Raw genomic sequence first — 72,089 nt, 5'->3', positions numbered from 1 at the left:
GCTTGCGCAATATGAGGGGGGCGTGAATTATTATCACGGCTTTGACAGTGCTGTTTGTTGCTGACCGTTTGGCTTGCGCTCATCAAACTTTGTACAAACCCCCCCACCCCCCACCACCACCTTACCAACCTGCACTGTGACCTGATTGGTGAAATATGGTCAAGTAAACCCCACAACCACACAGCGTGGAAAACCCTGGGCTGTACATTATATGGGTTTGGTGCAGGCGAGCTGGAGAAAGTGATCGGATGTGTGCTTCGTGGGGGGTGAGAAACAGAACGGTAAGGGGAGGGGGTGGTGGGTGGTGGCGGTGGTCGTGGGGAATTTGGTGGTATTGTTGGGTGTGGTGGTGGTGATGATGGTGATGTTGGTAGTGCTGGTGGTGATGGTAGTGGTGGCGATGGTAAGGATGGTGGTGTTGGGTGTTTGTAGCTTGTGGTAATGGCAATGGTGGGTGATAGTGGTTGATGAGTGGTGGTAAGTTACGATTGACAAAACAATTAAACTTCACTTTTCTGTCACGTATAATGAATGCGTAAAATCCCGTGACCCTCCTTCGATATGTATTTCGTTTTAAGATATATTGTGATTTGTTGTTGAACAGAGATGACGGTAAAGGCGGAGGGACAATGACGACCCCGGAGTGATGGTGAGCTGTCTTCTCTCTCTCCCTTCCTCAGCGAGTCTGGAATCCGAGTCGCTAGTGGCCCCACGGTTCGTCGTGAAGGCGGGGGACTCGAGCGAGGAAGACTCGAGCAAGGAAGATTCGAGCCCGCCCAGGCGCCGAACGAAACACGAGGGCACGCACGACGCTTTGTGAAAATCACGCGCGCACGATGATACGCAAAATCTCCGCCATCGTCTTTGTACAACAATAAAAGCAGCAGCAGCCGCAGCAACAACAACAGCCGTGACGAGTCAAAGGAAAAACAAACCCCGCCAACAATGTTTAAACTCAAACGGCATGTCATTGAGCTTGTACCACACCTGATCGTATACGGAAGCAGTTCGCAGCTTGTGCTGACGCTACCGTACTTATTACCCCCTTTGTTGAATTGTATTTCAACCGAGTACTGTACACGCTTTGCGTGATCCAACACGGTTCCGAGAAATAAATGTTACGAATAGCGAACATCGATGTTTTAACTCCATTGTCCATTTTGCGAGCTTACCCTAACTATATGAATATGAATATTATATATGAATATTACCCTAACTAGCTGCTCGTAACTGCAAGCGACTGAGACAATAATTCGACGGACGCTCCCTCACGTGGCGTCGTCTGTGCGCGCTCGCCGCTCACTCTTGGAAACCGACATTGTTTACGATCGACGAGTTTAGAAAGATTTTCTATATATTCTTGATTTTTTTCGGTAAAGTAACGTAGATGAAGACCGCTTGTGTTGCGATCGAAACGTCGTGTTTTTTTGCTTTTAGTTTTATTTTATTTTTAATTTATTTTTATTTTTATTTTCGATCCGGTTTTTTGCTTTAAATTTTCATTTATTTGTTTATTTTAATTATATTTCATTTTCTATCTACGTGACTTTACCGAAAGAACCAAAAATATGAATTCCTGCAGTCACGAAAGTTTTAAGTCAAAATCTTCTACATAGCTCTAGGTTGCTATGTGGATTTAAATTGCATCGAAGTGATTTTACATCGGCGGATTCACGCGTGATTATTCGCCGAAATGACTTTCGTGCGTGTCATAATTCCACACATTTATCAACCACCTCGCGTACACCCCCTTGGGACACTGCCAGGTGCCCCCAGGGGTCCGCGTACCCCCGGTTGAGCACCACTGGTGCCCGTTACAATAAAACAATAACTGCACAGCAGGGCGTTTCGGCTGCTGCGGGGTTACGTGGTATGGGTGGGTGACGGGGGGGGGGGGCAGCAACGGGCAGTGCAGTATAACCCACGTCTATGCTCCCCGCCGTGATCAAGTCGGGTTGAATGAGCCCCACCAGCAAACACGGCGCGAGGAAGCTGCCCAGTACGGGGTTCACTCGCTCTGTGCGGTAGGAGAAGTAGCGGCATAGTAGTAGATGCGTTCCAAGATAAAAAAAAGGATGGTTACGCAAAGCGAAACCGCACGAGGAATTAGACTGGAGGAATCCGATGAGCTGTAAAGCTCTTTTTCACAGATGTGCAGTCGGAGACAGCTGCCTGCCGAGCAGCGCATACAGGACAGTTCACAAAATGTTGATCCGCGTCCGACCGCATAGTCGCATGCGAGTGAATTCAAATCGCACATGACGAATTTTGGGTCGTAATAGGCTCGCCGCATGCACGCGAAATCGCACAAACCGAACCCGCATAAAACGAGGGATACCTGTATTACATAACGTAATTCCAATATCATCATCATCATCATAAAATCAACTCTGACCACTACCACCGTTTCTAAACGGAAATTGTAATTGGCGTGTGGAAATGCGCACCATTTAGTTTTTTTCGCGAGGCTATCCAATTAGTAGATGAATGAGAATTGAACTTTTTCACCCAGTCACCCCCCGCCACCATTCTCTCGCTTTCCTTTTTTGTTTTAAAGAAAAAGCACACGCACACACAGAAATACCCCGCCGGTAGTGAATCGGGAGGAATTACATATGCGCGCACGTGTTGATGGGTCTCATTGTCCCAGCGCCGGACCAAAGGAAGCGAAGTAAAGCTGAGCAAACGCTACCGTGGCTCTCAGTTTGGCGAGAGGGCTTAGCAGGATGTAATGGGAGGCGGTGTCAGGCTCGTCTCATTAAAGGGCATTAGTCAAAATTATCCCCCCGTGTAGCCCCAGCGTGTGGATTCCAACTGCCGAAGTTACGGCTCGCCCACTCGCTCGCTCGCACACTCACCTTACCGACCACACACTCACTCGCTCGCTCACTCACCCACTCACGTACCCAACCAAACAGTCACCCGCTCACTCACTCGCTTACTTAGCGACTCACCCACCCACCCATACACTCACCCACTCACTGTCTAACCCACACACTTACTCATCCACTGATTTACTAACCCACTCACCCAACCTCTCACTCGCTCGCACACTCACCTTACCGACCACACACTCACTTGCTCACTCACCCACTCACGTACCCAACCAAACACTCACCCGCTCACTCACTCGCTGACTTACCGATTCACCCACCCACCCACACACTCACCCACTCACTGTATAACCCACTCCCTTACCCACCCCCCACACATTTGCCCGCTCACACACTCACCCACTCACTGTCTAACCCACACACTTACCCATCCACTGATTCACTAACCCACTCATTTACCCAACCACACACACACTTACCAACACACTCACCCGCTCACAGACTCACCCACTCACTTTCCAACCCACACGCTTACTCACCCGCTCACGCACTCACCCACTCACAAGCCCGCACATTTACCCACTCACGCTCTCACTGACCAACCCACACACTCACCCACGCACACGTCGTTACAGGGTATGCTCATAGCTCTCCGATGTTTTGGCAGTGGTTATGTTCATGGTTTGTGTTTGTAACTGCGACATCATCGGAGGTTTTGTTTGCGCTTTGTCTCAGCTCAAGCGTCACAATCTTCCAACCTTGTACCTGAAACATTATAAATGCGTGTGCAACATCCATCCCGTTGTCAGAATCAGAATCACACAATTTTTATTTGGACTGTAAGAATCCGATGAGCTATGAAGCTATTTTTCACAGATGTCCATAATGGGCGGGCCAGCTCGTTACAACAGCAAGCAGCCAATCCACTGCTGGATGATTTACTATCCACGCCGTGTCGGTCGTGAGGTCTGTTCGAGCATACTTCACCAGGCTGGTCGCAGCGCTGGTTGTTTTTTTCTCGTGGCCGACTCGCATCCAGCGGCGTTGTAGGTTTTACAAATCTCTGTGTGATCCGCCAACCCTTGTCTTCACAAGCACATGATCACAGGCGCGTGCCACCATGCCCAGAAAGAGATGATGATGATAATGATGATGGCGAGGATGGTTATGATGATGGTGAGGATGGTTATGATGATGGTGAGGATGGTGGTGATGATGATGGCGAGGATGGTGGTGATGATGATGATGGTTATGATGATGGTGAGGATGGTTATGATGATGATGAGGATGGTTATGATGATGATGAGGATGGTTATGATGATGGTGAAAATGGTTATGATGATGATGAGGATGGTTATGATGATAGTGAGGATGGTTATGATGATGGTGAGGATGGTTATGATGATGGTGAAAATGGTTATGATGATGATGAGGATGGTTATGATGATAGTGAGGATGGTTATGATGATAGTGAGGATGGTTATGATGATGGTGAGGATGGTTATGATGATGGTGAAAATGGTTATGATGATGATGATGGCGAGGATGGTGGTGATGATGATGATGGTTATGATGATGGTGAGGATGGTTATGATGATGATGTGGATGATGCGATTGGGGGTTATGTCGAGGCCTAGCAGGGATCATGAACTTGCAACCTTCTGATCTAACTCCGTCGCAATCGATTCTCCGTGGCGCTAGAATTCACTCGTTTTTATTTTACCGGTAATTCAAATGTTTATATTATCCGTAAGCACGCGAGTGTGGAAGATACGCGTGCGTGTGCATACTCGTACAAAACGTGTGTAGGATACACGATCGTCTAATTTCAAATTTAAGAGTCTCATTATTGCATGAGCACATTCATAAACGATTCACGTGCTATGAGAAAGAGCTCTTGCCCGAAACGTCGCCTAGCGTCTACTTTCATTCATTTTAAAGGGGTGTTATTGACAAGTGTCCAGTTTTGTTCGTGTTAAATGATGCTTGCGCACCACTGCCAACACGGCATCCACTGAATACGTCTTTAAAATTATGATTGCATAGGGTTGGTAGCTGGGAGGCCTATGGATTATTAGAAAAATGTGTTGAGGTTATTTAGACTATTTGGCCGCACTACATTTTCACTTGACACGCCACGGCGTTGAGCTATCATTTGTGGCCAGATCACTTCTGGAAAACAAATATAATAGTTCAGTGGGCTTTACCAGATGAAATGAAACATAGTTTAGTTTTGATTTGAAGCTTTCGTGACTGCAGGAATCCATGCTCTTTGGTTATTTCAGTAAAGTCACGTAGGTAGAAAAATAATAGATGACGACGTTTCGATCGCCAAACAAGCAACCGTCATCAGGTGGGACAACCACAGCAGTTTTTTTTATTGCTGTGGTTGTCCCACCTGATGACGATTGCTTGTGTTGCGATCGAAACGTCGTGATCTATTATTTTTCTACCTACGTGACTTTACCGAAAGAACCAAAGAGTATTGCTTAGTTTTATTCGTATATTTTTTTTAGTATTTTGCTTACTTTTCCTATACTTTGCACTCCGATCGCGTTTGTTGCATTATTTGTTGCTGGAATGTTCTGACCCTGCGCCCCTTCTGGACATCAGTGAAAAAGAGCTTTATTGCTCATCGGATTCCTTCAGTATAAACAAATATTCTGATTCTGATGCCGCATAAATGAAGGGCGCACCATTTTAAAGTTGTTCAACTCCGCACCAGCAGTCTCGTTATATGCAGTACGAACCGAAAAAATAAAAATAAACCCAAGGCCCCTGCGAGATTTGAACTCGCAACCCCTGGTTGACAAGACCAGTGCTCTAACCCCTGAGCTAAGGAGCCAGGACTGGGGCTTGGTGAAGTATGGTCGATGTGCGAATGTTACTCTAAACGCACACAGCATCGAATGGACCTCGCATGGGGATACTATGACAGTTGACACCGCTAGGGTGTCATTATTCACGAGAAAACACCCGAAAAAAATGCTGATACCTCCCCCCCTCTACTCCCACACAAAATTTAGGGTCTCCGAGGAAGGCCGATAGGTTTTGATTAAAAGCTTTCGTGACTGCAGGGATTCATCTTCTTGGTTCTTTCGGTAAAGTCACGTAGAAGGGCAGTAATAAAATAATAAAAATAAAACATAATAAAATAATATAATTCTCACGACGTTTCGGCCACAACGCAAGCAGCCGTCCTGAGGTGAAGACCAGGTCTGTCGGGGAGGACGGCTGCTTGCGTTGTGGCCGAAACGTCGTGAGAATTATATTATTTTATTATGTTTTATTTTTATTATTTTATTACTTCCCTTCGACGTGACTTTACCGAAAGAACCAAGAAGATGAAGGTCGATAGGGTTCGCTGACAGGGCCAGGGCCAGACTGAACTCCCACAGCGCTGTGGGTTTCTCTCTCTCTCTAACTAACTAACTACTCGCACAGTCTACACGATGCCAATCACCGGTGAAACGAGTAATTCGCCTCCCGTGGGAATGCGACGGCTAAGGCCGATAAAAAGCGAGCGAATCGCAGCTAACTTCTTACGCGTAACGTTCGTAAGCCCGATCGTCAATGCAATAGGGAGGCGGTGGCCCATTGGTTAGGGCACCGAGGCTATGGACCTGGCGACCAGAGGTCGATATTTCCAACCACGGCTAACATCAGTAGCGAGTGATATCTGAACTGATCCTGCCGCCCCCCGCCCCCCACTAGCCTCTCCCCCCACTAGCCCCCCTTCCATCTACCCCCCACCTCCATCCCTCCACCGAACACCTCTCAAAGACCGCCGTGGCGTGGCGAGGCTTCAGAGGCTCACAGCGCAGTGCCCCAACAGCAGCGCCGCCGCCACCGTCGCCGTCGCTCCGAGGCGGGTGATCAATGAAGGCAACGAATTGTAGAGTTGTCGAGGCGAGAGGAGAGACCGGATTATTGTCGCACGAGTTCGGAGTGAGCCTCTTCGTGGACTCGCGTCGTGAGTTGGCGGTGTTGCGCGACCCCATGCTGCTGCTTCACAGAAATCAACACGTTCGTCAACAACACGCGCATCCGATTACTGCTCTTGATCTCACGAGAGCGGCGCCCATCGAGTCATCGTCGTCGTGGAGCGAGCGAACGAACACACAAGTTGGCGGTCGATGCAGTTCGATTGTTTTCACGGCCGAGGGCGCCAAAGGCGCGTCCACGGATCTCATCATCTCGGAACCTCAAACTCAGTTTCAGTTTGAAATTTGAAGCTTTCGTGACCGCAAGGATTCATACTCTTTTTTTCGGTAAAGTCACGTAGGTAAAAAAATTAAGTTAAAATTAATAAAAGTGAAATTAAAAAAATCACCATTTATTTTACTTTTATTAATTTTAATTTTATTTTTTCGGTAAAGTCACGTAGGTAAAAAATAAAATTAAAATTAATAAAAGTAAAATAAAAAAAATCACCATTTATTTTACTTTTATTAATTTTAATTTTATTTTTTACCTACGTGACTTTACCGAAAAAAAATAAGAGTATCAGTTTCAGTTTCTTTTGAAGGACCCTGCGAGCTAATTTTTTGTTGTTTTCCTCTTGAATCGAGGTCTCGTCAGCAAAAGCATCGGTTCACTGGTCAGACGTGACGTGCGCAACAGGTCGCCAGAACAATTCGAGATAAAAAGACACATAATGATGAGATTAAACATTTGCAACAAATCGCATAATATGAAGTATATTATAGATAATCTTTGAAATATTTAAGGAAAGTGAGAATTATGATTAAACAACATGTTGCAAATAAGGCATCAGAACGCAAATGGAAAAAGAGTTTCCCTGAGAAACATCAATTTTCATGTTACAGTAATAAGGGGCCGTCCATAAATGACGTCACGCGATTTTGGACGACTTTTGACCCCCCCCCTCGTCACACTGCGTCACAAAAAGTCAGACCCCCCTCAAATATGACGTCACAAAGCTCTGCCCTCCCCCCAAAAACCATAAAACATGCTTCAAATCGCTTTAAACTATTGTCATTGTAGTGCGTATTTAATGTGGCGCTGCACTCTGATGTTGTAGGAGAAAACATTTATTAAAAAGTCTATTTAATAAAGTAGAACGTGTTGTCTATATTTATTTAAAGTTGCGCATTTTGATGTGACGTCACATTTCTCAACCCCCCCCCACTCGTCACGCATCGTCACAAATTTCTGACCTCCCCCCCCCCCCCCAGGTGCGTGACGTCATTTATGGACGGCCCCTAATTATAACAATCACGATATTGCACCGATCAAAATAATGCAGCAGCATCTAAATATATATAACGAACCTAAACCTTGACTTAAAGCTTTCGTGACTGCAGGAATTCATATTCTTTGGGTCTTTCGGTAGAGTCACGTAGATAGGTTCAAAGAAAATAACAAAAACGACGACGTTTCGATCGCATGCGGTCGATTGTGTTGCGATCGAAACGTCGTAGTTTTTGTTATTTTCTTTGAACCTATCTACGCGACTTTACCGAAAGACCCCAAATAATATAACGAACATGTCACTCCGTTTTGATTAAAGGGTAACGAGCAAAGTAACGCGCGCGTATCGGCACCCACGCGATAGATCGAACAGCATCGGTGAGTTTGTTCGCTCCGGGGAGTTCACTCGCGAAGCGGTTTCGGTTTTCCCTCTGAGGCTCATCGGCAGAGCACGACGCCGAGAGGGAGCTGGAGCGGAGATTTGAGATGAATTCGGGTGCAGGGAGCGAGATGCATTGCCACGGCGTCCACGTACTTTCACCTCGTGACAGAGTAGAGGTAACGACTTCAACAAAACACAAATAAATAAATAGGCAAATAAATAAATAAATAACGACCCAGCCCCCGCCCCCCGATTCCACCCCCACCCCCTTCTGGGATCGCGCTGTCAATCTTATCCTAGAATTCTATCGAACCGAGAGCCGGAAGAACGCTGCACATTTGCGGTACAGAGTGTGAATAACGGCGCACGAGGGGGTGGCCTTGCCAACAACCATGCCCGGCCGCCTTTGTCTCCCCACTGTTGATGGTTACGCACCGCACCAGGTACTCAATTTTTTTAGGCTGAGCCGACCTAGAGGAGGCCCAGTGTCGGCTCGGATTTTCGTCACCGCCGTTTTCTGCGACCGAGATTCGGACTCGGGTCGCCGGATTCACTGCGCAGTGCGCTAACCACTGCACCACCGCTTCCCATTAAAGTCAACAAAGACAAAGATCCCCCGTGCAGCCACAACAGACTTTTGGGGTGCTGACCACCCACCCTCTCGTGTGCCGTGCCGGCCTCAATAGGTGCTCGCTAACAGCACTTGCCCCATTGAAATCCACACACCTTAAACCACGCACAATTGGAGATAAGGACATTCTCTTACTTTTACGCCAGGTGGCGACGTCTGACTACTTAAAATTTGTACAAAAAAGTTTTTGTTTGGGTTATATCGCGCAAATGTGTGTCGTTGAATTCGTAACAGCCAATTAGTAAGGTTTGTCACGCGAGCAAAACGTGGCAATTGTTTAATCTCATGAAAATTGCAAATCACGTTTTATTTCTTACATCTAGAACTAAATTTACGTAGTTACTAATTGGCACGTTTTGTTGGTAAGAGCTCTCTATCGAAACAACGGTGCCCCCCCTCCACCCCGCACGTAAGAAGAGGGAAATACTTGAAGTTAGAAGCAGCGATTCCGTGGTGAAATAACGCAGAGACGAGGGGCTGATGCGGTCAACTCTTTAGCAGATGTTGGGTGGAGGTGTTTGCACGGCACAAATGCGGAACCTTGTAAACAACGTTGTGTATGCTGAACTTCTTTTCGCGCCGTACCTCCGATTAGCACAGTTGACTACGTACGGTGCGAAAGAGGTTCAACATGCACGCGTACCCAACAGGTGCGGAGAAGGGCAACAGCCTGAACACAAAAAGCATTTCGAAAGAAATTAGTTTTCAGTCGAGATTTAACACAAAGCGCAACAATAACCCGCACCTTACTTGACCATTGTCAATCTTGCTGAATGTTTTAGTGATGTAGTTGAGCATCACACTGGATCATGTATAAAGAGTCTTACAAGACGTCTCGTGTTATGTGATTTGTGTTTAATGTTACGACAATTGTTAACGAGGTGTTATTTGTTACTTGTGTATCTCCGCCAAAATCAATGTGTGGTCATCAGCCATGATCGACCCACTGCTGGATGATTGCCACAACGAACCGTCAATCTATCGCGGTCTGGAGAAGCAACGATCCGTCCGGCTCCTACGCAAGAGCTGATTTTATCGCTCCATCTCCACTGTGCGTGCGCTCTTCAGGACTTTGACTGCCACTTCATAGCTCGTCTCGACCCTTGAGAAACAGGATCATAATATGTATTCATACCGTAGGAATTCGATTAGCTCCTTTTCATGATGATGATGATGGTGGTGATGAAGGATTGTGCCAATTAGTGTGAGCTGTTATTTTATGAAAGCAAAATATATTTAATTAAGTAGCCAACATTTACCCGCAATGTAATGAATAATAATGATCATTATAGGTGTTAAAAGTAATGCTTAACACCGCGCCGTTGATTCGATGATGATTGATCACGTATCGATTCAGTAATAGATTATCACTTGTAACGTTTCGATTAGTTTCACGGCATCAAGCCGGACTCATTGTACACAACGACCTACGAATAAAAAAACATCGATTCTACGTTAATCGATTAATAGTGTATTCGTTAGGTGTTCATAGCTAACGAGAATGTAAGTGATACGCATATGATTGGGGGAAAAACTATGCTAAAATAGATACTATGAAGTGTACTTATTTAATCTAAAGACTAAAATATGAATCGTTCATCGCTATTCGTAGGTTAAACAACTTTGTTTATCTTCAAAAAATAATATGGTCTATAGGTCGTATGTTTACACTACGGTTCATATGCAATGATCGTATACATGAATTGTAATATATAATTTTGCTGGTGTGAATTTTTTAAGATACATGCCACATAAATATAAATGTACGTTAAATAATGTTTGGAGAGTCAGAAAATATTATACGGAATATATATAGGGCAATTATTGAAGGCGGCCCGGAATCAAACAGATGTATTAAAGATACAAGATGTTAATGTGGGAATGAAAGGCTACGTCCCAGTGTGCATTGAAAGCAGGCATTTTTTTTCATTTGGGGAATTTATCTACATTATGAATGCACATTATACTACTCGGCAGGACGTGAATACGAAGCGTGGACACTCACAATGAACGTGGAGCAAACATCCGAGAAATGCGCGTAAAGAAGAGTGGAGGGGCACATGCGTGCTGCGGATAGCAATGGGAAGACGGTACAACCACGTGGATCTGAGAACTAAGGCAGAGGGCATCGTAAGTTACTGCCAGGGACTGTCGGTTGACTTGGACGGGGCACGTCAAGAGAAGGATGGCGATGGACGAGACTGGTGACGGAGTAGCAGCCAAAGGAGGCAAACACGCCCGAGACGAGGGTCCCACCAAGGAGATGGAGCGATGAGATCGGCCGGTGGAGTAGCGACGGCGTGGGGAAGAAGCATCCATTCAGCGGTGGATAGAACATGGCTCATGATAATTACAGTCGACGCGTGTAATGGGTGATGATTAAGTCTTAAGTGGCTCGACGAGTCACACGTGCTTGGGGTTGGTTCATCTCCCGTTGACAGCTCTAATCACTGGTGGAGCACCCACTTGTTGATGACGGGGCTGAGTCCTTTCATAGGCCAGGCAATGGTAACGTCCCGCAAAGTGGTACGCGTTTTATCGGCCACGGAGACCTTGAAATGCTGAATCGATGACTGATCGATGCTTTGAACTCGCAACCTGATTTTGAGTCGTCTACTCCAACCACTGCGCCACCCGCCCGGACAGAGCCTGGTTACATCGATTGCATCTGTGGGCCGGAGTAAATAATATGTATAATCCACTGCTGGATGAAGGCCTCCTTACGCCATGGGCAATGCGGGTTGGTGGTGAAGACCGGGTGACCCACGACCGGTTGAGATATCGCTCGCCACAGACCTTAGCCGTGACCCCAGAATCGCTACTCAAGTAGCCAGGATCATAGCGCAATGCTAAACTACAGTAAACATTTTCTTTTATTTGACCAGGTAAGGCGCACTGAGCTATGCGGTTCTTTTACAGAAGCGACCTGGCTATCACAAATGATAGCTCAACGAAGTGGCTTATCATCGTGTGGAAATGTATAGCAGCCAATGCCTCGAAACGCGTGATGTTGATCATAAATGTGGAGGGATAAAAAACCGGAGGCCCCGGAGAAAAATATTCCACGCGACCACAAGGAGAACATGCAAACTCCAAATATACAGGCGTCAGTGTTAAGTTCGAACCTAAGACCTCCTGTATACCAGGCGAGGTAGTTAACATCTCGCCGCGACCGTGGCGAACCATGCGCAAACCACTCCACCACCACTCCACTCACCACTCCACCACCACTCCACCACCACTCCAGTCATGTGACCTTAAATTTGGGTTATAACGTAACTAGTCTACTATGTGCGAACATCGCTTGCGTATATCAGTACATTAGCAGATCGCACGTGATCGACGCGAGGGTTGCTGGATCACGCAGACATGAGATTGGTGAATCCACCAATGCGGAATTTCGAGTGGCATCTCCTCGTATGCGCAGGTGTTCTCCAGATACTCAACGTTCACGAATGGAATTGTCCAGACATTCCGCGACCCCCCCCACACCCCACCCCACACCATAACAAGTACAGTATTGTGACTCGGTGAGGGTTTCCGGAATGAATGCGTGCCATTATTTTCATTATTCTTGGGAGAACGGTGGTGGTGCAGTGGTTCATAAACTGCGCTTTGAACTCAGCGACCTTCGTTGGTGTCACGGCAAAGGGGTAACATCAGTCGCGAGTGATATTTTCACCGGTCGATCCTCAGTTCGGGTACCCCACCCCCCCACCCCACCTTTCACCAACCCACACTGACCACAGTGGTGAAGTATGGTCAATCACCGCTCAAATACTTACATCACGTGGGGAAGCAAATATCCAGCATTTGATTAATCGACAGCGGCTGTAAATTGTATTATTCGTTTTTCTGTGATGTGTACAACAGCGCATCGCGCCACAGCAAATTATTTACATTAAATTCGCCCTATTACCAACTAAATTCCAGACATTCTCAAAACATCAATGGGTTAAGGCCCTCCCCACGCTGTGTCGGTCATGTTTTTTTTATCTTTAACCATACTTCACTACGATTGTCAATCCCGGTTGGTGAATGTCACTCGCCACTGATGTTAAGCGCAAAACGCACCGACCACAGCACCCACCCACCCATCCACCCACCCACCCATCCACCCATCCACCCACCCATCAACCCACCCATCCATCCACCCACCCATCCACCCACCCATCAACCCACCCACCAACCCACCCATCCACCCACCCATCCACCCACCCACCCATCCACCCACCCATCAACCCACCCATCCATCCACCCACCCATCCACCCACCCACCCATCAACCCACCCACCAACCCACCCATCCACCCACCCATCCATCCACCCATCCACCCACCCACCCATCCACCCACCCATCAACCCACCCACCAACCCACCCATCCACCCACCCACCCATCCACCCATCCGCCCACCCGCCCAGCAACCCACCCATCCACCCATCCACCAACCCACCCACCCAAAATTCGCGCCCTCTGCGCGCGCGGTAATTAATTCTGTATTATTCTGCCCATGGCGCTTGCGAGGGCCCGGAGTCTAACAGCCAAGGTTCGTAACGCAAACATAGCGGAGAGTGTAGAGTGAGGACTTTGTTTGCTCTGCGCTTGTAAATAGCGAGCCACCCACGCGCACCATTTGGTGCCTCTTATTTTGAAACGACTCCAGGTTATTTATCTTACGAATACGCGCCGTGCGCTGGCCGCTATTAATATTGTCGCAAAATAATAATAAAAAAATGTTTAGCTGTAAGGCTGAGCCGGAGAAATGTTAGACGCCGGTGTTTGCTCAAAACAATAACAAGTTAATATTTGTCGTAAAAAAACAATTGTAATGCGATAGGTATAGGGTTAACCAACACCCACCACACTAAATACATATATAATATTCGGACAAAAAAGCCATTATATAAGACAAACGATATTGAATATCGTAAATTGGCTTGTTGCACAAGTGCGGGCCATTTCAACCATGATTTATCCGTGTAATCGTAAGTATTGTTATGACAACAGTCGGCTTTGTAATCGTAAACGGCTGATATTTACGCTTGCTTATTAAATAACCGTGTGTATAGTACACTTCGAGGCGCGTACACGCGATGTGTTAGCGCATCAAGACGCTTTCCGAATCAGATAGATATTTTCTTTGTATCATTTCAAAAGCTCGTAATGAAGACAATGCTATGCAGGTGTGTGTAAATCCAAGCCGTGTTTATAATCGCGGCTCGGTCGGCCACGTACGGTGCGAAAGAAGTTCAACATGCACACGTACATACACGTGTTCGCGTGCGCGATGACACTCGGTATGCCCCTGTGTATGTACGCACCTTTGTGTAGATGTGTGCATGTACATGCGCAGTACACTGTGCGCATGCCAGCTATGTACTAATGTGCGCGTATACAACAATCAAAAACACACGTGTGCACAGCTGTAGTGGCATGCCTATGTGCACACGCATGTACAGAATGCGTGTCTTTATACATGCACAAGACACTTGTAATTCCCAGCTAGATATTCCATCGTGAATGGAAACTTAAAGGGCCAGTCACACAGCAGTGTCACTGTGGCCATGCAACCCAATCTGCAGACCGTAATGTCGTATTCCGTGCTAATCGAATGCATGAGGAGCAGCAAAACACCGCGCCAGCGCACTCCGGAAGCCCCCACGTCTTGGCCAGCAAACGTCGACATTGGCATTTAGCTCCCCAACATATTGCCGTTATTGTGCGCAAGAATAGCCATGTAAGATGGAATGAACACGCATGCGTTTGTTTAACTATATTGCACAGATCTATGTTGCGCGCGTATGCGTGCGTGCGTGCATGTATGTGGGGAGCGGTGGTGTAGCGGTTAGCACGCCGTGCTACGAATCCGGTGACCCGAGTTCGATTCCCGCTCACGGTCAACACCGGTGAAGACTATCTGAACCGTTCCTGGGCCTCCCCTAGGTCGACTGAGCCTCAAATGAGTACCTGGTGCGGTGCGTAAACATCGCCACTAGGAAGACAAAGGCGAACGGGCGTGGTGCTGGCCACCCACCCACTCGTGTGCCGTGCCGGCCTTCATAGATGCTCGCTTACAGCACTTTGCCCCTACAGCCTGTTAAGGTTATACGGGGGATCTTTGTATTTTATTATGTAACCAGATAATAATGTCTGTGTGGTTAACCACACACAGTGCAGGAGAAACATCGTGTCCGTTTCCTCCCGGCTGATGTGGTAGCAATGTAACGACTCTCGCGATGACATCGCATATCCACGGTTGTTGTGCAATACATCAGTTCATGTGTTCATCAAAGCAATAATGATCCAATCCCATTACGTTCACATATGCAGCAAAACGTTTACACGGGACGAACGGTGGCGCATATTATAGCTGCTGGGCATACACGTGGTCATAAGCTCGCAAGTGTGAAGTGCAACGCAACGCATGCAGGTCCTGACTAAAGACTGCATCCTCGACGAAGTGTATAATAAGCGGCCCTTCTTTACACCACACAGAGAGGCCGCTCTACCCTTCTGGCCTTTCTATGTGCTGCGAAGAAGGCCCATTGCCAATGCACATGCTCGATTTAAAGCTTTCGTGACTGCAGGGATTCATCTTCTTGGTTCTTTCGGTAAAGTCACGTAGAAGGGAAGTAATAGAATAATAAAAATAATAATAATAACGTCTCCCCGACAGACCTGGTCTTCACCTGAGGACGGCTGCTTGCGTTGTGGCCGAAACGTCGTGAGAATTATTTTATTATGTTTTATTTTTATTATTTTATTACTTCCTTTCTACGTGACTTTACCGAAAGAACCAAGAAGAAGAAAATGTACATGCTATTATTTTCAAGGTACGGGCGTCCACTCCGTGTACGGAACGGATAAATATCCTGAGAAGTTGTCGGTGAAGCGAAATTCCGCAGATCGAACCCCGTCATGCCATCGATTTCTACTATATAATCGGATGCGCGTGTTGTTGACGAATGTGTTGATTTCTGTGAAGCAGCAGCATGTGGTCGCGCAACACCGCCAACTCAAAGGCTCACTCCGGACTCGTGCGACAATAATCCGGTCTCTCCTCTCGCCTCGAAAACTCTACAATTCGTTGCCTTTAGGAATGGAACATGGGAAAAGTATCCCTCCAATGTTATCTTCGTCCGTCTAAAAATATATACTCACCGTCTTGCAACTCTCGAGATGCGCATGCTCCCCCTATCTTGTACGAGCGTTTTTTTTTTAAATGCCATCTCATTAGGAATAGCGTTACAATCTACACACCTGTATCGATCCACTGCTGGATGGAAGCTGGGTTTCCCCGTGCCGTGTTGGCCATAATTGTTTAGCCATGCCTCGCCAGAATTGTGAATCGTGGGTGAGCACTCGGACCGATTCTGATATTGCTCACTCGCCACTGATGCTAGCCGTGGCCGTGAATGACCAACTATTGTAACTATTGTACCATAAATACTCAGCGTAACAAAGATGCCAAACACTCCCTGCAATGTGTCTGCACCGCGCATCGCATCTTTGACCTTGTTTGTGTGTGCACGCATGTCTATACGAATATATATGTGAACCTACACAATAGAGCGGGTGTTCATGTACATATCTAACAAACAAGACGCTCGGCATGATATATCGAAATTGGTTTGGTTGTTGTAGAGCGACCTTCATCAAGCAGTAGAACGAGGATGGCTGCTGCTGCTGCTGCGGAAACGTCAATCATGATTACGACATTCATAACCACGTTCAAGAGCAGCCAGGGGCGTGCGATTGCGACCACCCAACCCAAACCACCCTCTCCAGTCTGCGCTCCTTCAACGGAGTAGGAGGGAGGCGTGGTAGCAAAACGACGCCAACGAACTCTCTCTCTCTCTGCCCCCTCTTGTTGTGGCCAACAGCAAGACCTGGGCATTGCAGCCTAGTTCCCGATCATCGCAAAAAATCGCACGGTCGCCTTGCGCCCGGCGTGTGGACAAAGAGCGCGCCGTGGCACACGATCTGATGGGCACTGCCGCCTCTCGGCGTCGAACCGCGTTTGCGTGGGCTCGTGACGTGCCCGTGGACCCGGCGAATGCAACGGCGCACGGACTCACGAGAGGGGGGGGCACTCGTATTTGCCCAGCCAAAAGGCTCAGTCGAATCTCGGGACTCGATTTGGATGAGGCGCGGATACTGTTTGGGATGTTTGCTTTGGGAATGTCTTGGGTTGTGCAAAGTTCAGTATTGCGAGTGATGATGTTGCTTTTGAAAGATGCATGCACACGGAAATAATGCATTTCTGTTATATATACATATATGTGTGTGTGTGTGTCTTTACAGAGATCGGTACGGATGGGACAACGACCCGCTTGCTGTGCTGCCTTATACACACGGGACCACCCGCTGGTCCAGCAAAGTGGGTATCTCGCAAGCATCGCGTGACCCATCCACGCGCGATCCACCAATCCTTGCGCTGGAACGCGCTGGGTGGCATGCGCGCGCGCGGCACGACCGCCCGCCCGCTTGGACACACGCGCAATGTATTAATAGTATCGGTGTAATTCACCAATTAACGGGTTCATTAATTAACGGCTTTGAGAAGGGCGGTGTTACATCGATAACGCGACGTACGCTGCACGGCATATTGTGTAATATATCGGCACAAATATGTGTTTGTGCGTGGATGCAAGTGCACATGATAATTAGTCATCGCGCGCATATATATGCAGTGGAATATTTTATCCTTAATGCAGTCCCTTTTGTCAATCCACCGCTGGATGAAGACCTCCGTCACGTCTTGTTATTGGGGTTCTTGTCTGACCATACTTCACCGCGCTGGTACGATAAGCGTTGCGCGGTTGGCGAAATGGGAGGTCGGTAATAGGACCGGTTCAGATATCGCCCGCCACTGATGGTAGATGTAGTCGGGACTCGAACTCAGATGGTCTGGTTCATGGCGTGGTGTGAAAACCATGATCGCAACGCTCCACCCCCCATATACAGATATCATACACTGACTATCGGCTCCGTATACAGCATATACTGATGCGTATTGCCCCTATATCTATAATATACTGACTATTCGCCCCATATAATACTTTCATTTTATATAGCGCCATTCATCCTAATAGCATCCCATACCGCCTACAGCCCGTTCAAGTCTATGGGGGGGGGGGGGGTGGGGGTCTCTGTCTGTCTGTACAATTGTCGCAGTCACTGCGCGCCCGCGCGCTGCGTCGATCTGCGGAAGGGGGTCCCTGCCGACACAGCGAACGTCGGGGAAGTTCAGCAGCATTGCGTGAAGCGAGCCTCACTCCGCTGATGAGAGACTGCAACGTCGAAACCGGCGCATTGACCCGTTGCCGCCGAGGACATGAATAATGTGAACTCGCAGGAATGGCGTGTGGCGGATGGTTCGTGTAATAAAAACGACGTTTTGGTTTTAGTTTTACGTGTGGAGAGAGATGCGATGAGAAGGAGGCGTTATTTATGGCGTTACACAACGCACACGTGTGTGTGTGTGTGTTATATGCACAGCGGTAGTGTAGCGGTTAGCGCGCTGCGCTATGAACCTGGCAACCCGGGTTCGATTCCCGCTCACGGCTAACACCAGTGACGATTATTTGAACCGGTCCTGGGCCTCCGCTAGGTCGACTCAGCCTTAAATGAGTACCTGGTGCGGTGTGTAAACATCGCCACTGGGGAGACAAAGGCGGTCGGGCGTGGTGCTGGCCACCACACCCCCTCGTGTACCGTTCCGGCCTTCATAGGTGCTCGCTAACAGCACTTGCCCCTACAGTCTGTTAAGGCTACACGGGGGATATTTGTTATCTTTGTTTTTATATGCACTGCTCACAGGTACGCTAATTAGACACGCATGTCGTTCACGCTGCATACGCTACCGAGCATAAGCCTGTGGTGTGAACTCATAAGTAGCCTAACGACCGCCGGTAATGACGGGCGCGTCACGTGCCAGGGCACTGCAAGGCGCGCCGTGTTCTCTGCTGACATTTCACTTCCACGCGCTGTGCGCGGTCGAATCGCCGGACGGACACCCGAGTTCGATTCCAGGTCGTCACCGCCACCACCAGCGCCAGCACACTGACATCGGTGGCGAGGAAGATTTGAACGCGATCGTGAGCAAGCCAGCCCAACCCTCCCCGTCTACATTTCACCGAACGGTTTTGACCAGCGTGGGGAGGAATGGCCAAACAAACCCGCCGTGAGTTTAGACTGCAGTATTATTACGACAGTATTATTGTGGATGCACGAGCGTGCTTGACTCATATGTTGACCAATGCGTGCGCGCTGGGTATAGAATACGGGTACGGGATCGATGAGTGCTCCGTTACCCAAACAGGAGTTTGAATGTTCTCCATGAGTCTCAACGAGTATCCGTGAGTCTCCACGAGTCTACACGAGTCCGGTGACCACAAAAGGCGAAGAGCTAAGGGTGATGGGGGGGGGGGCACTGTCAGGGGCAGATCTTCGGAGGTCGCGCCGATCTCCGGGTGCATCAGCTGTGGGAACCTGGCGTCGCAATGCGATGTTTACGTGTCGCCCGAAAACTGCAGAAATTAATTGATAATTTGTTGAAGAGATGCACGAAATAGCCGCGTGCGGATGGTAACTCACGGATGGTAACTCACGGATGGTAACTAGCGAACGATTTTGACACCGAAGTCAGCGTAGACACAACATGCTCGACAATGCCAGTGGAGCGGTGGCGCAGTCGTTAGCGCACTGGGGCTACGCACCCGGCCACCAAGAACATCGATTGCCGGCGACGACTCTGCCAGTGGCGAGTGACATCCGAACCGGTCGTGGCTTCTCTCTTCACCAGCCCGCATTGACTAGCGTGGTGAAGTATGGTCGAACAACCCAATCCACAACAACAACAAAAACACAAACAGCCGCGTCGGGCCGTCCTACGACGATAAACCGATCGTGTTTTCCATCTTCAAAGCACGTGTGCATAGCCTGCAATGCGCCGCCTTTCGTCAATGTACTGCCTGGTAAAACAACACAAACACAAAAACACCTCCTCCCCACGTCATGTCGTACATGGACGTTTGTGTGACCATACTTCGCCACGATGGTCAGTAATGGTCGAGTCCAGGGGTGGGTTCAGACATCCCTCGCCACTGCGTCACCCTTGACCTGGGGGGCGGGGGTGGTGGGGGTGAGGTGGGGGATTGAACTCTGGGTTCAATTTCATCGCCCGGCGTCTCGCGGCGCAAAGCGCAGGGCGCTAACCACCGCGCCCGCCGCTCCCTCCAAGTAATCAGTTGTTTCCCTTAAGTAGGAGCGGCATTAAAAATGTGTCGCTCGCTGCGCAATCGGGGGGGGGGGGGGGTGGAAAGTTTCCAATCATTGCCCGAGTGCAGAGTCGCGCGCCAGGCGACGGCGGTCTAAGCCACGCAAGGCGAGTGCGCCGAGTTTGGCTGGCGCGGCTGCCAGGTGTGAATTAAACACGTTAAAATCGCATTAACACGTGGCCGATAAATCAAATTAAGGAAGGCTCGCCCCGACTGAGAAGTCGTTTATTAGCCTCCAGAGCCACGTTCGTACAGACGCCGCGAGTTAGAACAGCGGGCGCGCTCGCGATGTGAACGCGTGCGAGCAATGGCTACCCCCATGCAGTGCAACGTCGCACATCCGACCCGACTTTATATATACATGTTCCGTGTCTCGGTCACACAGCGAGTCCGATATAATCACGTGGCCTTTGGCTGATGCGCCAGGACTGGGGTGTAGCGCGAGCTTTGATTCGGAGCTTGAAATCGTATCTTTAAACCGACCACACGTCTACCTGGATATCTGGCAGCTATAGATCGTTCGTTGCAGGAAGTCGCTATTGCTCTGTAAAGAAGGGGACGTTCTTTGGATGACCTTGTCCTCGCCATAGCAACGTGGAACTGTCACCACAGCTGCCCAAGAGAGATGAATGAAGATCTGTCAAGGTTCGATTGAGCACGAAGAGAAACGACACTTGAACGGCGCGTTTGTTAATGGGGTTGTTCACCACAAAAACAAACATCCCCCGTATAGCCTCAACAGACTGTTGAGGCAAGTGCTGTTAGCGAGCAACTATGAAGGCCGGCACGGCACACGAGGGGGTGGGTAACCACCACCACGCCCGGCCGCCTTTGTCTCCCCAGTAGCGATGTTTACACACCGCACCAAGTACTCATTTGAGGCTGAGTCGACCTCGGGGAAGCCCAGGATTGGTTTAAATAATCGTCACTGGGGTCGGCCGTGAGCGGGAATAGAACTCGGGTCGCCGGGTTCGTAGCGCAGCGCGCTAACCGCTACACCACCGCTCCCCACACATTTGTTAATGGGGTTGTTTATCCCACATACATACACCACACACACACACTGCGGACACGTGGTGTGGGATTGTGCTGCTGGTGATATTTTCACGCGTCTTGGTCAATCCGTTTCCGGATGAATCATCATTATTATGTTCATTTGTAAGACGCATTTCATCCGTAGATCGCAAAGCGCCGTGTATGGTAAGCATGCAATTGACAGAACCATGCAGGGTAAACGGCCAGAACTTGGGGCTAAATGCCAATTTAAAGAGGTGAGTCTTTTTTTAAAGGCAGAATGAAGTAGCTCTAACAATCCTGGTTGTCGTATTATCAAAGGCAAAGCGTTGTTCCATAGACTGGGAGCTTCACAATGGAAAAAGCCCGCCCCTCCGATTAGCCGGCTACGTACGGTGCGAACGAAGTTCAACACACCCCAGGAAATTAAACCTTGCCCTCGGAGTACTCAGAAGAAGGCGATCCCAAGATCTCAGGAACTTCGTCGAAGGGGATCCCCACGTCCTGTTACGTTCGGGGCTTTTTCATCCATACTTCACCACGCTGGTCAGTGCGGGTTTAGCAAATTTGGGGAGGGGGGTGGTACAGTGGGGGTGGGGGGGTGGAGCGCCCAGGACCGGTTCAGCTTTCACTCGCCACTGATGTTCGCCGTGGGCCCCGCGATCGAACCCGGCACGTTGGCATCAGAGCGCAGTGCGCTCACAACCACCGCGCGCCCACCGCTCCCGTCTTCCGTCGTAAACGAAATAAAGGAACCGAATGAAACACACACATCCCGTAGAATTATTCCCATCTTTGACCTCTTTATGTGCACATATATACACAAATGTGTAAACAGATTGCCATATATATATGTGTGTGTGTGTGCGTTATCGATGCGTGTGTAGATGTCGGGAGATTTGCACGGTCATCCTTGGCTACACTTTAGGGGAGGACAGACGAGGGGAGGTGAGGAATATGTTTTAGAAGAGTGTGGAGGGTGGGGTTTACAACACACACACACATGTCACTTAGACAAAGATCCCCCGTGTAGCCTTACGAGACTGTTGGGGCAAGTGCGAGGCCGTCTTTGTCTCCCCGCTGCCGATGTTCACACACCGCAAAGGCGGAACTTATTATTTTACGGCCGAGTCGAGCTATGGGAGGGATGTAATAACAGGTTTAACAACAGCAACAGCTGTGATTCGCCGCTGTGTGACGGCGACATCACCACACAGCTTCTTGTGCCAGGCTAGGTGCACTTTGAGGCCACGTTTGTTTGGCGCGTGTGTTGGGGGGGGGGGTGTCGTGAAAGCCCATTGCGCTATGCACCCGGCGGCCCGAGTTCGATTCTCGGCCACGGCCATCAAACGACAGCGATTATAATCAGAGCCGAGCCTGTACATCTGCTGCATTGACACGGCCTCAAATGAATTCTCTCCGCACCACGCGGCCCTAACGGCCTACGGGAGGTGTGTTGGACAACAGTACTTGCCCTCAACAAATCCACGAAGGCTACACGGGGGACCTTTGCCTTTGCGCGCGCGTGTTTATATCTCTCTCGACTGTCTCCTATAACCTCCCCACACAGCTTCGCCACCGCAAACCCCCCACCTCCCCCCACACACACGCTTCAATTTGCACGGCCAATCACTTTTAGAGGCAAAGTCGTCCGCTCCACCCGCTTCTCCCTAAGGCTATGTATGCATGACGCCCAAGAGATGTGAGTTGTGTGCGTGCGTGTGGGGAGGAGTTGGGTGGGGTAGGGGAGATGGGAGGGAGAGAGGGAGGAGGAGGAGAAGAGGGGAGGGTAATAGTAGGTTGGGGAAGTGGAGCCAGTGATCGAAAGCACGCGGGCCAACAACCAACGCAGATTTTCGAGCTGCGTCGACTTAGCGCGCTGGCCGGTAACTCCCCCCCCTCCTCCTCCTGCCCGCTCCGGGATCACTCCGTAAACGCTGCTCAACGACTGCGGTGTTAATACATCAACAACAACAGCAGCGGCAGCGGCAACAACAACAACAACACGCGCGCACTGGCGGCGATCAAGAGGGAGGAACGCACGAACACACGAACGAACATTTGAGCGGCCTCGTTTGAAGAAGGGAGCGTGGAGGAAGGGAGCGAATCGGGGCCAAGTAAGTCGGGCACGAGTTTCACTCGCACCGGCTCCTCCGTGCGGTTTGCCACGGAAGGAGTGAGAGAAGATCACGACGAACGCGGGCCCCGAATTGCGTTAACTCTCTTTAAGTCGTACACAGAGAGTTTATATTTATGTATGTATATATATAAATATAAATAAGTTGGGAGGAGGGTGGGGGTGATGGTTTTGGCACGGCCCTTACCGGTAAAAAATGACGAAAGGCGTCAAGCGGCATGTGTTGTTGTTATTATTGTTATTGTGTGTTTTGTGCAGGCGCTATCAGCTAATTCGTTAGTACAAATGTGGACGATCTATTTGATTGCCGTCGAAAGCGCTGCGGCCGCCCATTATTTTTGCTTTCGCGATGGAAAGCGCGGCCGACACCAAACGAATGCGTCGTGATTTGCATCGCTTGACTAAGAGAGGCAACGTGTGTGGTGTATTTTCTCTCTTTCTCTTTCTCTCCCCCTGTTTCCGTGGCAGTCACCTGTTTGGAATTGTCCAGCTGTGTCGGTGTGGTGGTGGTGGTGGTGGCGGCGGTGTTGCTGACCAGCCCTAGTCCACGACCAAGCAAGTGTACACGTCTCGTGGCCGGGAGCCCCGGCGAAAGATACAATGGCACGAGTCGAGTGGTCTTCGTGAAGCGAGTGAATGAATAGCTTGGCTCTCGAGCGCGCTGTCAAACTCGCCGGCGGGAGAAACGAAGCGGACACAAACAAAAGCCAACAAGGCCACATCGGTGTTGTCTCGTAGTTAAAGGGAGAAGTGGTGTGTGTGTGGGGGGCGGAGGGTGGGGTGGGTGCGAGAGATAGGAAAAAAACAGAGACGGAGGCGCGCCTCCCCCCCCCTCTACATGCGTCGAGTGCGAAGTCAAAGCCGGCTGCGTTCCCAGCTTCACGGACTGACGGACGGCGTGGAGCCAATAGCCTCACAGTGACCTGCTCATCATAAGTGGGGTGGGTGGGGGGGTGTTTGGAGGAGCAACGAATATTGAGAGAGAGAGAGAAACGACGGAGCGACGAGAAGATCTACAAATCGCTAAGGACAAGCACGCGAATACAGAGCGAGAGAGAGAGGGACACACAGAGACACACGCACACACGGAGACAGAGAGACACACACACACAGAGAGAGAGACACACACACAGACACACACACAGAGACACACACACAGAGACACACACACAGAGACACACACACAGAGCCACAGAGAGAGAGAGAGAGATACACGCACACACGGAGAGAGAGACACGCACATACACAGACAGAGAGAGACGCACACACAGAGACACACACGCAGAGCCACAGAGAGAGAGACACACACACAGAGACACACACACACACGGAGACACGCACACACACGCACAAAGAGAGAGACACACACGAATACCGCTCACCGTCGCTTAAAGACGCGGATTCAATCGCAGCGCGCTCGCACCTGGCGCGCACCAGATTCTTTCTCACTCTCTTATCTCCGAAGGCTGGCGACGACAACAAAAAAAACCCACCAAAATCCGCGCGTCCTCGAGTCGAGTAGGGAGTACGATGTTCCAGCCACCCACCAAGCGCTGCTTCACCATCGAATCTCTCGTGGCTAAGGATGGTGGCGACTCTGTATCCGCGGCCGCAACTTTGCAACAACAACAGCAGCAGCAGCAGCAACAGCAGCAACAGCAGCAACAACAGCCGGCTTACCCGATACCAGGAGGTGCGAATCCGTTGACTTGCGGTGCCCAGCCACCGCATCCATTCGCGGCAGCGGCGGCGGCGGCGGCGGCCGCGGCTGCCAGCCGGGCGGGGATGCACCCGGAGCTGTTTTTCCACGACGCCCATCACCTGCAGCCACTGCTCGCCGTGCCCGCCATGCACCCGTCCGGCCACCACCACCACCACCACCACCACTTGTCCCACCCGCCTCCGTCGCTGCCCCTGTTCGGAGGTCCGCAGGGGAGGGATGCCATCAGTCTCTACCCGTGGCTATTGCATCGGCCGCGGTATCTTGGGCACAGATACCCAGGTACGTGCGCTTTGCTTAGACCGCGCGTGCGGTTTGTGCTAGCGATGTAACTATTGAAGCGCTTGCATCAACGAGTCTGTGCAGGATATATGCACGGGACTCTGCCGTCTCTGTGTGCTCAATCGACGAATGAGCCACCGGGTTCTCACGGGTGATAGTGGACCGGTTCGGCGCCTCCACTAGGTCGACCCGGCCTTAAATGTGAGCACACCTGGCGCGATTTGGCCACGCTGGTCTCAATGGGCGCTCGCTAATAACGCGCGCGCCAACGGTTTGTTGGGGGTCGTGGGGGGCGAAGCGACGCCTAAGTCAGACGGGGTCGGGTAGACGATCAGAGTGGGTCTCTGTGGTAAGATTGCGTGCAACGCACGTACACGCACACATACAATCATGTGTGTACACGTGCATGATTGTTCCACGTGTGTGTGTGTGTGTGGATATGCGGTAGCGTGGCGGTTAGTGCGTCGCGTGCAACGAACCCGGCGACCCGAGTTCGATTCCCGCTCACGGCCACCAACCCCAGTGACGATTATCTGAACCGGTCCTGGGCTTCCCTGAGGTCGACTCAGCCTCAAATGAGTACCTGTGTGCGGTGTGTAAACTTCGTCACTTGGGAGACAAAGGCGGCCCGGCATGGTGCTGGCCATCCACCTTCCCCGTGTAACCCTCACCATCTTCATCGGTGCTCGCTTACAGCACTTGTTGTTGTTGTTCCAAAAAGATGTGAAGCCTTCACGGGGGAACTTTGTCTGGTACATCTGGCCTTTGGTCGCATGATTGTTGCATCGAAAAATGGTGTAACCTAGACTGACCTTAACGAGTATGTATAGTGTCAATTGTTATCGCGTTCGTGCGCGGTGGTGTAGCGGTTAGCGCGCTGCGCTGCGAACCTTGCCACCCGAGTTCGATTCCCGCTCACGGCCACCAACCCCAGTGACAATTATCTGAACTGGTCCTGGGCCTCCCCGAGTTCAAATGAGTACCTGGTGTGGTGTGTAAACATCGCCGCTGGGGAGACAAAGGCGGCCGGGCGTGGTGCTGGCCACTCAACCTCCGTTTGCCGTGACGGCCTTAAGAAGTGTTCTCTAACAGCACTTGCCCCAACAGTCTGTTAAGGCTATATGGGGGATCGTTGTCTTTGTACATTATTCGGGCAAGTTAATAAAAGTAATGTTTTAAACTACGAATTTGAAAGCAAAATTACCTACGTGCGACTTTATTTTATATATTCAAAACACACCTAACCGGGAAGTGAACGCACTTGTACCATACAGTGCAGTGTGTTCTCACCACGGAACTTTCCTCTTGTGCGGATAGAGAATGCGCGTGGTTGCTCTCCGCTAAACACCCTCGTTAGGGAATCTTCCACGTTGTGTATAACGTCGTCTGTAGCGTAGTGTATACAAGGTCAATGGTCAATCTGTCTACAGTGAAAAAAAATAGCCATTACACGATACGTATTGCGTATTAGTATAGTATATAGTCATATTAGGGCAGTGTTATTGACAGATGTGTTGAGTTGTATAGTTATTTGTGCTTATGCACCGCTGTTCAACGCCGTATCACACTTTTGGATGCGCGCGTGTGCGTGTGTGCGTGTGTGTGTGCGTGTGTGTGTGCGCGTGTGTGTGCGTGTGTGCGTGTGTGTGTGTGCGTGTGTGTGTGCGTGTGTGCGTGTGCATGTGTGCGCGTGTGTGTGCATATGATTAATTTGCGTTAATTTCATCGGTATGGTTGACGCACAGAGCGGAGCGTTCGATACAACTCTCGCTGACGATATCAGCTACAAGCGAACGCGAATAGCCGAGAAGGTAGTCGGGACTTAATTGCCTTGTTAATGCTTTAGCGCACACTCGGCATGCGTGAATGGAATTCGTGATATACAATGCCGCGTTTCTCAAGCCGCGTCGAGATTTCAACCCCTCCACATATTGTAACGCAGACGTTTTTTGTCGTGTGTTTTTTGTTTGTTTGTGTCTCTACACACACACACATCACCTATGTAGACGAGAATCCTAAACGATTGCTATTAAACGAATTATTTGGTGACGCTACTGCTGCTTCTGCTGCGTTGACAATGGTGCAAATGCACAAGTAAAATAATAACAACAACGCTACAGCCTAACGCATGTGTCAATAAATAGTATGTGGCCTTACAAGGATACACGTATATAATGCGTGTTAGCCAGGTGCTATGAAGAAAGCCTATTGCCCGAAACGTCGCCCTTTAAACGCTGTCTGGGGACCTTGACACTTGGCGATTTGGATTACGTCCGATCGTCCGTGCCGGTGTTTGAGTTCCCCTTCGCCAAATTGAACGAGCGGCGAGAATCTGTTGCCCGTCCCTCTTCGTGTGCCACACGAAGAATGCACAGAGAGAGAGAGAGTTCGTTTGTAACAGAGGCGATCTCAGCTGCGGCATTAATGTGTGTTTACATATATGTGTGTGTGTGGGGAGCGGTGGTGTAGTGGTTAGCACGCTCCGCTATGAACCCGGCGAGCCGAGTTCGATTTCCCGCTCACGGCAAACACCAGTGACGATTAAGTCGACTCAGCATCAAATGAGTACCTGGTGCGGTGTGTAAACATCGCCACTTGGGAGACAAAGGCGGTCGGGCGTGGTGCTGGCCACCCACCCCCTCGTATATCGTCCCGGCCTTCATAGGTGCTTGCTAACAGCACTTGCCCCAACAGTCTGTTAAGGCTATACGGGGGATCTGTGTCTTTTTGTCTGGTATTCATTAGACAAAGACAAAGATCTTTCTTTGTGTTTGGTATTGTCTGCTCGACTTTGTAGCCACAGTTGTCAGTCCACTGTCGGATAAAGGCCTCCGCCACGCCGCGTCGGACATCGTGTGGATTGTTTGACCATACTTCACCACCCGGCTGGCCAGTGCGGGTTGCTGAAGGGTGACGGGAACAGGGGGAGAGGAATGGGCGCGGGGGAGGGGGCAGGACCGGTTCAGATATCACTCGATACTGATGTTAGCCGTGACCGAGAATCGAACCCCAGTTTGCTGCCGAGTTTCAAGGCGTTGACGTGCCGCTGTCCACTGCGCTACCGCTTTCCTCGTTTTCTCACGTTCATCAGTGGCTACGTATTTACATATATGCATACAAAAGTAAACAACCCTCCTCATATCCTTAACAGACTGTTGGGGCAAGTGCTGTTAGCGAGTAACACCTAATGAAGGCCGGCACGGCAAACGGGGGGTGAGTGGCCAGCACCACGCCTGGCCGCCTTTGTCTCCCCAGTGGCGATGTTTACACACCGCACCAGGTACTCATTTGATCCTGAGTCGACCTAGGGGAGGGTTGGTACCGGATAAGATAAATCGTCACTGGTGTTGGCCATGAGCAGGAATCGAACTCGGGTGGCCGGGTTCGTAGAGCAACGTTCTAAATGTTGCCCTACACACACACATATATAAACAGACACACACACATACGAATCACTATTATCCACATAATGCACACAAAGAACACTTAACACCCCCTTTAAACGACAATACAAGCGCCCAGGGCACAAAAGACGTTAAGGCAAATAATGCTTGGCCTTTTGAGAAATGGGATGACCCTCAGACACACGACGGTGTGTGGCGGGCAGGCGTGTGAACAGGCATTCAAGGGCTTTCATAATAATGTAAATAGATGCAGTCACTCAGACTGAATGTGAAATACGCGGCGCGCGCACACACACACACGCACGGAAAGAATACGGCTCGTGGTATACGAATCATCATCACGATAGCAGTATTATTTAAAACGCCTCGCGACATCGTGCCAGACTCGCTGCCTCGGGGGCAATACATCTGTGGCGTCTGACCCATGCAGACGCACAGACAGGCGGGCTGCTTGCAGAAGTGGCGATTTTTATTTAATTCGTTTTTTTGCCAGTAAGCGTAGCGCCGGCGTAATTGATCCGCGCTCTGGGCGATTGGACAAGAGCGAACACGTCGCCTCGCTCTTTCTCTCTCTCTGTGTGTATGCACGTGAGCGAATATTCATAGTATATATATATTTAACTAAAGGACCCCTTTGCTTTCAGCTAATATATGGAGAACTTTTTAATAATAATTACATTTTAACCAGGTAAGGCCCACTGTGTTTTTGCAGACGCGACCTGCCCATCACAAATGACACCGCTCAACGAGATCGGCGTAACGCGAGCACATGTTGTGTAGCAGCCGCAATAGTCTAAAGGAATATTTCTAAACGTGGAGGGGGAAAAAAAAATCGGAGGACCCGGAGAAAAATCCACGCGACCACGGGGAGCATAGACAAACTCCAAATATACAGGCGTCAGCATCGTGATCGAACCTATGATGTCTTGTATACCAGGCGAGGTAGTTAACATCCACACCACAGAGCCTTACATTCCGTCTCTCCACGTATCGAGACGGGGATTTCTTCTTTTGTTTCGAGTCCGCCCGCCTGCCTATTGCTAATGGCTTTCCAGACCGAATATTACCAAGCGGTGACTATTTAAGCCAATCAAACCCTGGACCCGATTCGTTTTCCTTTTTCTTTCAGCAGGCAGTCTCAATCTGCATCGTGTTAAACAAATGCTGCTGGATTTCTCCAGGTATCATTGGCGAGCGCTCCCCGTGTATAATATGGGAGCCCTCCCTCCCGTGGCTTTGCTGACATCGACCGGACGCTAAACGATCCGGGTTCGTTCACGAACAACAGTTCTCTATACAGCGTGGGTCAATCAATTGCACCGCGGTACATACTCAAAGAATACGGCCGATGGATTTACACGGAGAGTGTTCAGCCAATTAGTTACTCATCAGTAAACGAACGAAAACACACAGGCGTGGCATCAACGCGATTACACCCGTTCATTTGCTCGTTACTCGTCCAGCAGATGAGACGACTCGAATTATTTTCGATTGCAAACTCGCACATTCGATAGAATGTAGTACATGTGCCTGTGTGCGTGTGTGTGCGTGTCCGCGGCTGTAGCGGTTAGCGCGCTGCGCTATGAACCCGGCGACACAGGTTCGATTCCCGCTTTACGGCCAACACCAGTGACGATTATCTGAACCGGTCCCGGGCCTCCCCTAGGTCGACTCAGCCTCAAATGAGTACCTGGTGCGGTGTGTAGTAAACATCGCCGCTAGGGAGACAAAGGCGGTCGGGCGTGGTGCTGGCCACCCACCCCCCTCGTGTGCCGTTCCGGCCTTCATAGGTGCTCGCTAACAGCACTTGCCCCAACAGTCTGTTCCAGGCTATATGGGGATCGTTGTCTTTGTTTGTCCGCGGCTGTCGGGCCGAGTGCAGTTTGCGAGCTCCTGTTAAGGGCAGCGCAGCGCACGTTGTGAGGCGGGATGGGGGGGGGGTGATGTGGTCAGCGCACCATCCCTGACCACCTTTGTCTCCCCGATACCTGATGTTCACGCTCCCGTTTAAGAGTGAGCCAGTCGACCCTAGCCGCACGTCCAGGGATGTTCGAGAGAGATACGGAAATCGCGACAACGATGCCGAAGCCTTCAAGTTCGCACGCAAGAGACAAAGATCACCCGTATAGCCTCTAGCAGACTGTCAGGCCAAGTGCTGTGATCGAGCACCTATGAAGGTCGACCGCCTTTGTCTCCCTAGTGGCGGATGTATTTCACTTGAGGCTGAGTCGACCTAGGGAAGTTGCCCCGTGAGCGACAAATCGAACTGAGGTTGTCGAGTTCAGTGGGCTCAGTTTGTCAAGCACTGACACACACACACAGCACACACACAGCACACACACACACACAGCACACACACACAGCACACACACACAGCACACACACAGCACGCACACAGCACGCACACAGCACGCACACAGCACGCACACACACAGCACACACACAGCACACACACACAGCACACACACACAGCACGCACACAGCACGCACACAGCACACACACAGCACACACACAGCACACGCACAGCACACGCACACACAGCACACGCACACACAGCACACGCACACACAGCACACGCACACACAGCACACGCACACACAGCACACAGGACACGCACACACACACACAGCACACACACACACACAGCACACACACACAGCACACACACAGCACACACACACAGCACACACACACAGCACACACACACAGCACACACACACAGCACACACACACAGCACGCACACAGCACGCACACAGCACGCACACAGCACGCACACAGCACGCACACACACAGCACACACACAGCACACACACACAGCACACACACACAGCACGCACACAGCACGCACACAGCACGCACACAGCACACGCACAGCACACGCACAGCACACGCACAGCACACGCACAGCACACGCACAGCACACGCACACACAGCACACGCACACACAGCACACGCACACACAGCACACGCACACACAGCACACGCACACACAGCACACAGCACACGCACACACACACACAGCACACACACACACACAGCACACACACACAGCACACACACAGCACACACACAGCACACACACACAGCACACACACACAGCACACACACACAGCACACACACACAGCACACACACACAGCACACACACACAGCACACACACACAGCACGCACACACACACACACAGCACACACACAGCACATACACGACACACACACAGCACATACACACACAGCACACACACAGCACACACACACACAGCACACACACACAGCACACACACAGCACACACACACACAGCACAGCACACACACAGCACACACACAGCACACACACACACAGCACAGCACACACACAGCACACACAGCACACACACAGCGCACAGCACACACACATCACACACACACACATCACACACAGCACACACACAGCACACACACACAGCACAGCACACACACAGCACACACACAGCACACAGCACACACACAGCACACATACACACATGACACACACACAGGACACACACAGCACACACAGCACACACACAGGAAACACACAACACACATACACACATGACACACACACAGGACACACACAGCACACACACACAGGAAACACACACACAGGACACACACACACATGACACACACACGACACAAAGACAGGACACACACAGAGGACACAGCACACACAGGAGACACACACACAGCACACACACAGCACACACACAGCACACACACAGCACACAGCACAAACAAACACACAGGACACACACACGTAGAGAATTTGCATGTAAGTTTAATTTCACACTTGCACAGAGAGACACGCTTCTCACGCGAAGAGCGATACTTGTGTTTTATAATCACTGTAACTAGTCATTCCAGTTTTCAAAATTATGTAAATTAATGGTGTCCAAGACACGGATCTGGGTTTGTTGTTAATCGAGAATGGGGAATACATCTCTGTTCGATCTCATTCGCTTTGCTGTTGATGCTATTGTTGTAGTAGCTGCTGCTGTTATTGTTGTTGTTGTAGTAGTAGCTGCTGTTGTTGTTGTAGTAGCTGTTGTTGTAGTAGCTGCTGCTGTTATTGCTGTTGTTGTAGTAGTAGCTGCTGTTGTTGTTGTAGTAGCTGTTGTTGTTGTAGTAGCTGCTGTTGTTGTTGTAGTAGCTGTTGTTGTTGTTGTAGTAGCTGCTGTTATTGTTGTTATTGTAGTAGCTGTTGTTGTTGTAGTAGCTGCTGTTGTTATTGTAGTAGCTGTTGTTGTTGTTGTAGTAGCTGCTGCTGTTGTTGTTGTCGTAATAGCTGCTGCTGCTGTTGTTGTTGTCGTAGTAGCTGCTACTGCTGCTGTTGTTGTTGTCTTAGTAACTGCTACTGCTGTTGTTGTTGTTGTCTTAGTAGCTGCTGTCGTTGTTATCGTAGTAGCTGCTACTGCTGCTGTTGTTGTTGTCGTAGTAGCTGCGACTGCTGTTGTTGTTGTTGTCTTAGTAGCTGCTGTTGTTGTTATCGTAGTAGCTGCTACTGCTGCTGTTGTTGTTGTTGTCTTAGTAGCTGCTGTTGTTGTTATCGTAGTAGCTGCTACTGCTGCTGTTGTTGTTGTTGTCGTAGTAGCTGCTACTGCTGTTGTTGTTGTTGTCTTAGTAGCTGCTGTTGTTGTTATCGTAGTAGCTGCTACTGCTGCTGTTGTTGTTGTCTTAGTAGCTGCTGTTGTTGTTGTTGTAGTAGCTGCGACTGCTGTTGTTGTTGTTGTCTTAGTAGCTGCTGTTGTTGTTATCGTAGTAGCTGCTACTGCTGCTGTTGTTGTTGTCGTAGTAGCTGCTACTGCTGTTGTTGTTGTTGTTGTCTTAGTAGCTGCTGTTGTTGTTATCGTAGTAGCTGCTGTTGTTGTTGTCAATGTTCGCTGTTGCTGTTGTTGTTGTAGCTGTTGTTGTTGTTGTAGCTGCTGCTGCTGTTGCTGTAGCTGCTACTGTTGTTGTTGTCAATGTTCGCTGTTGCACGCTGCAGCAGGTGCGTGCGCGTCGTGCGCGTGTACGCGCTGTTCTCCACGCAGCCGGTGATCGGGCAGCAGGCAGAGATGGCTCCAGCCGCTCGCTGCCGGCTGTAGCGTCACACTCACCGAGGGGAGGGGGAGCGGGGCAAACTACTCGGTCCACCGATGATGAGACTGGTGGATTGCTCGAGTGGTGTGTGGTGTGTGTTTAGCACGAGACTATAAAAAGATAAGGCGATTGAGGGCCGCGATAGGCTGGGTCTGCCCTGCGACTGAAATCGATGAATGCGTGGGGTGGGGTGGGGGGGCAAATAATGATTTGTTTATTTCCGTGGCCCACATTGAGACAATATCAGAATCGACGAATACGTCTGTGACACACACAGACACACAAAAAAACACGTCGGCTTCCTATTGTTTGAAGCACGTCGGTTCAAATCTCCGCATGCATCAGTCACTCTGTCGGTCGCGTTAGTTATTGTTGTGTAATATTCACCGCCTTGTTTCTTTACAATCGCGCTCAGCAAAGTGGTGGTGGTGGTGGTGGTGCAGGTGTGGTGGTCAACACCGGCCCCAAGCACCGCTTAGACGTATGCCCGCGATGTAACACCCAGTACAAGTATGCCCGCATTCACGACGACAACAACAACAACAGCAGCAGCAGCTACTACAACAATAGCAGTAACAGCAAAGCGTGCGTGTCTATACAATGCATCAAAGACTAATGCAAGAGACCATCACCCTCCCACCGTGTGTGTCGCCTCCGACAGAGTGTTGGGGCGAGTTCACGTCTGCAGGCCCCAACACGGTGTGGCGAGCACCCACACGGGGTCGTCTTTGTTTCCCCAGCGAGGCACGGCAGCGGTTCAGATGCACGCCACTGATGGTGGCCGTGAGCGGGGATCGAACTCGGGTTTGCTGGGTTCGTGGCGCGGTTCGCGAACAACCGCAGCGCCACCGCTCTCCGTTCACAAAGACAAATATCCCCCGGGTAGCTTCAACACACTTTCGGGACAAGTGCGCACAGTATAAACAGCAAGTGCGGTATTCATGGAGATAACCCAACGGACGGTTGGGATACACGTGGTTCTGTGGTCTGTTCCAGAGGACGCATAGGACCTGCCCTTGTCACCAGAATGTGGAATTTCCACAACCGTGTATAATTATGAATATTCGCAGGCGTTTTAACGACCCTTTGGCACGCGGCCTTTGAGTGCTCTGTTGTTGAACCGTGTGCGTGAAAGCGACACATTGAGACAATGCCCCCCACTTGTAATTCTCATTTCAACTCGCGCAAAGTGTACGCGTCTAATCGTATATACACACACGCACACGCGCGCGCGCGCGCACTGTATATATATAAATATTGTCGGGGATATGTTGCAATGGATCTGCCGACATACTTAAAGTGCCAAACAAAAGCGCACGTTTCAACACACCACACAGAGTGACTAACCACTCACCGCCACCCCTCAAGGGCAGGAGGTGGTTTGTCGCCTTGGCCGTCTTTGTCTCCCCACTGTTGATGTGCAAACGACGTTCCATTCGAAACGAATGCACACGCGCGAATAACTCGTGCACGACAGCACACAAAAGCGCAAAGATGCCCCGTGTATATAGGCTTGACCAGACTGCAGGGGTAAGTGATGTAAGCGAGCAACTAAATGAAGGACAACACAGCACAGGAGGGGGTAGGTGGCCAACGCCACGCCAGGCCGCCTTTGTCTCCCCAATGCTGGTGTCTACATACACACCGCCACAGGTACTCATTTAAGACTAAGTCGACCGCGTTTAGATAATCGTCACAGATGTTTACACACCGCACCAGGTACTCATTTGAGGCTGAGTGGACCTAGGGGAGGCCCAGGACCGGTTCAGATAATCGTGACTGAGTGTGTTGGCCGTGGCTGGGAATCGAACTCGGGTCGCCGGGTTTGCAGCGCAGCGCACGACATCACACGCACGCACATGCACGCACATGCTTAACGTCTGTGTCACCCCCCATCCACTCCCCCATCTTCTCCTCTTCCACCTCCTCCGTGTGACCCTCTTCTCTCTCTAAAACGCTGCCCACCCCCCCGCCCCCCCACCCCCCTCCCGCCCCTCAACCGCAGGTGCCGACGGCAGCGCCGAGAGCCTTCTGCTGCACAGTCCGTTCGCGCGCAAGCCGAAGCGCATCCGCACTGCGTTCTCGCCCTCGCAGCTGCTGCGTCTGGAGCACGCGTTCGAGAAGAACCACTACGTGGTGGGAGCCGAGCGCAAGCAGCTCGCCAGCAGTCTCAGCCTCAGCGAGACGCAGGTGCGAGCTCGTGCGCGCGCGCATACAACAACAAACACCAACAACAACAACAAACACCAACAAACACAAACAACAACAAACACCACCACCAAGCTGACAGCCGTGACACAACGACAACAACAACGTCACTCGCCGTGATGGCAGCGCTTGTGCCAGGCTGCAGGTGCACGTTGAGGCTGACGTAGAAGTGGCGTAAGGCACTACCACTAGAGTGCGAGTTACGGCTAGCAATAATCGAAGTTTATATATATTTAAAATAAAAACATTGACGTGTGGACTCACAACAAGGCGAGATTGATGTGGCGTCCCAAAATAATTCGTGGAATAGTGATCTTGAATTTTTCCGTTTAAAATGAATCACCGAGTCGACCAAAGAAAGGGAGGGCCAGTCCTGGTTCAAATAATAAAAATAATCGTTGCTGGTGTTGGCGGTGAGCGGGGAATCAGAGCCCGGGTCGTAGCGCAGTGTGCGATTGCCACTCCCTATTTGGCTACCACTCCCCACTTGCACTTCTAAAGACCCTCCCGTGTAGCCTTAACAGACTGTGCTGTTAGCGAGCGCCTATGAAGGCCAGTACGGCACACGAGGGGTGGGCGGCCAACACAACGCCCGGCCGCCTTTGTCTCCCCAGTGATAATCTTTACACAGCGCACCAGGCACATAACTCAAGGCTGAGTTGACCTAGGAGAGGCCCAGGACCGATTTAAATATTCGCCACTCTTAATGGCCGAGAGCGGGAATCGAACTCGGGTCGCCGGGTTCGTCGCGTGATGCGCTAACCGATGTGCCACGTGTACAAAGATCCCCCATATAGCCTTAACAGACTGGAGGGGCAAGGGCAGTTAGCGAGCACCTATGAAGGCCGGAACGGTACACGAGGGGGTGGGTGGCCAGCACCACACCCGACCGCCTTTGTCCCCCTAGTGGCGATGTTTACACACTGCACCAGGTACTCATTTGAGGCTAAGTCGACCTAGGGGAGGCCCGAGACCAGTTCAGATAATCGTCACTGGTGTTGGCCGTGAGCGGGAATCGAACCCGTGTCGCCGGGTTCATAGTGCAGCGCGCTAACCGCTACACCACCGCTCTCCACACACGTGCACACACACACGTGCACACACACACGTGCACACACACACGTGCACACACACACGTGCACACACACACGTGCACACACACACGTGCACACACACGTGCACACACACACGTGCACACACACACGTGCACACACACACGTGCACACACACACGTGCACACACACACAAAGATTCCCCGTATAGCCTTAACAGACTGTAGGGGCAAGTGCTGTTAGCAAACACTTTCCACTGCCTTGTTTAATCCACTGTCGGATTAAGCTATTCCCTAACCTTGTCGGATTTGACCATACTTCACCAGGCTGGTTAGTGCGGGTTGATGACGCTGGAGGGAAAGAGCAGGACCTATTCAGATCACCACTCACCGCTGCTGTTTAGCCCGGGCTGGGACTCGAACTCATGTGTACCCTGGTCCACAGCGCCGTTCGCGAAACCATGAACTCCACCGCTCCATCCCGCATCTTGCACGGATATTGTATTTAAACCAGGCGAGAAGCCACCGCGACCACAAACGTCTCTATTGTTCAGGGGAGACTCGGGGTACAAAGCAAAGAAAGAGCCCAGGTGGTGGAGGCAACCAACATCATGAACCTGACGTCACTTAGGGGCATTGCAGCACTGGAAGCACCACGTGCAAGATGTGCAGCAGTGGGCTACACGCGTGCAAGCGCTGCTCACGTTCCACACGCATGCTTATGCAACTGGATGCATGTGCGTCTATGTATGTTCCCGTGCACACACAAAAGACAAACATATTAGCCTCGTGCTGTTTGCGAGCACCTATGAAGGCCGGCCGGCACGGCACACGAGTGGGTGGGTTGGCCAGCCCCACGCCTTTGTTTCCACAACGCCGGTGTTTACACACTACACCAGGTACTCATTTAAGGCTGACTCGACTGTGAAGAGTCCCACACCCCATTCAGGTGCAAACGCGGTGCAAACAACCATTCACACACACACACACGCACAGTACACACGCGTGCCTAATACGCATGCAACACAATGTACCCACCAACACCACGCATTAAGTAATCACCGCGACGCCCAGGTTGACCGTGTAGCGCAGTGGTTCTTCATCTTTACTGCGCTCTCTCAATCGTTACACAAACGTACAGCGTCAATAACTACATCGGGGTCTTGATGGAACAAAGTAGTCGTACTTAGGTGCCCGCGCTTAATTTGTCTTTCGATGATTTACCTTCGAACAAAAAAAATCTGGCCACGTCTCGCACCCCCCCCCCTCCCCCCCACGAAGGGCATTTGGCACACCCAGGCGGAGCGTGCACCCCAGGTTAAGATCCACTCCGTGCATCGCTCTGCCACGCGTGACCCGCGGTGCGGGTCTCGCGTGGCACAGGGCGCGCTGCGGCGGTGCTACGAACCCGGCGACCCGGGTTCGATTCCCGCTCACGACCAACACCCGGTGACGATTATCTGAACCGGTCCTGGGCCTCCCCTAGGTCGACTCAGTCTTAGATGAGTACCTGGTGTGGTGTATACACATCGCGACTGGGGAGACAAAGGCGGTCGGGCGTGGTGCTGGCCACCCACCCTCTCGTGTACTGTTCCGGCCTTCGTAGGTGCTCGCTAGCAGCACTTGCCCCTACAGTCTGTTAAGGCTGTACGGGGGTTCTTTGTCTTTGTGTGCACGTGGCACGCGCCCGATTACGAGTGTGCGTAGAATGCACCGCGTTCTACATTCACGTTCACACAATTGCTCTACGCACATATATATACGTACGCATCGTACGTGCTTTGTAATTACGTATTACTTTGAGTCGGCATACGGATGCATTCTAGAAGGATCGATCCATCATTGCATTTGTTTTATAGTCTCGTGTACTGTGCCGCAGTATGATGATGTGTGGGTCAATATAACGGTGTGTTACGCCATCGACGATTACGATGTTGCTATCGCAATGCATCTCCCGCGCCCTCTGTCTTTGGCGCTGGCAGCAAAGTTTCGTTTCAATCTCCACAGCTGGGCAATAACTGATGCTTTTAGCGATCCTAAGGACTGCCACGCGAATGTAGCATGTGCGTATATGCACGTGTTGATACGTGCGCAAGCATGCACGTGTTAAATACGAGACAGCGAACAGGATGAACGGTATAGCCGGTTCAGTGGTTACAATCTGCATTAGTATGTCATGCAAAGTTCATTAGCAGGGGTGTTTCCGTGGCGCGGTGGTGAAGTATGGTTGAAGAACCCCCCCCCCCCCAAACAACAAAACAACGGCCTGGGGAAGGCCTTCATCCAGTCATCCAGCGCGATATTGACAAAGTGCCGAACTCGTTTTAGTAATCATTTATATTCTGCTATTGCGCATACAATTGACGTGCAATTCGTAGCACGTGGAGATATCGGTCATTTTAAAATTACGTGAAAAATGAAGTCGCTTGATGAGTAATGTTTTTTTTTTACATGCAGTATAGACATGTATACCAGATCTTATCGCACGTAAATTGAGTGGCATCCCTTCGCGTGCATTGCATAACATTACTTTTGTGTATGCATGCATATGTGTGTGTGTTTGTATGTATGCATATATTGGTGCCACTCGCTAACAGCACTTGTCCCAACAGTCTGTTAAGGCTATACGGGGAATCTTTGTCTTTGTTGGCTGTAGGGCTGTATACACGTGTGTGTGTGGTGGGGGGCGCTAGTGTAGCCGTTATCGCACGACACGACGAATCCAGCGATCCAAGTTCGATTCGCGCTCACGGCCAACACCAGTGACGATATGAACAGGTCTTGGGCCTCCCCTAGGTAGACTCAGCGTCGACTGAGTACCTGGTGCGATGCGTAAACATATCCGGCAGGGAGACAAAGGCGGCCGGTCGTGGTGCTGCCCATCCACCCCCTCGTGTGCCGTGCCGGCCTTCATAGGTGCTCGCTAACAGCACTTGCCCCAACAGTCTGCTCGAGCTATGAGGGTGATCTTTGTCTGTGTGTGTGTACAAATGTTAAATTAATAACAATACGAGTTGGGAACCCGGTCACCCCCGCCTCCCCCCCTCCAGAAAATCCGCTGAACAACCTACAATTGCTTGAACGCGTGATGATAAGATGATAGCCACTTGGCAGTGTCCATAAATTACCTCTGCGGACGACAGAATGCGACGTTGCACACAGGGAAGGGGGTCTGCAACGTACTCATGCGCATACCATGATTGCCTCTTCAATTTCGCGTTAATCCGTAATTCCCTTTTATTGGGGGGGGGGGGGTGGTTAAATCATGGCTATCACAGGCGCGGTAGTGTTTGTTATAAATATATTGTTATAAATAATGTCATAAATAATGTTATAAATGTACTGCCTTCAGTTCGAAGCCGGTATCCAAGCGGCGTTCATTTTATCTGCCCGCTAATCACGACCGCGCGCCACTACGCGCGGCACATCGAGATTAGCAGTATTAGCAGTCTTAATAACTAACATAGGAGCCTCTTCAATGTAATTTTTGCAAGGCAATTACCTCCCTCCGCTCGAACTCGCTTCGCGTTAAACGGAGAGCGAATTGCCAAATCGTTCGTAGGTTATATCGGAACACGTGTAATATAATTACCCATTGTTTAACGTACGCGCGCGTGTGTATACATGTCGGAGCGGTAGTGTAAGTGGTTAGCGCGCTAACCGAATACCCGATGGAATAGTGTAAACACCGCCACTACTTAGTCGCGGTGCTGACCACCCACCCCTTCCTCGCGTGCCGTTCCGGCCTTCACAGGTGCTCGCTAACAGCGCTCGCCCCAACAGTCTGTTGAGGCTGCGCGGTATAAGTCGCGTGCGCAGTTTCGCTTCTCAAAGGACCGTCGCCTCGTTGAGCCACGTGCGAGGTTCTAACTAAGTGGGGGTCCGGGGTGGGTGGCGGGGGGGGAGTACCACGCGCGCTCATCCATGATGATCGTTGGAGAGAAATCTCTCGGATGGAGTCGCGTGAAGCCACGTGGCGCTACACGGGAGACACCTGAGTCTCATTCGGCGCAGTCCCTTGCGTAACCCGGCGCGACATATCGAGCGCCGCCGCTGCTGCCGCCGCCGCCGCTGACACTGGTGCACAATCGGCGACGTTTCGGACAATGGCCCTTTCGCACAGTGTCACGCGCGAACCGTCGCGGGTTGTGTTGTTGACGGGTGTGTTGAGGTTTCTTTTGTCGAGTTTTTATTAACTTCGCTCACACGGCTGATATCTTACGCACACACTGATAAAGGCAAAGACCCCCCGTATAGATATAACATAGTTTTGGGGCAAGTGTTGTTAGCGAGCGCCTATGAAGGCCGACACGGCACACGAGGGGGTGGATGGGCAGCACCACGCCCGACCGCCTTTGTATCCCCAGTGGCGATGTTTTTTTACACATCCCGCCAGATACTCATTCCAGGCTGAGTCGACCTAGGGGAGGCCCAGGACCGGTTCAAATAATCGTCACCGGTGTTGGCCGTGAGTGGGAATCGAATTCGGGTCGCAGCGTACCGCTAACCGCTACACCACCGCTCCCCATGCACACGCACACGCACGCATATCCACACAAACAGGCAACACCAACACACCTACACGACACGCACACCACACACGCACGGACCGCGTGAATACCGGCCAATCGTGACTTTATTGCGCGCATCATCAAACACGACGATGACGTTTTGAGGTCGCGTCCGTCCATAACAAACAAACAAAAAACAGCCACCACGCAAGCTGCCTCATCCGTGTCGCTATCGGCCCCAAGCTCTTAGTCGGAGGCATTGGCTTGGGGGGAAAGCAGGCCGATCAAAGGAAGATGTCTCGGATTGGTCTGTTCAATGGGCCGTTGAGATGGCACGCAAATTGCGCGCACTGCAACGCTCACAGGCTTAATTGTGCAGCTTGCGGGGGCGAGGTGCTGGGAGGGGGGGCTGCCTTGCTACAGATGGAGGGCCGATGCTGGCGATTCGCGTGTAGCCGGGGGAGGGGGGCAGGGGGTGAGGGTTATTTAATCAGCGCTCGTTTGGGTTAAAGGGAGCAAGCGACGGGCGATTGAGAGTCGAGGGAAGGGAGAGAGAGAGGGGGAGCGTGGGGGTGGTGGGGGAGAGAGAGAGACAGAGACTTACAAACGAACCACACACACACACAGACACACACACATACACACACAGACATGCACACACAGACACACACATATACACACACACAGACACACAGACACACGCACAGACACACACACATACACAGACACACACACACAGACACACACACACAGACAGACACACACACAGACAGACACACACACAGACAGACACACACACAGACACACACACACACATACACAGACAGACACACACACAGACGCACACACACATACACACACATACAGATACACATATACAGACACACACACAGACACACATACAGACACACACACAGACACACACACATACAGACTTACACACAGACACACACACACAGACACACACACACTTCTCTCCGCCGCACAGACAAAGATCCCCCCCTATAGCCTTCAACAGACCGTTGGGGCAAGTGCTGTTAGCGAGCACCTCACGGGGGTGAGTCATCAGCACCACGCCCGGCCGCCTTTGTCTCCCCCGGTGCTGATGTTTACACAACGCACCGGATACTCGGGGAAGCCCCGGACCGGTTTAAACATTGGCCAACTGTCATTGGTCGCGAGCGCGAATCGAATTTCGGGTAAGTCGGCTCCGTAGCGCAGTGCGCCAACTGCTGCGCCACCGCTCACCACGCTTACTCTCATCAGCCCCGCCACCACCACCAACCAACCAACCCCGAGTGCAGTGCTACACTTCAGCGAAACGCTCTGCGTGGCTACGAACACAAGCACAGACACAACTAGACCCACTCGACAAGCTGCATTGCTCCCAAGAAGAAACGCCATAATGATGCTCCAGAAGGGGCGAGAAGGATGCAACGCAGAGACGACGTTTCGGGGAATTGCCCTACTTCAGAGCGTACTCATAGATAAAGCAAGCACAGCCTTTTTTGCAGCATTTTTGTGTTACGCATATTACATTGCTGCTGCCGATTTAAACGACGCGCAGATGAACAGGACGTGTACCCATAACACGATGCACGTGACGGTAAAAAACACATGTTCGTCACGTCCAATTGACGTACATATATTGTTTTCCAAACCGGTGTCCATCGAAACAAAGATACGCACGAGACCGTCCGTGCTCGTCAATGCGTCTAGAAACTCGTTTCACGTGCGGCAAACATCACATCGGTACAGAGTTAGCAGCAGTAGCTGCGATGGGATGTGCTCGCTATTTATCGGCTGCGGCGTCACACTCCACTCTCCGGCCACGTTGATTTCATCGGCGAAGTTGGGACCGCAACGTTTGTGTGCAACGTTTGACCCTGGCCGTGAGAGGTTTATGTTTTGTTTGTTTGTGTGGGCACGCACATTGGAATTGCCAGATCGTTCTCGTTATAGGCACAGGCTCGACTCTTACTCGCGCTGAATGTAACCTTTTTAGATTACACCGTTTGCGCAGATACGAACCGCAAGCTACGCGAAAATCCTAATTTTAAAGGCCATCGATTTGAAACTCCACAGCCGGACGAATGAATGCATTAATAATTATCCACACAACGGGTTCTCACGGGCACCGCAGTTTCATGTGTTGAGTCGAAAGGTCCCGCTCGGCTACTCCCCAAACATTCCTCTAATCGCGTAGACAAAGATCCACCACGGTAATAGACTGTGGGGTTGGGGGGGAGTGCAAGTGCTGATCGCGAGTAGCACCTATGAAGGTCGGCACGGCATACGATGGGGGGGTAGGGGGAGGGTGCAGCACCACGACCCAGGCCGCCTTTGTCTCCCGTGTGGCGATGTGCAGACAAGGCACCAGGTTACCCATTTTGTGGCTGAGTTGACCTCGGGGAGGTCCAAGAACCGGTCGAAATATTTGCCACTCACTGTTGTTGTTGTTGTTACCCACTACCCCGCTATATACTACACACAACACACGCACACATCGATACGTATATTCACACACACACATACACATATCACACACAGGAGAATAATCCGATCGGGCGCCTGTCAAAGAACCGCGCCATAAGAAGCGGGCTTTCAGTGCCTCCCAGAGGTTAGCCTAAGTTCATTGCCTCCGCAAACAGCTTAACTCGCCGCTGTGTATGGCGGAGAGAGCATTTGCATTTATTACTGGAATTATTGGCGAGAGGGGCGGAGTGGTAGGAGGAGGAGGGGGGGGGGAGGGTTTGGAGGGGAGGGTTTGGAGGGACGCGTGGGATGAGCGGTGGTGGGTTGCAGAGAATTCGCAAACAAAGCCCTGGCAGTGTGGGGGGCGGGGGGGCGCCTTTCATGCCACCACCGTCCCCCCCCTCCTCCTCCGCCTCCTCCTCCACCCCCACCACCACCACCACCAACTACCCCCCCCACTAACCCAACCTCATACTCGGGGCTTCAAATCCGCTCTCAGCGGGAGGGTAGAGGGCTTGAGAAATGTATAGCCCAGCCCAGCACGCGGAACGACGCGTGTTGGCGAGAGGCAGGAGAAGAAGAGACAGCGCAAAGCGATGCGAAGCTTGGCGGTGGACGTGCACAGCAACTTTGCGGGGGCCAACTTTGATGTGGCGTCTAAAAGCACCGTGCGCAATTGCTCACCGCCACGTATGTGCGCCTGTGTTTATATCTAGATGACTTTATTTATTTATTTATTTCACCAGGTAAGGCCCACTGAGCTGTATGGCGCCTATTGCAGAAGTGACCTGGCCACGCGTGAAAGCTCAACGAAAGTGGCTTTTCACGTGGAAATTCATGGCACCCGAATACTCTGAAACGCATGTTTCTCAATGTGGAGGGGGGTGAAAACAATCCCAGGCGACCACGGGGAGAGCGACATGCGAGCTCCAAATTTACAGCAGGCGTCAGGGTCGGGATCGAACCCACGCACTCCTTGTATACCAGGCGAGGTAGTCAACATCTCTCCACCGTGGCACCCTGTAATGGGGAGTGGTAATGTAGTGGTTAGCGCGCTGCACTACGGACTCGGTAACGCGAGTTAGATTCTCGCTAGCGACAGATAAAAGTGACAGCGAATATTTTAACCGGTCCGGGCCCTCCCCTAGGTGGACTCGGCCTTAAATGAGTACCTGGTGCGGTGTGTAAACATCAGCACTGGGGAGACAAAGGCGGCCTGGCGTGGTGCGGGCCACCCACTCCCCTCGCATACTTTGTTTTGCCTTTCATACGTGCTCGCTAACAGCACTTGCACCAACAGTCTGTCAAGGGCTATACGGGGTATCTTTGTCTTTATGTATGTGTGAACGTTTGTGTGCTTGTCTTTGTAAACGTATTATGACAGATTAAACTACACGTACTTTTTATGCCCTATGTATGTGTATGTACGTATATATGCATGCATGTCTTTTTCATGTCTATATGTGTGCGTTTGCGTATGTGTGAGTGGGGAGCGGTGGCGCAGTGGTTAGGGCACGAAGCTACGAACCTTCGCTTCTTGTGTGTATTTGCGTGAATGTTAACCACCATACGTACGTATGTGCATGTGTGTAAATGCAGTACAGTATATGCGTGTGTATGTTTGTATGTATGTATGTATACGCGTGATATACAGGAAACATATCCTCAAAAACACGATAACAATTTATAAACTCCGTTTAAAAATATTTTATATTGAAAAAAACTCCTTCCGCATGTAGTTGATAATGATTATGCTAATGAATGTATACTAATGCGCATTATCGACTTCAAATAGTGTAATTCTATTTGACGTGGCGCGTACATTTGTATGTTGAACTTCCTTCGCACCGTACATATCCCACCCGTGCTAATCACGACTGATGTGTATTTCACTAAGTCCCACGTCCACTGCATTAGCGGACATGCCAATGTGTATACAGTACTGTGCACTGCTTGTTCTGGTTTACAATTAAGACGTTTGTATGCAGCAGTGTAAACAGAATAGTATGTGACACTGCGTTGGCAGTGGTACACCAACCAACGTTCTGTGTCTCTGGCCTCTCTACGTGCTGTGATCACGGGCCCATTACCCGAAACGTCGCCTAATCTATACCTTCGTTGCTTCTTAAAGCAGCCTTGTTGACCAATGGGGTTATTTGATGTATTCATCAATAGTGTGAATTGGTTTAAACTACCTTTCGGGGTATACAACTCCATGATATTCGCTGTGTAATCATCATGGTTATTATCAGGAGCCAGGGTCAATCCATTGCTGGATATGTAACTATATTGTCGGACAGACGATACTGCAATAGATTATATTCTCCCATATAAAACAAAAACGTCGTCACTATCTCATATGAGGCAGGGATTCCCAAACTCCGGTCCGCATGGCTCCAACACCACGCTGCGTCTTTCCGCGTTTACCAATTCACTCCTCCCCATTCAAATACGAATCAACTCGTTTCACTGTGCACACGTCTGATGATTGTTAAACACGTTCCACGTGGTGCCTCTAAGCAATTAACGCTGCTGTCTGGGTCACGTGGAACACGCGTGCGCACACACGTGGAACACGCGTGCACACGCACATTGAGATCTCAATTCGAATCGGGCTCTGTTAACGCAGACAGCGCTAATTGGTTAGCGCGTCACGTGGCACGCGTTTAATAATCATCGGACGCGCGCAGCGTGGAACGAGTACATTGGTAAACGCGTAAAAGACGGAGCGTGGGAGTGGTGGCTGGTAACGAGGACTGGAGTGTTGAGAAACCCTGATTCATAAAATCTTAATTTCTCACTCGACATTTCGGACGGGGAACGCTGCTAGGCTTGACTCGGAGTCGGAATTATCGGCGTAAGGCACTACAACTAAGAGTACAAGGGCACGCATATCCATAACAATCCTATCTCACGCGTATCCCTATATCCGTTTAAGGAAACGGACGTGTTTTTAAAAGTCGTATTGGGGAAGATGGCAGCAGCACGGCCAGAAAAAAATGAATCCGAACGGCGTGGCGAACTCTGATCCGGGAAGAAAATATAGCGCCTCCGTCTTGTGTCTGTTGTCTCACGTGATCAGGGCTCGGGGCTTTATCTCGTTCGCCGAGAGGCAAGGGTGAGAGGTGCCGGTCTTCGCACAGTCTCTGCTCTGTTTGTATTCGTAAATGCACCCTCTAGAAATCATGGTAATAGCCACGACTCTCACCTTCACCTCGAACCCAGCGAAAGGGAAACGAGATAATTCACGACGGAGATAAGGACGCTCGAACGAGGAGCCAATGCCACTTGGCAGCACGCGGAGGACGAGGAGGAGGGGGGGTGGGGGGTGTGCGAAGGTGGAAACTCCTCGATTTGCGTTTGTCGTTCGGCACGATGTCCGACGTTTCGCTGCGCGTGCTGTGAGTTTATTTAAGTGACAGGGTTGAATGGGGGCTGTACAACTCGAAGAGCAAACGGGGAGACTGATTGGTGTGTGTATATGCACCCTCGTCTCGGGGATTGGGGTGGAGCGGTGGCGCAACGGTTAGCGCATGGCCCCAATTAATCCGGCGCGCTTGCAGTAAGTACTGTAGTTTGATTCCGGGCCAAAGCTAACAATCGTGGCAAGTGTTATGAAAACTGGTTCCTGGGCTTTCCACTCTTATTGTTATTATTATTATTATGCCTCTCGATAATACTGTTCATATCATGGGACCTCCTTTGCCAGTACCAAAATATGAGAATAGGTTTTCCCCTTTTTTCTGGCAACAAAACAGTTGTGTTAAGATGTTAAAACACCAAACTGAAACGTTTTTATAAGGAATCATGTCTGCATTAACCACAATACTTGTGGTCAGAATGCAAACAAAAAACACACTCTGATAATATATGCATTGTCTTTGAAACTGATTAGAACACACCAGAGACAGCTTTCTTTCGAGCCTAGTCTCAAACGGTGTTAGACCAGAGGACGCCAAAAGGCTTCAGTTTGGTGATTTAACATCTTAACATCTGTTTTGTTGCCAGAAAAAAGGGGAAAACCTATTCTCAATACTGTTCATCTGAGCCTTGAGCATTAACGACCAACCCGGGGAATCGTATAGGTGTCTTATTATGGCTCTATGAGCCTCCTGAATTATCGTTAAGAGATAACAACAATCTAAATGTGCTTATTCTTGAGATGCATGAAGACGACATATACATTAAAATTGTTGTCGTAACGTCATAATGCTCCGATGCTGTGTGACTTGGACAAGAACAGTTAACCCCTTAGTGCCCTTCACTCTGGCTCCATTACATCTTGGGCAAACAGCACAGAGCCGAACGAAATCCAAAGCAGCCTTTGTCACTGTCAGTCAAAACAAACCTTCACAAAAATATGTATTTATTGACTAAAGATGACCGAACCATTCGAGAGACACCCTCGAGGCCCGGTGAGCCTTGCCTGATTCAATATACGGCATTAACATTATTATTATAATTCGTATCATTGCCAAGTTTATATTTTTGACATCAAGGTTGCTGGGCACATACCCAAAGGTCCAAATCGTCAAGCGACCATAAACAAACAGAACTGCAGTTTGCGATGTTAGCCGTGGTCGGGAATCGAACTCGGACTGTCAGGTTCACTGCGCAGTGCGGTTATAATTGCCTAGACGGTGGAACTTGTCGCTTCTGCGCGTGGCCAAGAATTGTTGTACAGTGTGTTGAACTTCTTTTCCACCGTACATAGCCAAACCGTTGCTAAGCGGAGGTGCGGAGGAAGAGCAACCAACAAAACACAAAAAGCATTTCGATTGAAATGCATTTTGAAATCAGGGTTTAAAAGTGCATAGCTCCAGTGGCTTCCTAACATCGGAAGGAAGAGCGTTCCAGACGGCCGCAGGAGCGCATCAATGCGGTGGCCGTCTTTGTTCGACGGCCAGTTAGCCAAACGCCTCCGCTGCTGCGAGAATGACCGGAGTTTGCGTGATGGTTTATGCTCCTTGACGAGATCAGCAAGGTATTGTGGTTCATTTGTGATTTTATGGCAAGCACTTGTATGTGTAATGAGTGTGACGAGCACCGGACATACGCGGTCGGATATTCCAGTACCCGTCACGACACGTCCCAAGGAATGTTAGACACGCTGCAGCTTGGCAATGTCTTTGTGTCAGACGTCCCGTAGAATAGTGAGTTGCAAGAATCGAGCCTTGTCGATACGATGCCGCACGCCTCCGTGTTGGCTACGTCGCGACTCAACAGTGGTCGATCGTTCAATAGAAACGCGCCCGAGAGGAGGGCACCACCGCAGAGATGGAGCGCTGAAAGCAACTCGTGCGCGGGACCCAGATGGATTGCTCTCTCGCGGGACCACGAGGCACGGCAGCGAGCTGCGAAGGCCTTCGTCCCGCTGTTTAAGTTTCGAGTTCATCTTGTTGAACCGGACCAGAGAGTTCACGACCACCTGCAGGGCATTCTCGATCGCAAGGGTGACCTGCATCATGGGGCGTCAGTCGGACAGCAGCGGGACCATGATTGCTATGGAGAGTCCCAATGGGGTCAATTGGGGGCAATTTTCTACTCTTGACAAATTTAGATAATGAATGATGATGATGATGGTCAGTGGCGTGTCGCCAGTCATCTGCGAACGTTCCCCCCGAACGAACGGGGCGCTTGTGCGTGGCTCTGTTGGAGTCGGCAACGCTCCGTTGAAAATTGCCGTCGGCGAACTTGAATGTGAAGTTGGGAATCTGCGCTTTGTGCTGCTGTTGGATGCCTATGCAGAGGCAATATTGGACCAACCGTCCGAATACATCTCTGGTGAAGCCACAGTGAGCTCGTATCAGAGCGCACCTTGGTCAATGCGTGCACGTGGTGTGTACATTCAACAGCTCTTTTTTGTCAATCCACTGCTGGATGAGCGTGCCCCCCCCTCCCCGCCTCCTCAAACCCACCCCCCCCCCAATCCGTGTCGGTCGTGGGGGTTTGTTGGAACATACTTCACCATTCTGGTCAGTGTGGGTTTGAAGAGGATGGGGAGACTCCAGGTTTCGGTATCACTCGCCAAGGATGGTTTGCCGTGGGCTGGAATCGAACTCAGGTGGCCGGGTTCACAGTATAGTTGGCCTAATAACGTTATCAACTCTACATCCTCGTGCATATCTCTACGCATGATTAATACAACAATAAGTACAGGTATGTTTCACAACTTAAAACAGAATACGTTGACGATAACTTGGCATTTTTTCGGATTATGGGTGTTTGCAATCAATGTCTTGCAGGATTTTTGTTTACAGAAAGCCCATTGGCTCATAGGCCAATGGACCGAAACATAATTTTACTGACAATCTGGAATCCTGTTGGGTTTTGTAGTTTAATAATACAGAAAAATCTCTGCATGGTCCACCAACCCTTGCCTCCAAAGCGCTAGATAACAGCCGCACGTATGGATGTTATTGACAATCCCCCCCCCACCCCCCACCGCGTCTCCAGGCAATGAACCTAATTGTCGCTACTCATGTAAAATAATTCCAGCTTGCCCTCAGAGGCTAACCTCCCTGTTCCTGATGACGACCGCTTGTGTTGCGATCGAAACGTCGTGATAATTTTTATTCACTTTATTTTTATTATTTTATTGTTATTATTTTTTTTTCTTCTTCCGTCTACGTGACTTTACCGAAAGAACCAGAGAATGCAATCACAGCACAGGTTTAAACTTTGAAGATGTTTGGTAGCGCCTCTCGTGGCACGGCAGGGGCCATGCGAAATCATCGCACGCCATCGCTCAAGCGAGGAACGGCATTGCTTCCCGCAATGCGTGCGCTGTGAACGTGTCCGTGGACATTTTAATCGCTCTTTCTTCTACCTAAAACATGGTTCACGCATGTACTGTGAACACCCGGAGCGGTGGCGCTGTGGTTAGCGCACTGCGCTATGAACTCGACGGTCTAAGTTTTATTCGCGGCCGCGGTCACCATCAGTGCCCCCCACCCACCCACCCCGCTCTTGATCCACGTGGCGAAGTATGGTCAAATGCATAACTCTCTCGACCAACACGGCGCGAGGAGGCCTTTATCCAGCAGTGTGTAGATCATGGCTGATGATGGAGATGACTGATTACGCAATCACACGTGTTATAACTTAGCGTAGCTTTGATGGGAAATCATTAAGCAATTGTATAATAACTCCAAGGCTGTCCCTCGAGGTGCAGGTATGGGAAGGCCTTCATTCTACAGTGGATAGATCGTGGCTGATTTTGACTGAAACACAATCACGCACATGCGTCGTGACGTAGCTTCGGGTGGTCACGATTACTCTCACTCCTAGCCCCTCCCGAATCCTCATCGATCCACAAACTGGCAACATCTCTCACAAATACCGCGCCCACAGCTCGAGTTATGGGGAGACCTTCATCCAGCGGTGGATAACATCGTGGCTTAAAGCCGTCGCTAGGGTACGGCGATTACGTGGGCGACCGCCCCGGGCCCCGCACTATGGGGGGAGGGGGGGCGCGCTCGACGTCACGGTGTCAGATGTAACACTTCGGGGTTAGTTTGAAGGCGTCGGAGGTCCACACGGGGTGATTTGCCCCGGGCCGCGCAACTCCCATACGCCTGAGATGAATCCATTCAAAAGTCTGCGGTCTAACTCCTAACTCCTGACCCCACCCTCCACCCCCACGCAAACCCGCCCGCCCGCCCGCTGTGCCCGCAGGTAAAGGTATGGTTCCAGAACAGGCGAACCAAGTACAAGAGGCAGAAGCTGGAGGAGGAAGGGCCGGAGAGTCCACAGAAGAAGAAGAGCTCCCATCACATCAACCGGTGGAGGCAGGCGACCAACCAAGGCAGCGGCGACGAGATAGACGTCACGTCGGATGACTGACAACGCAAGCAGTGACGTCCCCCCCCACCCCTCCTCCGCACCCCCCGGGAGGAGACGGAACGCTCACGCGGAGCGCCGCGCGTGCAAAGCGAGGGAGAGACAGAATCGACGGCGCCGCGTGCCCACACGGATTTTGCAAGAAGCGCGTCCTGCCGGCAATTTCGCAGTTCTGCGGAGGCGTCGTCATCACGATTACTCTCGTCGCTCGTGAGACGCGCGGCTGTGGACAATTCGTGGTGATGTTGTTTTGCTATTGCGAGACACAAAAAAAAAGCCGGTACTGTTTATTCACGAGACACGCTTGCGTCCCGCGAGCGTGGTGGTGGGGGGGGGAGGAGGAGAGGGAGGATCAAAGCAACAATTTCCCGAGTCGGGCAGATGGGGGCAGTGTGTGATACGCGATGCAGCGAACAGAAAACAACAACAGCAGCAGCAGCAGCAGCCACCGTCCGCCTGCAATTACCCACTAGGGAGATGTCCAGAGGGAGAGCTAAATTGCCTTGTTGACGCCAGGCGCCAGTTGGAGGCAACACGCGTGCATCACATACGCACCGTTAATGCACACACGCGCGTAATGTACGTGTGGGTGTGTGGGGAGCGGTCGTGTAGCGGTTAGCTGCGCTCGTTCACGACCAATAACCGTGGCGAACATTCGAATCGGGTCTGGGTCTCGTCCAGGTCGACTCGCCCTCGAATGAGTAGCCTGGTGTGGTGTGTAAATATGGCCACGGGGGAGACAAAGGCGGCCGGGCGTGGTTGCTGGTTGGCCACCCATCCCCTCGCCTTCATAGGCGCTCTCTAAACAGAACTTGGCACCGCATGACCCAGCAGCTTCCGTTTGGCCGGATAGAGGCGGCTAAACAGGCACGGCACGGGCTCGAGAAGAGATATGGAGTGATGTGGCACAGAAGGATGTGGAGCTGATTGGACTTGCCGACGACTGCTGCCAGCGGTGTCAATATCGGTCAATGTATCACGGAGGGCGGATGGGCGACGCTGACAACAACGAGCGGAGCGCCGGGTGGATAAAAGGCAGAAAGTTGGCACAGTGTCAAGCGCACAGGTGGCGCATCTGCCGGCCATCTCAATCAGTCACCCCATAGCACCTGGGTCTCTCCCGTGACCTCTTGCAGCCAGAGAGCCTTCGACACACTCCACGTGGCCTCGAGGTGTAATACCTAGCCCGTCACAAGCGCCGTTGTGACGCCATCGCCGCTATAGTGGCGAACGACGGTTGTTGTTGTTGTTGTTGTGTGCGTGGGATCGATGTGTCACAGCGTTATAAAGCGAGCGCGCGTGGCTGAGATCTGTCGAACCGCGCGCGAGCGTGTGTGCGGTTATTATTTTTTTGGTTGCCCTACGGCAGGGGTGGGGGAACTTTTTTTCTGCCAAGGGCCATTTGGATATTCATAACATCATTCGCGGGCCATACAAAATTATCAACTTAAAAATTATCCCGTTCTATTTGGTCAAACATTTCATTAACTCACCCCTAATGTGATGGCTGGAACTGCTTCTCTTTGGCGAGGCGTGTGATGTTAGCCGGTATTGATGATGTTGCTACTCGCAACTGCTTTTCCAGGTTTGCTCCTAGAGATTTATTGAATTCCTAGTCCCGCCTGCGGTTGGCTTGGCAGGGTCACACCAAATGATTTCGCGGGACCTTAAACGGCCCGCGGGCCGGACGTTCCCCACCCCTGCCCGACGGAATCGTGGTCACGTCGAAGGAGGAAAACCTTTGTGAGGCGCTGCTCGATTAAGCGGAACGTTGCTGGCCCGTGAAAATGTGGAGAAATCGACACGGGTTGAAAGGGAAGGAATACAAAAATACAAAAATAATAATAATACTCTTGCAACCTGTTCTGTGAGCAACGTTGTCCAAGAGTTGTGCGCGCGGATATCGGCCGATGATGTCCCCCAACTCCTCACCCTTCCCAAAAGAAACCCCACGCAATCGTTTATCGTTGTTATTATTATTGTTATCGACGCCGCCATACGCGCGACGAGATCGGTGTTTTGCTCCAAGTGGATTGTAAAGATAACACGAGATAAAATTATTTAAGTCCGTTTTGAATAAATTGTACATACGTTATACTGTACTTGCATCGATTGTTTACGAACCTTGTGTTTCCATGTCAGAGTTAGGTCTATCTAATTATATATGTCGACTTTTGCCTGTGATGTGTGCAAATATTAAAAGTTAAAAAAAATAAAGTAAATGATATTGTGCATGAAAGCAACCCCCACCCCCCGCGCCCCCGCCCCCAAAATCCCCCCTCCCCCTGCCCCGACTCCCTCCCCCCTCCCCCAAAATCCCCCCTCCCCCTGCCCCGACTCCCTCCCCCCTCCCCCCATCACCCCCTCCCCTGCCCTCCGCCCCCGCCCCCTCGGTTAGAGAAATCCCAGATGACTTGATTTTTTGATGATTTTTTTGATTTAAAAAAACACTCCGCGACCTTTTTTTTTGTGTTCGGCGTCCGTTTGGATTCGCGACCTCATGAGTTGTGTGGACGCGATCGATTGTCATCACAATAATTTATATGGGCTATTGGCTAACGAATTTAAAATAAAGACTATACTTGTTTTTTTTAATGTATTTATATTCGTTTGTATCTGTTGGTATGCGTGGCGCTGACTTTTCCGTGTTTTTAATTGGATTAGCTCAGACACAGATGTATATTAGACGTTTAAAGTGTCCGTTTAATAGATACGTCGATTGATCCGACGTGTATATTAAACGCACTTGGGATCTATAATCAACTAAACATCTCTATACCGGGGATGGGAAAATGTAGCATAAAAAAATCGATAGGCTCGTAATGCAGTCACTATAATAATTAGAATTTAGAAAGCGCATTCCATTCTGGGATCCCAATGCACAAGGCATGGCAAGCAGGAATAAAAAAAAACAGAACCGCAGGGGCAATCGACCAAACTAAAGAGGGAAGGCCACTTTAAAGAGATGGGGGTTTTCAATGCACACTTAAATATATCTAGCCGACACTAATTGCCTGATTGCAAGTGGCGACGCGTCCCGTGTCGTGGGTGTCACGCGAAAACAAAAACACCGATCGCAAACAGAGCGCATCTCGACGTCCTTCCGTTGTACGAAGCTTCAACAAACTCGCGTGGGAGAGCCGCTGGATACGCAGCCCGTGGCTTTTGGATTGCAGCATTAACTACGGCGGAGAGGGAGAGAGGGGGGGGGCTGAACAGGGAGCGGTGGCGCAGTGGTTAGCGCACTGAGCTAAGTACTCCGCTGAGCAGAACTCGATGATTCTATTCCAGGAGGCAGCGACTAACATTGGAGGCGAGTGTTACCTCAATCGGCGATGGGCGCACCTTACAACGCACCTCCAATGAGCACGTTTGGTGGCCAGAGAAGTTCAACATACTTACGACGCTGTCTTTTCGACAGACCTGTTCTTCACCTGAAGACGGCTGCTTGCGTTGTGGCCGAAACGTCGTGAGAATTATTTTAGTATGTTTTATTTTTGTTATTTTATCATTTCCCCTCTACGTGACTTTACCGAAAGAACCAAGAAGATGAATCCCTGCAGTCACGAAAGCTTTAAATTGAAATTTATACTTACGATAAACAAGTAGGTATCGAAATAATAAACCATTTGGACCAATACTCCATCCTACCCGCCAGTATTTGTCTCTCGGCGTTTAAACATCTATATATAGTTTTACACGTCATCGGCCACACGGCCTTCCGCGAGTGCATGAATAGATTACGAATTCAACTGGCCAACGACGCCGGACTTTAACGGCACTTTGCGGGGAGCCACGCGGCATTTTATAGGCGGCGAGGCGCTCACATGATGAGGCGCATGGAGGTCGTGGAGAGAGACAGAGAGCGGTGTGGCTTGGACTCTGTTATTGTTTATGAGTCGATAACATTATGGGTTCGAAACTTCACCAAGGCTGATGTCAGTCGCGAATGGCATAACAAGTGGGGGGACACGGGGGGGGGCACGGGGGGGGGGACACGGGGGGGGGGGGGGCACGGGGGGGGGACACGGGGGGGGGACACGGGGGGGACACGGGGGGGGGGGGGACACGGGGGGGGGGACACGGGGGGGGAGTAATTGCGCAATGGTGATCGCACTGCGCCGCGATAAGGGGCCGTCCATAAATGACGTCACGCACCTAGGGGGGGGGGGGGGGGTGGTCAGACATTTGTGACGATGTGTGACGAGGGGGGGGGGTGAGAAATGTGACGTCACATCAAAATGCGCAACTTTAAATAAATATAGACAACACGTTCTACTTAATTAAACAGACTTTTTAATAAATGTTTTCTCCTACAACATCAGAGTGCAGCGCCACGTTAAATACCCACTACAATGACAATAGTTTAAAGCGATTTGAAGCATGTTTTATTTTTTTGGGGGGGGGGAGGCAGAGCTTTGTAACGTCATATTTGAGGGGAGGGTCTGACTTTTTGTGACGCCGTGTGACGAAGGACGGGGGGGGGGTGGGTAAAAAATCGTCTAAAATCGCGTGACGTCATTTATGGACGGCCCCTAACCCAGCGAACCTGAGTTGCATTCCCATCCACGGCTATCATCGGTATCCGAGCCGCTCCCGCCTACAGCGACTTGTATCGACCCGCACCGACCAGGGCGGTGACGCAGTGCGGCTACAACAGCTGACTGGCCACGGGAATGCCTCGGATCGGCGTGACGAGGACAGGCGTCGTTCTTGCCACGTCGAGTCTGCAACTGGAGTGTCAATAGCACGGGACCTTAAATTTCGATTTAAAGCTTCTTTCGTGACTGCAGGGATTCATCTTCTTGGTTCTTTCGGTAAAGTCACGTAGAAGGGAAATAAAAAAAAAATAAAAAACATTTTTTATTTTTGGATTTAAAGCTTTCGTGAGTGCAGGGATTCATCTTCTTGGTTCTTTCGGTAAAGTCACGTAGAAGGGAAATAAAAAAAAAACATTTTTTATTTTTGGATTTAAAGCTTTCGTGAGTGCAGGGATTCATCTTCTTGGTTCTTTCGGTAAAGTCACGTAGAAGGGAAATAAAAAAAAAAAAAAATTTATTTTTTATTTTTGGATTTAAAGCTTTCGTGAGTGCAGGGATTCATCTTCTTGGTTCTTTCGGTAAAGTCACGTACAAGGGAAAAAAAAAATGTGTATGTTTTTATTATTTTATTACTTCCCTTCTACGTGACTTTACCGAAAGAACCAAGAAGAAGCACGGGACCTTGTTTGTTTTTTGCCAGTATCAAGGTATGAAAAAGTAAGAATCGTGTTTATGCTTTCTGGAAATTAAACAGGTGTGAAAAAATAACAAGAGTCCAGTCAAATTTCGATTTAAAGCTGTCGTGACTGCAGGGATTCATATTCTTGGTTCTTTCGGTAAAGTCACGTAGAAGGGAAATAATAAAATAATAAAAACATACACAATTATTTTTTTTATTTCCCTTCTACGTGACTTTACCGAAAGAACCAAGAATACGTGTCCAGTCAGTTGTTTGGCCACAAGTGACGTCATCACATCTACCCCGCTATTTAAGGAACGAAACAGGAGGATTTATCCACAAATCTGGCTGTCGCCTGATGAAGCTGGTTGTAATTACTGGCGAAACGTCGTACACTCAGATTGTAAATCTTGTGGCTTTGCTCTCCAACACGCTGATGTGCTGTACTAGTGACGAATTGGCCACGTTCTGTTTACGTGTCAAACAAATATACTAATTTTCTGTGTCGGGTGGTGGCGGGTTTAACGACACATTTATATATTTACGCGATCTAACCCAAACAACCTGTATTATAGGTGTTAAGATGTTCAAACACAAAATATAAACATTTTGCAAGTAATCAAGTCTGCATTAACCACACGTACTCTTGGTGAACATGCAAACAAAAAAACATGCTCTGAAAAATATAGGGCATTGTTTTTAAACTGATTGTTCTACGCCCGATTCAGCCTTCTTTAGGGCCTGGTCTCACCAGGGTCAGACCAGAGAACGCCAAAAGGCGAACAGAGAACCCCTTTTGGCTTTTTCTCGTCTGACCCTGGTGAGACTAGGCCCTAAAGAAGGCTGTCTCAGGTGTAGACCCATCAGTTTCAAAGGCAATGCCAAATATTATTATCAGAACATGTCTTTTTTGTTTGCATGTTCACCAAGAGTACGTGCGGTTGATGCAGACGTGATTCATCGCAAAGAGTTTTTTTACTTGGTGTTTGAACATCATCACACCTGTTTTTTATTGCCAGACAAGGGTCGAACCTATGTTGTCTAAACGTAATAGCGTTGTCATCGTCGGCGCCATCTCCACATCGCGCCCGAAGCTAAACACGAAACTTTGCCACCTCCGTGGAATTATAGGCCCATTTAGTTCTGTCGGGTACAGGGCGAACACATTCATCATACTTGAATCACACGTCAAAACTCAGCGATCATCCTCGTATGATTAGCCTTGGGTTATAGGTCGTTAGACATATAACCCAAGGCAAGTGCTGTCAGCGAGCACCGATTAAAACAGACGGCATCACAGGGGCAGAGTGGCGTGGTCGCTTCCACGCCGGGCCGTCTTTGTCTTCCATCTCCGGCGCCAAGGCGTTGAGTCCACCTGCACGGCGAGGCTCATCATGAGTTCATATGTTCGCGTGTACCACGGATGTTGAACTTCTTTCGCACCGTACGTAGCCAACCGTGCCAATCGGAGTTGGTCTGGAATCGAGCAGGTGCGCGATCCACTGAATGAACCGCTGCTTCTTCATACAAAGACAAATATCTCCTCCGTATAGCCTTTTATTTTACTCCTGAGATACGTTCTGTCAGCGAGAACGTATTAACGATTGAACGGCACTGAATATGCACGGTGTGGTCCAGATCCGTTTGTTTAGACACCGCACGAGGTACTCAATTTAAGGCTGAGCCGACCTAGGGGAAGGGCCAAGGATCTGGTTCAGACGTCAACCGTCCGCCGACGTGAGCCGTCGCCGGCAATCTGACCCACGTGTCTCGGGGGTTGGTGGCGCAGTGCGGCGCTCAACCACGACGACACCGTCGCCCCAAAGACAACACAACACACACACGCAACAGACAAAGCTCCCCACGTATAAGACATGCAGACTGTGGGAGACAAGTGCTGTTAGTGACACGAGTCGGTTGAGTGGCCAACACCACGCCCGGCCGCCTTTGTCTCGCCAGTGTCGATGTTTATACACCGCACCAGGTACTCAAATATAGGGAGGGTTAGGGTGATATACATAGCAGATTGTGAATTGAGGAGAGCGGTAATGAGCGCATGCATACCTGAATCTCAGGTGAGAATGTATTAAGGAAAGTGGTAATGATGTTAATGGTGCTATATTCAAGCCATTAATCCCAAACGCCCATGAGTTTGGGGTTGCCCAAACATTCCGATGTAGGACGACTCATGAAGCAGGGTTAATACCTCAGCGAGGCTTTCCTGCGGGATTAACACGTGGCACTATTATGACTATACTTAAATCGCGAGGAGCGGTGGCGCAGTGGTTAGCGAACCCGGCGACCAGAGTTCGATTCTGGGCCACGGTATAACATGAGTGACGAGTGATATCTAAACCAGTCGTGGCCACCACTCCATCGCCAACTTGCATTGACCGGCGTGGGGAAGTATGGTCAAACAATCTCTTTCACCAAAACGGCGTGTGGAGGGCTTCGTCGTGAGAGTTGGTCGGATAAGTTTGGCCCCTGAACCGGTTCGGCTATCACTTGCCACTGATGTTAGTCCTGGCCGAGAATCCAACTCATGTCGATGAGTTCATGACACAGTGTCCTAACCACTAAGCCACCGCCCCCCCTGTCCACCTTCCCCCCCCACATGGATATGAACACTTTAACATCGATCTTGATTTGAAGCTTTCGTGACTGCAGGAATCCATGCTCTTTGGTTCTTTCGGTAAAGTCACGTAGATAGAAATGTTTTAATAATAATTAATAATAATGAAAATATTAATAATAATTAATAATTTTATAAATGATATTTAATTATTTTATATCTAAGTGACTTTACCCCAAAGAACCAAAGAGTATAATTTAACATCGCTTCGTAATGACGAGCTAACGTGAACGACTGTTAAATGCGCAGCTTTAAGTTGACAGAAGATATGAACATAAATGAATAATTATAGACTATAAATAAGACCAACTCGCCCGAGAGGACGTTCAAACGCGGAGATGGAGCGATTAAGCCGCTTCGCGTGCAGCCGGACCGTGGGAGATGGACGCGGCTGTAGGGAGGATAGATCTTGACTGATAGTGATGATAATGAAGTATCGTCATTGCTAAAACGCATGCTACGTAGTTCCATCAGCCAATTAAATAAAGAGGCTTCGGTGTCAACTTGACAGCAGCATTTACAAGGTTTAAGCTGGGAAAACTTGCATCGGTTTCGACTCGTCTGAGTCTCATCAGCGGTGTTTGGCCCGTTTAACGTTAGGCTGTTATTATTTCTATACAATATGTAAACTATTAAACTATTTTTTATTTTACCAGGTAAGGCTCACTGAGCTATATAGCTGTTTTTCAGAATCGACCTGGTCACAAATGATATCTCAACTACGGGGATAATCACGTGGAAATGTATAGCAGCCAAATACTCTAAACGCGTGATGTTGATTCTGAATGTGTTGGAAAAAAACCGAAGGACCCGGAGAAAAATCCACGCGACCACGGGGAAAGAGACACACAAACTCCAAATATACAGCAGGCATCGTCAGGGTCGGGATCGGGATCGAACCCACGTCCTCCTCTTCTTGGTTCTTTCGGTAAAGTGACGTAGAAGGGAAATAATAAAATGATAAAAATAAAACATAATAAAATAACATCTCGCCACCGTGGCACCCATATACAGTATGAACCCACCACCACAACCGTACTGGTCCTGTTTAGCGCTGCATGTGTATACACATTGCATTGCAAGATGTTATGCAATCACAATGCTGCAATTCATAAACAAACAAAGGTGTCGATTTTCTTCCCATCGCCAAACAAAATGAAATGAAACAAATGCAACAGTAGCCAATGTGTTACCTAATTAAAAACGGCGTGCTATAATATAATTGAATGCGTTTAGCCGTAACGATCGACTGACGGTGAAACGCCTGCACTTGCGAACTGACACAATTGGTGTAATTGTTGAATTTAATTGCCTCGTTGTTTGTATACAATTAGACAAAAGTTTTAGATACATAAAACACGTTAAATTATATTCTTAAAACATTAATTAGAGATCGCTGCATTGTTTAAACTCTCATAATATTCAGAACCATTCACGGGTAAACACACTGTGCTAACTCCTTAGTATTTAATTACTCAGCGTTAGCGCAGTTATAGACAAAAACAGAGACAAAATATCTCGGTATAATCCATGTAGTCTGGATGGAAACAGACTGCTAGCGAGATATATGTTATTGGTTCTTTCGGTAAAGTCACGTAGAAGGGAAAAATTATAATAATTAAAAATTAAACATAAAACATATTCGGTAAAGTCACGTAAAAGGGAAATAATAAAATAATAAAAAGAAAACATCATAAAAAAATATAATATTTTGTTATCATAATAAAAAATAAAACATAATAACATAATATAAGATTTTATTATGTTTTATTTTTTTATTTTTTTATTTCACTTCTACGTGACTTTACCGAAAGAACCAAGAAGATGAATCCCTGCAATCACGAAAGCTTTAAATCGAAAAAGAAAAAAATATTTTTAATTTTTTTTATTTCCCTTCTACGTGACTTTACCGAAAGAACCAAGAATACGAATCCCTGCAGTCACTAAAGCTTTAAATCGAAATGTTAGCGAGATGCTTCTCCGTCGCACAACAAGAATGATGTGGCTAGCAACACGCCGGGTCGTCTTTGTTTTCCCCAGTGCTGATGCTTCCACAGCCGCGCAAGCTGCACGTGTTTAACGCCGAGTCGATCTACACCGATACCCAGCACAGCTTCGGACGACGCTTGCAGCCGCCACTATGTTTACGCATCTCCTTTGGCCCCGGGATTTGAACTCAGGTCGCCGGGAATCTGAAAGAGCAGTGCGGAAAAAAAAGTAGCAGAAGACAACAGCAGAACAGTAGGCAGCAGTTCGGAGGTCACTCGTGGGGAAAGGGCAACTGGGGGGAAGAATCTCGAAGAGAATGGAGGGAGAGGACTTTGGTGACCAGTTGGAAGTTGCAGGTTGACAATAACAACAACAGCAGCAGCAGCACAAAACTGCTAAAGTCCAACATTCATTCAGAAGATCCACGACGGAGAGACTGAGTCTTGCTCGACTCCTGCAGGAATGACAGCCAGGCAAAGAACGATCTCTTTATAGGCGCATCGACCAGGCAAGAGCCACCCGCCCCCTCCACCCAGACACAAAGATAAAGACACACCGTATAGCCTCGACAGACCTTTGGGACGAGTGCCGTTAGCGATTCACATGTGATGGGTGCACGGCCAGCTCCACTCCCGGCCGGCCATGTCTCCCAAGCGGAGAAGTTTTACACATTCCAACAGGCACTCGTTTGATGCTGAATCGACCTAGGGGAAGCACAGAAGCGGTTCAGATAATCGTCACAGGTGTTAACCGGAAGCGGGAATCGAACTCGGGTTGCCGGGATCGTAGCGCAGTGCGCTAACCATTGCACCACTCCTCCACCTACATTCGCACATAAGCATATCCCGCTCACACATGGACAAAGTGCTGTTAGGGAGCACCGATGAAGTCTGGCAGGGCACACGAGGGGGTGGGTAGCCAACACCACTCCCGGCCGCCTTTGTCTCCCGAGAGGCGATGTTTATACACCGCACCAGGTACTCATTTGAGGCTGAGTCGACCTAGGAGGAGGCCCAGGACCGGTTCAGATAATCGTCACTGGTGGCCGTGAGCGGGAATCGAACTCGGGTGGCGAGGTTCCTAGCTCAGCGCGCTAACCGTTGCACTACCGCTCCCCACGACACACACAAGACAAAGACAAAGATCTCCCGTATAGCCTTAACAGACTGTAGGGGCAAGTGCGGTTAGCGAGCACCTATGAAGGCCAGAACGGTACACGAGGGGGTGGGTGGCCAGCACCACGCCCGACCGCCTTTGTCTCCCTAGTGGCGATGTTTACACACCGCACCAGGTACTCATTTGAGGCTGAGTCGACCTAGGGGGAGGCCCAGGACCGGTTCAGATAATCGTCACTGGTGTTGGCCGTGAGCGGGAATCTAACCCGGGTGGCCAGGTTCGTAGCGCAGCGCGCTAACCACTGCACTACCGCTCCCCACACCTACCCACACAGACACCGCTACCTGCCCACACACACACCCCTACCTGCCTACCTGCCTGCCTGCCCACCCCACCCCCTCCCCGCCACCCAGCCTCGCCCCCACCGCGAGCGGCGCGGTAACGCAACCCGAGCGCGTGCACGCGCACGGGGCACGCGGGGGCCCTGGCCCTCGTGACGCCGACACGACTCGCTCCGTTCCCGGGGATGATCGCGGTAATGAGACGACACCGCAAGCGGGCTGGGCGGGCGGGGGGGGGGGCAGTTGCACTTACACGGGGAAGAAAAAAAAAAGAGAGACGCGATCATTTGGAGCCTTAATGAGTAATTACCATACTTTCAGCGGCCCATTAGCCCACCCGCCCCCATGAATAATACATTCCGCCGAAGGATTAGAAGCGACCGTGCGCCCCGGCGCGCTGCCTCTGCCTGGTTCCCCGTCATTAGCAAATTAAAACGCAGGAGGAGGAGGAGGACGATGGGGTTGGGTCGAGTGGTGGGTGCCCGCGCCTCTGTGTGTGTGTGTGTGCGGGATGGCGCGCAGCGGCGAGCGCGCTGCGCTATGAACACGGCGACTCGAGTTCCATTCCCGCTCAAGGCCGTTGACACGAGTCGACGATTATTTGAGCCGGTGCGGCGCCTCGCCTAGGTCGACTCAGCCACACATGTGTAAGCATTGCCACGAGGGAGACAAAGGCGACCGGGTGTGGTTCTCGGCGAACCCACACGCTCGTGTGCCGTGCCGGCTTTCATAGGTTGCTCGCTCGCTCACAGCACTTGCCCCAGCAGTCTGTTAAGACGATAACGGGGATATGTGTCCTCGTGTTTCCCTCTATCTATCTATCCGTGCATTCGGAATGTTGCCACAATTGTGGCGCATTGGACTCAATGGTTGGCAATTCAGAGGTCGCCCGTTATATTGTATCTCCCCTGTGCAGCAGTTGAAACAAGTGGCCAAGTCTATATGTGTACACCGCAGTGGCCAGAGTGAAAGAGTAGGCCAAGTACCCTCTACAAGGACCGTATAGAGCTCCCTTCTCGAGTGGATCTCCTTCTGCCAGCAGTAACGTGAGCAAGAAATTGCACAGCTGCACCTTTTTCCGAATGTATTTAGTATTTTTTTCGGAGGATAAAATGAATAAATACCAAGCAAGGCCACGCATCAACACAACACGTGCGTGTCGACAGAGTAGGTGGGCGCCACGGTGGCGAGATGTTAACTACCTCGCCTGGTATGCAGGAGGTTCGTGGGTTCGATTCCTAACCCTGGCGCCTGCCTGCTGTAAATGTGGAGTGTGCGAGTCTCTCTCCCCGCGGTCGCGTGGATTTTTCTCCGGGTCATCCTGGTTTTTCACTCCACGTTTAGAATCAACATCACGCGTTTCGAGCACTTTGCTGCTCTACATTTCCACACGATGCACCACTTCGTTGAGCTGTCATTGGCCAGGTTGCTTCTGAAAAAGAACTACATAGGTCAGTGGTGGGCCTTACCTGGTAAAAAAAAATTGTTTAATAATTTTAGAGGGCACTTGCGGCAACAGAAGCGACGGGCGCGATACAATTAGAAACACATTGGAGTGTTTTTTTTTGTTTGTCCGGGTCAACTATTTTTTGTTCCTCTGTAGTACCCGATTAGTGCTGCTCAGCTGCTTGCAGTGACCGATACGAATATTGTTCTCGGCTCGAGTGGAAGCGATGGGCCTCGCGCGGCCACGGACCTTGTGGAATGAATGTGTGTACGTTGAACTTCGTTCGCACCGTACGCAGGCAACCGTGCCAATCGGAGGTGCGGGGCAAGGACGAACAAACTAACCACAAAAACGCCGTTTTAAAGAAAGTCGCGGGCCGTAGGTCCCCCCAAAACGCTGCGCGGAAGGTTCACGAATTTCGGGTCGACGTTCAATGCCCCCGGGACAAGGCCGTGCGGGTAAGGCTGAGGGGTGGCGCGTTCTACGAACTGCAAGAGCCCCCAATCCCCGAGTTCGATTCCAGGCCATATCGAACATCAGTGGCGAGTGGACAACCAAACCGGGTCATATTTATTTCCCACCCGCAACAACCCGCACTGACCAGCGTGGTGAAGTGCGGCCGAACAACATCGATAACCAACAGGGCATGCATGGCAGGGCTTTAATAACCAGCAGTGGACTGGCAAAATATGATGCCATTCATTGTTAAGCATCATTATTATCATTGACGGGGGTTTGCAATTTCCTCTGAGTGCTACTTAGACACAAATACTAAGGACGAAATGAAGCAACGAACCACGTGCTCTCGGACTGGCGTTGAACAGTCGACGAAATTGTGCCGCACTTTTTCTTTTTTTACGCGAGCTCAAAGGAACGTCCGCTCTCGAAACGCACGCGTCGTCTGAACGCAGCGCCAACGTGGTGTTTCATCCGTGCGCACAACCTCTCGGGTGTGTACGCTCGCGCGATCGTCAAAATCATCGGCGGGTTCAGTGGCAAAGAGGCCTTACGTGGACAAAGAGACACGCTCATTTTTTCTATTGTCCTGCAAGGTGTCAGCTTCGTGTGGCGGTGCATTAGGCATTTAAAGAGGTGTCCCCTTCTCCCTTTAATTATTAATCACAGTCAACTCCGCAGACCCCCCCCCTCCCCCCCACCGCCGCTACAAAGCCACGCAAGGCTTCATTTCCCACTCGGAATTATTACGCCTCTCCACCTCCTCCTCCTCGCGTCTGTCGTGTCGATATGAATCGAGCAGCAGCTATGTGCGGACGGATAGATGTGTCCTTGAGTTTGACATCCAGCTGCTGCGTGGTTTGAGAGCGCGGCGAGGGTGGACACGCGTGAGTGTCGCAGAAGGGATCATCATCATCGGCGTAAGGCACTACCACGAGAGTGCAATGTGCGTCCTCTCATATTTACGCCACGGCGCACATCATCGCAGTATCATGAGAATGAAACGAAGCGAGATCGACATAGCGTGGTCCTCATAGTTCCGGACTGGTCCGGGTAAAATGAAGCGCTGCAAACGGGGCTCCTCTAGGTCGACTCAGCCCCGAGCGAGTATCTGGTGCGATGTGTCAACATTCCCACTGGCGAGACAAAGGCGGTCGAGCGTGGTGCTGGCCACCCACCACTCGTATGCTGTTCGAGCCATTGGTGATCGCTAACAGCACTTGTCCAAACTGTCTGTTCAGGGCTATACGGGGCATCTTTGTCTTTGTCTATGAAGAGTGGGCGGTTGATCAGTGGTTAGCTCATTGCGCCACTACGATGTTCAGCCACAGCCGCTATCAGTGGCGAATATCTGATCCGGTCCAAAGCCTCTCTTAGGTCGACTCAGCCTTTAATGAGCATCTGGATGGATGATGTGTCATTGTTACTGGGGGAGACGTAGTAATGCCGTGCTGGCCTTCATGAGTGCCCACGAGTAGCCCTTGCCCCGACAGCGTGCACGGGTATGGGAAGGACACGAGTCTCTGTGTTTGTATTCGTCGAGACTGCTGGACGTCTGTGACAAAATAGCTTTATAGCTCATCAGATTCCTCCAGCAAAAAAATCTGAATATGACAAACAGCACAAACGAGGGGGTAATTAAGAAGAGCCGGGCGATGATAAACGATCGATTCTCGAATCTTAAAATTGGGTACCGAGAGAGACACGCAGGGAATGAAATTGAAAGAAAGAAAGAGGAGCACGCGGATTGGAGAACGTAGCATCCTCATTGGTGTCATCCTGATTGGTATCATCCTGATTGGTGTCATCCTGATTGTTAAGGAAAATACATGTGGGCTTGGGCAGGCCAGAAGGGATGATGATGATGGTGGCCACCGATGAAGAATAATAACGGAGCGGCAGCGCAGGAATGGAACGCGCCCGAGAGCACGTGGCCCACAGAGACGGAGCGATGGAATCAGTTCGCGTGCAGGCGCTGGGTGGATCAGTAACATCGCAGGTTCGGAGGAGGTAGCGGCCGGAAGGCCTTCATCCAGCAGTGGATTAACCGAGGTTGATTGACGATGATGATGATGCTGGTGATGTTGGGGGGGGAGGGGGAGTTTTGAATCGAAACGAGCCATAGATGCGCACACAGCGTGAGTTATATAATGTGAAATAAGCTTACACAGATCCGTCTGCTGAGGAGCCCCCCCCCCCAGCCTGCCCCTGCAACCACAATGCGTCTGATCACAGTGAGTGTCGTGTTGAGTGGATTAATTGAAGCGCATTGCGCATGCCATTGATATCGCAAGATGAAGTCGTCACGTGTGGTGGAGGAGGGGTGAATGGGGACGGCTGCGGCGGCGGTGGTGGCGAGGTTCGTGGTAGGGCCGGGGGTCTAGGGGGTGGTGATAGGGGAGGTGCATGGAGGTTAAGAGGATGGAGATGGTGGGGGGGGGGGATGGTTAATAATGGATGTCTCCCGCGCGCTCGACCCGTGCGCGCGACACCCCGACATCGGCGAAACCCGAGCGCGTGCGTGAGAGCTCGTTCATCATCGCAGGAAACCCTAACCCCACCCAGCTACCCAGCTACCACCACGACCACCGATCTAAACCAACCACCCAAACCATCCTAACCACCCAGCTCCTACCACAGCCAATATACACCAGGCTACCCAGTTACATCCACCATCTAGCCAAGCTAACCATCCATCTCCCACTCCAACCACCCAGCCACTTAGCCGTTCCAACCACCCAGCTCCTACCCCAGCCACCCAGCCAATATACACCCGATACTCACTCGCATCCACCATCCAGCCAAACCAACCCATCAGCTCCTACCCCGACCACACAGCCACTCCGCCACAAGAACCACACAGCCACTCAGCCATCCCAAGCGCCCGGCCAACAATCACGCAGCTACTCAGCCACTCAGCCGCACTCATCATCCAGAAAATAAAAAAAACCCAACCACCTGGGCAACCCAACCACAAATCCGTGTAGTTACCCCAAAATTTCATCAGGCCAGTCACAACCGCTCAGCGAATAGAAGTACCGAGCCACTCAAGCACCCAGGCAACCCAAACTGACGAGCTCAGTGGTGGGGAACCTTTCTTCTGCCTAGGGCCATTTGGATATTTATAACATCATCCGCGGGCCATACAAAATTATCAACTTAAAAATTAGCCTGTTATATTTGGTCAAACGTTTCATTAACTCGCCCCTAATGTGATGGCTGGAACTGCTTCTCTTTGGCTAGGCGTGTGATGTTAGCTGGTATTGAGGATGTTGCTGCTACTCGCAACTGCTTTTCCAGGTTTGCTCCGAGATTTATTGAATTTCGAGTCCCGCCTGCGGTTGCCTTGGCAGGGCCAGACCAAATGATTTCGCGGGCCTTATACGGCCCGCGGGCCGGACGTTCCCCACCTAGCTACTCGGCCACCCGAAAACCAACCAGCTATGCTGCGACAACCACCCCCTACCAGCAATCCATCTCGACCATTCGTCCATTCAGCAAACCAGCGACAAGGACCCACACAGAACAACCAACCAGACACCACTCATGCACACCGAGCCACCGGAATTGTATCAATACTACCCTGGGTCCCGTACTAAACTCGGGGAGAAGGATCATAGCGACATAAACAGGACGCGGAAAGAGACAGAGACACGGGGATAGAGAGACCAAAAGAGAGACAGCGAGAGAAATGTAAACAAGCAGACAGACATGGAGCCACAGAGATCCAGCCACAGAGAGAGACACACACAGAGACACAGAGATACAGAGACACGAAGAGAGAGAGAGAGAGGCACGGAGACAAGAGACAGACAGAAATAATTACAAACCCATGAAGAGACAGAGAAACGCGAAGACAAGCAGGCACAGAGAAAGACAAACGTAGGACGCAAACATCCAAGAAGTATGGTGGTTTTGGTGGTGGTAGTGATGATGACGCTGGTGACGATGATGGCGGTGGTGATGATGATAGCTCGTGGTGCTGATGGTGCTGATGTTGGTGACGAAGGCGGTGATGGTGGGTGGTTAAGGGCGGGCGTAGTTTCTCGTGTGCGGCGCTGACACGCGCACTCTTTCAATAATTCACGTCTGCCGCGTGCGCTCCGCGCATGAGTTATTGATGACGTGCTGCCACAGGAGCCACGGGCAGGCGAGTTGGATTGGGGGGCGGGGGAGCAGGGGGGGGGGGGCAGTAGAACGTGGAGGAGTGGGGGGGGGGCTGCAGAGGGATGGTATAAGGTGGAGAGGAGGGGTCCTATGTCATTAGCTCGCCATTATATTATTTACAAGCGCTCGGCGTCACATTAGGGGCTGGCGTGAAGGGGAGATTGACTGCTCCTTTTGCGGGAATACAAAAAAAACAACGAAGGGAGAACGAAAACAGACGCGTGTCTCCCTCTCTCTGTTTCTCTCTCTCTCCTGGATAAGCGTTAAAGGGACCTGTTCAATTGCAGGCCGCCGGTATCGGGAGCCGTTCTGTTTGCGTTGTTTGTACCTTGACTCGAGCCTTCGAAGTACCCATTACCTGGTTATGTGTGCAGTCAACGTCATGTTCAAGTCTAGTTGTTAATTGTATGTGATTATCGCACTCGTCATCTTGCTTCTGCTTTGTTCAATCCATCTCTTCCTTAGCCTGCGACGTTGTTAATCACCACAGGCACCCGCTGCACACGTGCTGATTCCACCGCTCCGTCTCCTCGGCGGGAGACCTCCAGCGACGCGTTCCTTCCCTTTTGGTGCCAATCCGCGGAATTCTCTGTTGTCGAGACTTATATTTGAGACTCTATATATGTATATTTTTCGGGGAGAGTGTGTACAGAATGCGTGTATACCCGTCGTTATTCACGTCTGTTTATGCACGGCAGTACACGGCGCTTTTTGTCGTTGTGTCATTGCTGAGGCCTCTGCTTCGTGTGTTGACGGTTTGCACGGTCAGCGTCTGAGAAGTTCTCAATTTCACATGGCAAGAAGTGGTGGCCCCAGAAAGTCTCCCATCCCGGTACTAATCAGGCTCAAACCTTCGTCGATTTGGTTTACTTTGACATCTGGCGAGATTGGGTGCATTAACAGGTGGTTTTAGATGTGGGTAGCCGTGTTAAATATATTTCGGTCATTCATGCATACAGCACAGGGTGCTTGTGGTCAATGCCGGTTTAAGCTAGTACGGGGCATGTAGCATATGTTATAAAGGGGCCCTAAAAAACACATACATATTAAAACACAAATTTCTAACTTGCATAATAAAGTAATTGTATTTTTTATTTGCTATACAGCCAGATAATACGACAAATCGCGAACCTTAAACACCCAGTCGTTCATAAAAGTTGAAGGCGGTATAGTACTATAGTAATAGAGCAAGTGCAGAATAACTTAACCGGAACTGATTGCTTGAAAGCATTTAGCGCGGGGCCCTTGAAAGTGCAGTGCCGTTTAGCTACTTGTGCTGCTAAGATAATCCGGCACTGCTTGTGGTATCAAGCAAGTATATAGGTAGTTAACTTGGAAGTTGTGAATGGAACGTGGGTTAGGAAAGCGTTGTTGTTGTTGTTGCAACCAGGGCGAGGAGGTTGCACGTATGTGTGTTAAACTTATTTTGCACCGCACGTAGCCAACAGTGCAAATTGGACAACAAGCTGAACACGGTTGTGATGGGTGGGGCACGTGTGCGTGGTGAAGGAGGTGGAGGAGGAGGAGGCCAGGTCACCGAGACTGGTATTGGAGTGTCACCCAGAGGTCTGGGACCACGGGGAAGAGCTCACGCCAGAAGAGTGGCACTGCTGGTCGCGGTGGTGGCGATGGTGAAGATGGCATTGTAGGAGCGGTCCTTGAAGGTCGAGTGTCGAATTGGAAACAACAGCAACAACAGCAACAACAGCAACAACAGCAACAACAGCAATAACAGCAATAACGCGATCTGGCAGAAATATATTTTGTGGTGGCATCAAAATAATATTGACCTCTTGACCTTGGTTATGGATAACATCTATTATAGAACACGTGATGTGGAGAAATTAATAATAATGATACTACTTAAATGTATTACTCGTGTTTGCGATGCACGCAACAGCGTGTTGCAACAAGCAATACAGAGAAAACGCAATATTTTTTTCCAGCAAACGCAATATATTTTTTTTACAACGAAGAGAGAGGGTTACTTAGATCTAGAATGTGGGAGGTTTTTTGTTCTCTTTCGATTGTGCAAAAGGAAGATGAGAACAGACCTGACGATTATAGTTTATCGCGCTAGTCGAGTTATTTAAAACATATATATACGACTCATTTGTTTTCTTGCCACAGATAAAATCAGCATGCGGCTGAACCGTGTCGGTCCGTACGAGAAGCAGCGGGAGAAGCAGAGGAGAAGGAGCGACCACCCAAACCCAGGGCTGAGACGCCAGGTAGGGTGTTTGTTTGCTGGAGCGGTTTGTAGAGGGTGCTATTGCGAGGGAGGTGTTGGTTTTTATGATGATGAGGATCATACCAGACGGCTCTTGTACCCACCAAGACATTCTGTTGTAGATTTGAAGAAACAATGAATAAGTTACTTGATCATTAATCTATCGAGTTGAGTGAGTTATTTAACATAAGTACTGTTGTTGTTCGTTTGCAAGAGATGTTCATTGTTTTGTTGGCATGTGATTATGTGTGTCTGTGTGTCTTTGTATAGGGGAGCGGTGGCGCAGCGGTTAGCGCGCTGCACTGCTAACCCAGCGACCCGAGTTCGATTCCTGCTCACGGCCACCACCAACAGCAGTCACGATTATTATCTGAACCGATCCTGGGTCTCCCCTAGGTCGACTC

The 72,089-nt window shown here is 50.3% G+C and overlaps 1 protein-coding gene and 1 non-coding gene across 2 annotated transcripts; one reads left to right on the top strand and one right to left on the bottom strand.

Moving 5' to 3' along the window:
- Positions 1–5,606: 5,606 nt before the first annotated feature.
- TRNAT-UGU (transfer RNA threonine (anticodon UGU)) lies at positions 5,607–5,679 on the bottom strand. The gene has a single exon. It is a non-coding gene; the product is annotated as a tRNA-Thr (tRNA).
- Positions 5,680–25,025: 19,346 nt separating this feature from the next.
- On the top strand, positions 25,026–52,090 carry LOC144931272 (homeobox protein EMX1-like). Its single transcript, XM_078855079.1, has 3 exons — positions 25,026–25,497; positions 36,006–36,190; positions 51,923–52,090. Exons 1-3 carry the CDS (start codon positions 25,026–25,028, stop codon positions 52,088–52,090), a joined length of 825 nt encoding a protein of 274 aa, XP_078711205.1.
- The last annotated feature ends 19,999 nt before the right edge of the window (positions 52,091–72,089 follow it).

The sequence above is a fragment of the Lampetra fluviatilis genome, chromosome 4, assembly GCF_964198595.1.
Source record: "Lampetra fluviatilis chromosome 4, kcLamFluv1.1, whole genome shotgun sequence".
NCBI classification, from domain to species: Eukaryota; Metazoa; Chordata; class Hyperoartia; order Petromyzontiformes; family Petromyzontidae; genus Lampetra; species Lampetra fluviatilis.
This window is presented reverse-complemented; position numbering and strand designations above follow the sequence as displayed.

Coding starts and splice junctions, on each gene's coding strand:
- LOC144931272 (XM_078855079.1), top strand. CDS start 25,026: ATGTTCCAGCCACCCACCAAGCGCTGCTTCACCATCGAATCTCTCGTG. Junction 25,498..36,005: donor TCTTGGGCACAGATACCCAG/GTACGTGCGCTT, acceptor CCTCAACCGCAG/GTGCCGACGGCAGCGCCGAG. Junction 36,191..51,922: donor TCAGCCTCAGCGAGACGCAG/GTGCGAGCTCGT, acceptor CTGTGCCCGCAG/GTAAAGGTATGGTTCCAGAA.